Below are 72,089 nucleotides of genomic sequence, written 5' to 3' on the forward strand. Positions count from 1 at the left end.
TTAAGTCCGAAAAAGTATAAAACACTACAGAAGGGATGAATTTTCGATAACTTTAACGAGCCGAATAAAACAAGCGCTCGACCTTTTTGTGCAATAATCCCTCAGGTCCAAAAAGATTAAAATCTAGAGGAGGGATAGCTCTTCCGGTCCTTTTAACGAGCTGGAAGGCCAAAACTCGGCAAACTTTTCATATTTTACGAGTCAGATGAAAAGAGCTCAAAGAAGACTCGTCTTTTGAGGAACGAGTGATAAACAGGGATAGCAGCAGATTCCAGGTACAGGTTGGAATTTTCCAATCACGGCAGTGTCACAAGGATGGCTAGGTGAAATCACTCTTCGCAGCTGTTCCTCAAAATGGGTAAACAATCATATGGAGGTAAACGATCGGCCAAATGAACAGTGGAGGTGATGACTGCAGCAAAACACGACCAAGGTCTTTTTACGGTTGATCAGGGTACATTCTTAATGGTTATTTACCGGGAAGTTCATTTTTTAACGAGCTTAAACTTGCTCAAAAGCTTATGTTTATTTTTTAACGAGCATGAACTATGACGCTAAAACTGCTCGGATCTTGCTTTTCTATTTTTTAACGAGCATAAATTCCGCGGTAAAACTGCTCGATTGTATGGTCAAAATTTGATTTTTTACCATTACTAGCTTTTCTCTTTTCAAATATAGTACTGCTTTTCAATTGCTGCAACAAACTTTGTTAGAAATGAATAATATTTGCATGAAAATGAGATTATAACCCTAATATTTCACTTTAAACTGTGTAAAAAGCCATTAAAAGGTGTTTTTACCTCTCATTTACCATTTCATTTGCATTTGGTTTGTTGGAGCTCTGGAGGTGCCTCTTCCCCCTTGATTTTCACCAGCTGATTCCGGGAGATTCTGCAGACAATTTTCGGTGCCGTCTGGACCAGGTAGGAGCTAAACCCTAGCTCTTTCTTTTCATGGTTTCCTTTTCCTGTTTTTTGCCTGTTTTCCGGTCTTTCTGAGCCCCTGGGGTTTTGCCAGGGCGCCCTAGGATCAGCGCAGGTTTCCCTTTCGAAACCTGCGCTGAAGGTCAAGCTGCCTTAAGGCAGCCTGACCCTCAACGCAAGTGGGAGACTTCCTGCCTGCGCTGGGCTCAAAAAGACTGAGTTTTAAGGTTATTTTTGATGATTTTTTCGCCAGTTTTTCATCAAATCAGGAATTCACTCTTTCTCTTGTTTGCTTTGCAGGGAACTTTGAACAAAATTTCCCTTACATGGCGAGAACGAGAACATGAAGAGGAGGACATGATTGCCCTCCATGACCCGGTCACGGTGAACGCGCTGCGGAACTGTGGCCTGCTGAAGTTCTTCCGTATCTCTAGCATGAGAGCACAGATTTCTTTACTGCAGTATATGCTTGATGCTTGGGATCCTGTTAACCAAGTGTTCCAGATTAGGGGGAAGACCATCCCCTTGACCATAGAGGACATGTACTTCTTGACTGGACTGTCAAGACGAGGTGCCCCCATTTCCTTATCAGGTACGGCCCGGGGGACTGATTCCACCAGAGATTATGTCCGCCAGTATTGCAGGGAAGGTTCTCAGCCGAGCAGAGACGGTAAGATTGTTATCCGTGAGATTACTGATCGGGCTGTCAGGTCCATTCTGTTCACTATTGGTAGGATGGCCGGCAGCGCAGCTCTACATGTTGCCAACAGGTCTTATATGCAGCACGCCTTGGAGTGTCTCCAACCGAAAGTATTCAATTGGTGTGATGCAGTACTTGTTCAGATGAAAAGTCAATTGACCAAGGTAAAGGACGGGAAGCTGAAGAACTTTGGATTTGGTTCTATTCTGACTGCCTTCGCCTTGGAGAAAATCCCACTGATGCAGCCTCAGTACATCATACTTGATTTGCCTTCTCCGACCGAGCCACGCATGCAGAGGTGGGTTGACCACATGTCTAGGCATGCAGGTCAACCTCAGATTACTTTTACTGAGGTCTTCTTTAGGTGGTTCGAGCCCCAGGAGATGGCGTTTTCTGAGTATCCATATGTGGGTATGGATTTCCGAGGTGATCCGGATTTGGTGCTACCGGACGGCGAGCAGTGGGGTGCCATCGGTAAACTCTTTGACCATATTACTGTTTATTGTTCTTACTCATAATGCTGCTGTGCTTTATTCTATCAAGACTTTTAATTGTACTCTTGTGTGCATGCAGATATTGGTCCTGTTCGTCCAGCAGTTCGTCCGAGATCGCCAGTTGCTGCCCCGGCAGGGGAGCCTGCTAGGAGAGTTGTTATTCGCGATCTTGACGACACCGAAACCCTTACAGCTGTGCAGGAGCAGGTTGAGAGCCTTACTCGTGGCCTTCCGGATGTACAGATTGACGAGTTACCTTTACAGATGCAGCGACATACCATTGGTGTGCCTAGACGATGGAATCGTCTCTTGCGCATGATTGCACAGGCCGTGACGTACTATCATGAGCACCACTAGGCTAGGGTGCCCCCTAGCATCTTTTTGAGTTTTTAGGTCATATGACCAATTTTGTCTTGGTTACAGAACATTATGTATGAACTTATATAAACAGTTTATATATTTTGATTTTCGGGTTTTATTCTGTTTGAGTTATATGATCCATATGTACAATCATTAATGATGTGTCCTTTTTATAAATTTTGCAAATGTCTATCTAACACATAGTTTGCTAATGAGTCGGTTAATGTGTTTAAGTTTCTTGAAATATGTTGATATTGAATTGAATCAAATCGTCTTTCCAAGATCTTAACCCTTAGGAACATGCGATAAATAGCTGGATTGCGAACAGAATATATACCATTGAGTTGTAATATTACGAGCTGTGAGTCTAGCCTGACAATTAGTCGGCGTATGCCACGTGTGATGGCATCAGAGAGTAGTTCTATCAACGCGCTGTATTCAGCGATGTTATTCGTTGATTGCCCAATACATACACCTCTGAAACTTACTAACTCGCTGCTTGGATCAAAAATGGCCCAGGCTGCGGAGGACAGGTTCCGCGAACTACGACTCGCTCCGTTGGCATATCCAACACATGTCTCCAGAAGGTTCGACATGCAACGGAAAAAGGTGGATCACTCGACCAGAACAAACACTTTGGCGAAAACAAAATACAACAAAAGCATGCAGGTTACTATTTAAGCATAGTAACGCTTGAGGTACAACCCGTTGCGGGGCTGCGCCAGCGGAATTCCGTCGTAATCCATTAACTCGTTGGCTCCTTTTGCTAACACCCTCTTAACAATATAGGGGCCCATCCATAAGGACTTGAATTTTCCTGCTCCCAATTTATCGGATTCTTGGTCATAAAGCAAGACCAAATCACCTTCTGAGAAGACACGGGGTTTGACATTTTTGTCGAACTGAGCCTTGACTCGTTTCTTATGGGCCTCGTTAGCCAAAGCGGCATCACGACGGGTTTCATCCAACTGGATTAATTCCAAGAAACGAGCCTCTTCTTCTGAAGTTCCGGGGAGAAGATCGATTGCGAGTTTAAGCGACGAAATTTCGCACTGGATTGGCAAGACTGCTTCCAGGCCATACACCAGTTGAAAAGGTGTGAACCCGGTTGCGTTCTTTACCGACGTTCGGTAAGCCCACAAGGCTGAGTACAGGATTAGGTGCCACCTTCTTTTATGAACCCCAATCATCCTTTGCAACATACGCTTCAGGATCTTGTTGATTGCCTCAACTTGTCCGTTGGCTTGCGGATAATATGGGGTAGAGCTGTCGTGAGATAGCCCTAGCTTGGCAGCTAATTCGACCATCATGTGATTGCGAAAATGCGACCCATGATCTGTAACTATAGCCTGTGGTACGCCGAACCTGGCGACTACATGATTGAAAAAGAAAAGGGCAGCTGTTTCACCAGTGTTATCCAATGTAGGCATCGCCTCGGCCCATTTGGTAAAATAGTCGACAGCGACTATAATATACCCATGCCCCCCGGTCGAGGTGGGGTTACATTGCATGAAATCGATGCCCCACTTGGTGAAGGGCCCAATAGCAACTATCGGCTGTAAAGGTGTGGGTGGTCATCTGGTTTTGCTATCAAAAATTTGACAAGCGTGGCAACTTCTGACTGCGGTTATGCAATCTTTGAACATGGTTGGCCAGAAGTATCCTGCTCGTAAGATTCTTTGTGTTGTTGCATATCCAGACTGATGCCCCCCACACGCGCCTGAATGAAAATCATTCAGGGCTTTTTCGGCCTCCTCATGGGTAAGGCACCTCCTCAGAACTGTATCGACACCACGACGGTAAAGTGTATCACCGACGATCATGTAGTCTTTTGCTTGGTATCGTATACGTTTTTGTTCGGAGCGAGAGGTGTTAGGCCTGAACTTTTGGGTTTGGAGATAAACTATGATATCTCCATACCACTCATCGCTTACAGATATCAGAAACAAACTTTCGTCCACGATTGACTCTTCCGATGTTTCATCGTTGGACGATGATGGGAGATCGCACAATAATTCTGCGAAAACTAGAGCTTTCTTTGATTTGGATTTCACAAATTCCAGATCAAACTCTTGAAGGATCGCTATCCATTTTGAATATTTGCCCCCCAGCAACTGTCGTGACAGTATATAAGTCATGGGGTTGCAATCTGACAAGATGGTAGTTCTCCGAAAGAGGACATAATGTCGAAACCTTTGAATCGCTTGAACAGCTGCAAGCGCTAGTTTTTCCACATAAGAATATTTACTTTCTGTATCGTTTAAGTTTTTACTTAAATAATAGATAGGATGTTCAATTCCATCGACTTCTTGGACTAAGACCATCGCAATGGTTGTATCTGCTGCAGCAAGATACAGGTTAAAATCTCTTTGATAGTCCGGGGCGTACATTAATGATGCTTTTACTAGACAATCTTTCAGAGCATCAAAAGAAGCTTGCGCGACCTGGTCCCAGACAAAAGGTACATCCTTTTTCAAAAGACGAGTATAACCTTTATCAAGTTCTGCGTAATTTGGAATGAACCTCCTCAGAAAGTTTGCTTTCCCTTGGAGTTTCTGAATCTGAAGCAAATTCGAAGGTGGAGGCAAATTAATGATTGCCTGAACCTTACAGGGGTCGAGACGAATCCCATCCTTAGAGACTACAAAGCCAAGTAAACGACCAGAACCGACGCAAAACACACATTTGTGTGGATTGAGTCTTATCTTGTAGTGTCGGCAACGTAGAAATATCGCTCTTAAATGCTGCGGATGATCAGTCCGCTTTCGCGAATGAGCCGGAAGATCGTCGAGATAAGGTTGAACAATGTTCTTGATGTCATGGAAGGCATAATTCATTGCCCTCTGAAACGTCGCCCCTGCGTTCTTTAAATCAAAGGGTAATTTTCGATAAGCGAATGTGCCCCACGGACAGATAAATGCAGTCTTTGACTGGTCCTGTGGGCGGATATTTATTTGATTATACCCGAAAATCCATCCATAAATGAAAAGATTTCACATCCGGCGCATTCATCAATTATCTGGTCAATGAAGGGTGTAGGGTAGTTGTCCTTCAGAGAAGCTTGGTTTACATCCCTATAATCGACACACACTCTAATCGTCCCTTGTTTTTTCATAACAGGGACAATATTCGATACCCAATCGGTTAGAGGAACCGGGTAGATGAATCCAGCATGGAGAAGTTTTTCAACTTCTGCTTTAATGGCAGCGGCTTTCTTCGGGTGCACTTGCCGAAGTCGCTGTCTTACTGGTTTGACATCAGGATACATTTTAATTTCATGTTCAACGATACTCGAGTCAATACCTGGCATTTCATCATATGACCAAGCAAAGACATCTCTAAATTCGCGAAAAAGAGCGTTATATATTTCCAGTTCTGAAGGGGAACAACCTTTGCCGACATAAATATTCTCTACAACATCTGTTTTAGTCGAGATATTTATGGCTATAGTCTCTTCAATATTGGATAGGTTTCGCTCGGAATCCACCGTGTTTACAGTATTTGTTAGGAATTCAAAAACTGAAGGGTGATAAAGGTCACTTTGAGTATCTTCTTCATATTCCGGAAGAAGGGAACGATGGTGGTGATCATTCCATGGTGCCCCCTCAATCATCATTGATTGTAAGATTCCTTCGTCAGTCCCATGTACTTTCGACCAAGGATCTAATGGGGTTCCATATTCTCTAGACCTATCTACCCAAACGCTTGACGAGCGTTGATTAGGGTTCGCCTCCCATGCTTGAAACATTGATTGCTACAATATTTCTAAAGGGCTTGGGGGCAAAACCATTGAATGATCCATGTCGACCTTCGTGCAAGATATCATGTTGCAGGTTGCTACAAATGGTACATTTCCTATATAAATAGGAGGTGGTAGCGCGAAAGTTCCCATCAATGTGGGGTCTTTCAATAATCCTACTCCGATATCTTGAATTGAATGGTTGCTCTCATGGATCATGGGAATGCTTCCTGTAACTTGTGAACCATTAGGGAGGAAATTCTGTTGGTCGACGATCGTAATCCCTCCTTCAAACGGAATCTTCCTAAAATAAGTCGACACGACAGCTGCCATGGCATAAATCCATGGTCTACCTAGTAGGATGTTATAGTCAGGATTTCCATCAATGACTTCTACATCAATTTCTACTGTCTTTCCTCCTAGTTCAACTTTCAAGTTATTAAGGATACCGTAAGGGGTATAAGTCCTTCCGTCGAAAGCTTTTAATGTCGTCGAAGATCGCGACAAGGTTGGAGATCCTAAAGTTTTCCAACTCATTGACATAATACATGTCGAGGCTCCCTCATCGATTATCGTTCTGTGAACAGTTTTGTTGAGTGCTTTCACTTGAATAAGGAAAGCTAGCTGAGCTGGTAACTGAGGATCATATCCCTTGTGATCAAAGGATACAAGATTGGAATCCTTAGGATCAACCCCACCAATTGCCGATAACAATGCCTGCCTTTGGGTTGGACAATTTTGTAGCACTTCAAGAGTCGACATAGCGGATGGCGATTGCGCCAAATCTTCCACTATGTTATAATGCTGCGCCGCTCTGGCGCGAGGATTAAATGTCGACTTGTGTACTACACCCTTTGGCGGTTTTATTGTTAATTCAGGGATGGTAGGTGTTACAACTTCTGACGAAGTTGTTGTCGAACTACTTGGTTGATCTTTACCTTTTTCGTTCGACAGCTGAGGATTCCCATAATCTTTGTTCCTTGTCGAAATCAAAGCATCATCATGCTGTTTCGAAACCGACAACATAAGCACTTGAGACGGGGAAGCATTTCCACTATCAACCAGATTTTGACCTGGGTTGGGAAATGGATCAGTTAACACAGCTGAGGTTTGGGAACTTTTAAAGAACATTTTTAACTCAGCTTTGAATGGGCAATTCTTTGTGGTATGATCCTTATCATCACATATTAGACATGGATAATTTGGTTTCCCTTTCCCAGGAGGGTTTGAAGAATTCTTTCCAGGGGATGACTCACCCTGTTTCTTCTTCTTCCCTTTGTTTTGTTTCTTCTTGCTTCCTGGTTGATTGGTTTCTTTGCCTTTATCTTCCGATACGGCATTTACTTCCGAAGCAAGAATTTCCTCTTTTGCATTTTGATCCGAATTCTTACGGGCTTTCTTTGACGAAGCCTTTATCGATTTCGCGTTTGCTGTTCCAATCACACCGTCACCGGCATGAGAGTCACTATTTGATTTAGGAGGGGGAGGAATTGAAAACTCCAGTCTAGGGGCGTCAGGTATTTTGTCATAGAGCGTGCCGGACTGAGTATAAACTAAGTCCAAATATTGTGCACGAGCAATCACTTGCTCCTCTGTTACGACTCCCCCCTTGGCCACATCTTCCGTAATAGCCGGAAGTAACGACTTTATAAACCATTCAGCTAATAGCTGATCGGGAACATATGTTTTCACCATCCTACGATGACGACGCCACTCATGTATATGATCAGATATATGGGTAGCAGTTGTCTGTTTGAAGTTGGTTAATATTTCTGTTCCCGTTTCATACCTTATCGGTAATTGAAAATGGGTTAAGAAAGTCGTGGCCAGGGAACTAAAATTGTCGAAAGAGGCTCTTGGCAATTCAATATACCATTTAGCCGCTGGACCTGTCAATGTACTCTGAAAAAGGCGAAGCCTTATCGAATCGTCGTTAAGGGTGTTCGACGAACACCACAGATGAAAAGTCATCACGTGATTCGACAGGTCTTCACCTGGATTTCCATTGAATTTAGGAATGTCAGATGGAAGTTTATGAGGAATCGCTGGCCACCAAGGGGCATAAGCAATCGGATCGTTGGTTAACCGGTGTAAATCGGGTAACTCTAAAGTTGCCACGAATGGTAATTGTTGATTCAGGTTAGGCGAAGCGTAACCAGGGTACGATGGAATCGCTTGAGCAGTGGGCCTTTGCATACCAGCATAATGTAATTGATGTTGGTGGACTTGACCACTGTAAAGTGATTGGTTTTGACCGTTTTGGATATACGGTTGTCCACTATTCGCAAAGATCTGCTGCTCAGAACCTTGGTACACTTGCTGGAACTGCGGTTGTTGGTATTGCACAAGCCATGGTTGTGACGCCATGTTCTGTTGCGCCATGCTAACTATTGGACCAAGGTGTGGGGTAATTGTACCCGTTTGTACTTGTGTCGTCCCTCCAGTGGGCGATTGTGGTTGTGACCCATGGTCAAGCGGCTGTTGCATTACAACCTGAGAAATCTGAGGTTGACATGTAACAGGTACCGCTTGAACTTGCGACACGGTTACAATAGCCGGTGTGGTTGGGATGTTCGTCACAGGTACACACTACTGCATAGAATATACAATCCTCGGTTGTTGAGGTAGCATTGGTACCCAACTACTTGATGCAATTCCAGTATAACCTGAATACTGTTGAGAACTGCCATATGGATATCCTCCCGGAGGAGGTAATGAAAGGGCATACTGCCCCCCATATGGTAGTAATCTGGAACTTAGAGGGATTGTTAGTCCTTGAGGACTGGATGGCCCAAATTGACTCCCATGAGGATCAATTTGTTGAGTTTCAACATAAGAATTACTGGATATTACTCTGGATGAACAAACTGGAACAGACCATACCGTCGAAATAGTCCCTTGGTGGACTCCTTCTAGTTGTTGAGAACTAGTTGGGACAGCTGGTATACCGGCAAACATCGTCGGAGTGACGGTAGGGACTTCTGCTGTCGCTGTGTCGTTTGACACAGTCCTAGATGATGACGATTGTTCAGACATCTTAAGTCTATCCAATAGATTGCCTAGCGATTCTACAGGGACTTCCACTTGTGGTGGATTAACTTCTGATGAAGGAAATAGAGTGATCCCGACTCCAAAATGGGTTGGAGTACTTGCTTGCGGATCCTCTGCAGTTTCCTCTATCGCAATCAAACCCGGTGGAAGAGGAAGACCGTCAGGTCCGTAAAATATTTCTGGTGCCGAAGAAGTGGTTGTTTCGACAACGACAGTTGTTTGAGGAACAAAACTCTCTGGACCGGTTATAGATGGAACTGGTTCAGTTATGCAAGTATGTGCCCCCAGACTAGGATCAGTATTACTGTCCTTCTATTGCTGTTGAACTTCTTCTATAGAGGCAGGGTTTCCAGAAATGTTAGGAGTAATCGGAAGCTCAGATGCAGTTGGAACACTTGTTCTAACTTTCAAAGGAGATTTTGAACCGGTTAAACGAGTTCGCTTTGCCCGTACTGTTTTCGATTCCGGAGACAAAGACGGTTGACTCGTAAGCCTCCGCGAACAACGGGGTTTCAATTGACTTTCTTCCACGATTGCGGATTACTCGATCAACCAAAATATTAAAAGGGGAAATTTGTGTTTCCGATTTGAATGAATTTTATTAGACGCTTTTAGACACAACTTGCTTTTTCATTTTTTAAGAGTCGAGAAAAAGCTAAAGATGACTCTAGTCTCCTTCGATGTATTAACGAGCCCGAAGTGACAAATGCTCGGTTGGACTTTTTCAGTTATAGAGTTTGAAAAAGGCCAAAAGAAACTGCTCTGGAGATCTAGGCAGAGGGTGTGCCAAACCTTTCGCAAAACCACAGAATACGTTTTACGGTACGAGTGGTCGATCTTCGTGAATGTTGTGTTCACTACATTGCGATCAGTAGGGCGGCCGACACAGTTTCCTATTGGATAAAGGCTTTATTCCTATAGGGGTCTCCCAATATATACGCGACGGTATGTGGGAGCACAAGTCCGTATTAGTGCCACCGACTCTCAGGAGGAATCACCCACCTTCGTCGAGATCGACAGTCACTACGTTTAACGACGCCGGAACACGTCTCTAGCTTAGACCTCTAGATGTTTGCGTTATGTTTCAAAGCATTGTTAGGTTCATTCAATATATTTTAAGTTGATCTTTTTAAAGTTTGCCTTTCAAGGTTCACCACGAGATGTTTTGATACAAATTCCTAAATGCAGTCTAAGATGAGAAGCAAGCTTTTTCAATCTTTTCGACTTATGAAAATCTTAACTACTGAGGGAAAAGAAAGACAAAAATCTTTCCACACAGATCAAAGAGCACTCACTAATGCACTTTTTCCCTAAATCAACATACAAACTTATATGCAAAATGCAAAAATGCAGGTATTTCTTTTCTCTTTCTTAATGTTGGCGTAATGCAAAAAGAAAGCTGTTGTATAATTTTGAATTCAATTTCAAGTGAAAGCAAACAAGCTTGTCCAAAATCAAAAGACACCTTAAGATTTACTTGTTTCGACACTAGAAATATATAAAATCAAACCAAATGACGAAAGCAAAAGCTCAATCAGCTATGAACAGCAAACAAACTAACTCTTAAGATCAAAACGACACTTTATCACAGGTCTAGATCTAAGAGGCCACAGCAAGACTAGTTCACTTTCGTTATGGGAAACTGTAAATGCACAAGAAATACACAAAGAACAAACACAGTTTCTTTATACAACCGAGGTGGAATAGTGACAAGGAAAGTTGGTTTCAGATAGGCCCACTGACTGGTAACAAACAACAAAAACAAGAGTGAAATCAAGGCAAGAAACAGCAGGAAACCTCAACAGCACAAGGCAGGACTGGTCCAGCGCAGTTGGGACACTGCCTGTTTGACCTTCAGCGCAGGTAGCCCCTTCGAGAACTGTGCTGAAATGCAAACAGCCTTTGTACAGCCTGCTCTGAAGAACGAAACTTTCGTTTCTGGTGGTTTCCGGGTCACAGATTGCTCAAAAATTCACAGTTTTTGCTCAAATCAGAAGCTATCAGTCAAGGACATACTAAGGGATGACAAGGAGGATGAAAAGCTATCACTAAGAGCTTATTAGAGTCCTTGTGGATCAGCTCTTCAAATCATAAACTTGCCCAGAAACTGAGCTAGAGTAGCTGCCCTCTACTTTGCATTTGAAAGATTCAAACACAGTTCGATTCGGTACTCCCTTTGTTTATGAAATGAATAGCAAAAACACAAACAACCAACAAGATACGATCCCCAGCGGAGTCGCCAATTTGTTGTAGGGAAAAGTATCCAATACGGAATGACCCTATCCCACTCTAAGGGTGATAGTACCTCAGCAACAACTGAATACAAAGCTATTCAAGATTACTTCTTTATGAGATGTAAGAGAGAGGAGAAAGGGATCCACTAACCGTTGTCTTCCGCTAATGGTTGATCCAATCTTCCCTCTTTGCTGCTTGCTCCCAGCTCCTTGCTCTTTCACTGGCCCAGCTACACAAAGATCCTGCAAAAGCACAAGAAAGGGAAACTACAAGAAGCATACATCCATAATTGATTCAAGGATTAGAATAAATCAAATATACAAGCATCAATACACCATTAAGACACATGCATATAGAAGAACCTCAAATGCTTTATTAATGGAAGAAGTAAAGTTCTGAGAGTGTTACAACCATAAGAGGCCCAATCCAGCAACACCTCCCAGCAGAAAGAAATCTCCTCTTCACCTCCTTCAAAGCAATCACCCAATAGTTCTATGCACAAACCAACAACACTTCCTTACATTCACAAAATTCCAGCCTCCCTAGACCTCATGAGAGAGCTCTATATATAGGAGTTTTGGAGAAAGGATGAGTCGGCTTGAGCTTGGCATGAAGCTGACTAGTGTCCTCTCCCACTTCAGTTATACTTCAGTTCTTGAGTCCACTTGGAGTTTCTTGCTTCCACTTGGAGATCTAGATCCTCTTACTCATCACAAGGCGAATTCCCTGATCCAAGTGTCATTTTGGAAGCTTCCTGGGCATTTGACACCTTGCAGAATGATTGTGCCACTTGGCCAATCTCGCCCAGCGCAGGTAGCCTTCATTGCTTTTGACATTCAGCGCAGGTACAGAGTGGAGCAGTTGACATTCAGCGCAGATGCTCAGTGGAGCAGCTGACATGATCCAAAAATAGCTTGTTTTTGAGTGTTTTCAGGTGGAGAACTGATTTTCAGTGCTGTGGTTTGCTGACCTTGTTCCTCTAGGGGTAGGAACAACATGTTTAGGGACTTTGGATCCCTTAGATTATTGACATTTCATGCTTCATGCTGTAAGGCACAAAAATGTCTATAACACTTATACGTAGTTGCGTATATACGCGGTTTGCACTAACTGAAGTAGCGTATATGATCTGGATTTGAAAAAGGAAATAATTGAATTGATAATACTGATTCACCCCCCCCCCCAGTATTATTTCCAACAATTGGTATCAGAGCAAGTCCTTCTGAAGAAGCTTGATCGCTTGAAGGAAGATCCATCATCATGAGCAACTACGAGAGAGAAGCATTGATCAGGCCACCAATTTTTGATGGGACCAACTTCATCTATTGGAAGGTAAGAGTCATAGCCTATCTTAAATCTCTTGGTACAGAAGTCTGGGATACCATAGATACAGGGTAAACTTTTCCATCCACAACTCCTACAGATTTGGCTGGTAAGAAGCAATATGAAACAAATGCAAAGGCTATCAATACTCTATTAGGATGTCTATCTCAATCAGAATTTGTCAAGGTTATGCAGTATAAATCCACAAAAGAAATATGGGACAAGATTGTTTTGAGCTATGAAGGAGATGAACAGGTAAAACGAGCAAAACTTCAAACCCTCAGAATTCAGTGTGAAAATCTCAGAATGCACAATGATGAAAGTGTGGCTAACTATTTCCTTCGTGTAGATGAGATTGTTAATTGTATGAAAAACTTGGGTGAAGAAATAAAAGAGGTTGTTGTGGTTGAAAAGGTTCTAAGATCTTTGTCCTCTAAGTTTGAATCTAAAGTTTCTGCAATAGAAGAAAAAGAGAATCTACGGAACCTTACCATGTCACAGCTGCACAGAATTCTGACTGCTTACGAAATGAGGAAAGGAGGACCATCAGACATGAGAGAAGCTGCTTTCAAGGCTTCATGCAAAGGAGATTACTATGAGTCAGGACATATGTCAGAAGAAGAGGAAGAATCAATTTTGTCAAGAACCTTCAACGGGATGCCGTAAGATTCAGAGGTAAGTTACCTTTCAAATGCTTTGCTTGTGGAAGAGTCGATCACTATGCTGCCAAATGTCCTCATAAAGATAAGCTTGAAAAGGGTAAGGAACCTATTAGATGGAACAAGAAATAGAATGTAAATAAGAAAAGCTATTACACTCACGAAGACAATGATGGATTTTCAAATAGTGATGAAGATGAACAAGGTAATAAATATAGACTTTTAATGGCTTTTGAAGATGAAGATTTCATGGATGCTATAGATGAAGAAGGTCTTTATGAAGAGATTTCTAAACTCAAAATTTGTTTAGAAGAGAAAAATATGATTGATACTCTGCAATTCCAACTGGCTGAAAGGGAAAAACATCATGAAAAGTTAGAATGTGAAATTGTGGGACTTAGAAAAGAGATTGAGAAATATAAAGCTCTTAAACTTAGATTTGTTAAAGGATCTGAATCATTAGATGAGATTATCAAAGTGCAGCGTTCTCCACTAATCAAGACAGGTCTAGGATATAATGAAGAAACAACTCAAGCGCAAGAACCATCTACCTCCAAAAGTTATCTTGATGCAGCAAGGAAAAGTGAACAAAGGCCAAATGGAAATCACCAGGTAAATCAGGGACAATTCACCTCAAGAATGAACAAAGACTATTAGATAAATCAAGGGCAATCTACTTTTAGAATGAACAAAAGATACAACCAGCCACAGGTAAAACCTTCTCAAACTGCCTCAAGAATGGATGTCAATAGGAACTACAATCATTTGGCCGGTAGATTTGAAAATCACAGGAGTTTCTTCAATGGCCAATGTTTTTCTTGTCATAACTTTGGTCACAAAGCAGCTCAATGTGTTGCCTATAAGACAAGCATGACTAGAGAAGCTCATAAACAGAGGAGTATGACTGGGATCATGAAAAGGACCTACAATAACTTCTCTGCTCTTGAAAATGAAATAGAATGTTCTATTTGTAACAATTTCGGACATGAAGATCATGAATGTAGGAGCAGGTTTTGGCAGACAACTCAGAAGGAGCAAGCCTCAAGTGCCAAATCATGGAGAATAAAATAACCACAACCAGAAAGATGTGGTATAGCCTTATATGTGGAAGGGCAGGAAAACCAATGGTACATCGACAATGGATGTTCGAAACATATGACAGGTGATAAAGAAAAACTTCAGTCATATAGTGCCTTAGAGAAGGAGAAGGTCTCTTTTGGAAATGACACCCCTGCTCTCATAAAAGGTAAAGGTTCTGCTCAGTTGAAAGAAAGGGTCAAAGCTAGAAATGTCATGTATGTTGATGGCTTAAAGCATAATCTATTAAGTGTCACTCAGATGTGTGATCAAGGAACTGAGGTAATATTTCGATCAAATGGATGTAGTGTTCGTGATCTTGATACAGGAAAACAGTGATCAAAGGCGTAAGAACTCCAAATAATTTATATATATTCAAAGAAGGACAACATCAATGCTATCTAAGCAAGAATGATGAACATTGGCTATGGCACAGAAGATTGGGGCATCTGAGTTTCTCACAGATAAGGAAAGCATGCAAATACCACACAGTTCGTGGTCTTCCAGACATCATAATTCCAGACAATACAATATGCAAATCGTGTCAGTTTGGTAAGCAAACCAGAACTAACTTCCCTGAGAAGGAAGGATCAGCTAGCAGGCCACTTGAACTTGTCCATACTGATGTATGTGGTCCATCTAGGAAAAGTTCACCCCAAGGAGAAGAATACTTTATATTATTCATTGATGATTTTTCCAAGATGTGTTGGATAGGACTTATGAAGCACAAAGACGAAGCCTTTGAAAAATTCAAATCATTCAAAGCCTTGGTGGAGAACGAATCAGATCACAGAATCAAATGCCTCAGGTCTGATCGAGGAGGAGAATTTACCTCGAATGAATTTTTCTATTTTTGTGAAGAACATGGAATAAGAAGGGAATTCTCTACAGCTAGGACTCCTCAGCAAAATGGAGTAGTGGAAAGGATGAACATAACGGTTCAACAAATGGCTCATGCTATGCTTGATGATTCTGGAACTCCTGCAACCTTCTGGGGTGAAGCCGCATTTGCTGCACTTGTTATTCTCAACAAGACAAATGTCCGGGTAAACAACACTCAAACTCCTCATGATCTCTGGTATGGTGAGACTCCTACAGTAAAACATTTCAAAATTTTTGGAAGCAAATGCTATATTAAAATTAATTATGAAAATCTTGGCAAGTTTGAACCTAGAGCAGATGAAGGCATTCTCCTTGGTTATTCTCCCCACAGCAAAGCATATAAGTGTTACAACAAAAGACTTGGAATAATTGTTGACAACATTGATGTAGTGATTGATGAAGAAGGAAACATTCCTAGGCAAGTGAATTCTGAAGATTTCGAAGATGATGAGGACTATCCTTCAACATCAAATCAGACTTATGATGAAGAAGAAGCTCAAGAGGCACCAGAAGAACAGATAAGGATAGAAGATAAGACTCCATCCAGGTACGTTCAGAAGAATCTCAAATTTTGGGGCAGAAAGAGGCAGGTATACAAACAAGAAGAACAATTGCATAAGCCTCAAGCTATTTGGCATTGCTCTCCTCCACTGAACCACAAAATGTAAAAGAGACATGCAAAGATGAATGCTGGGTCAAGGCAATGGATGAAGAACTTGAGCAGATTGAAAAGAATAACACTTGGGAGTTGGTTCCTAGACCAAAAGATAAGAATGTCATAGGCACAAAATGGATATTCAAAAACAAGTTGAATGAAAATGGGGAAGTTATTAGAAACAAGGCCAGACTTGTTTGTAAAGGGTATGCTCAACAAGAAGGAATAGACTTTGAAGAAACTTTTGCTCCCGTTGCTAGACTTGAGGCCATCCGAATGTTCCTTGCTCTCTCAAGCTTTCAGAAATTCAAAGTATTTCAAATGGACGTGAAATCAACTTTTCTGAATGGAGACTTAGAAGAAGAAGTGTATATTGAACAACCAAATGGATTCATCCTTGGAAATGATCCAAAACTTGTATGTAGACTTAAGAAGGCTCTCTATGGTCTTAAACAAGCTCTAAGGGCTTGGTATTATCGTCTGGACAAATATCTTCATCAACAAGGTTTCTCAAAAGGATCAGCAGATAGCAATATTTATATAAAAATTGAAAATAACAAATTGCTAATACTCGTTGTGTATGTTGATGATATCATCTTTGGCAGCAATGAAGAAGCTATGAGTCAAAACTTTGCCTTGGTGATGCAAAAAGAATTTGAAATGTCCTTGCTTGGAGAACTAACATATTTTCTTGGATTACAAATCCAACAAAATGAAGGCGGTATCTTTTTATCTCAAACCAAGTACCTCAAGCAGATTTTGAAGAAGTATGGCATGGAAGATTCGAAACCAGTATGTACCCCTATGGTTACAAGATTCAGCCTCAGTGCAAATGATGAATCAACAGCAGTGCATCAACCAACTTATAGATCCATGATTAGAAGTCTGCTCTATTTAACAGGTACCCGACCAGACATCATGCATGCGGTGGGAATGGTTGGAAGATTTCAGACAAATCCTAAGGAAACCCATCTTCAGGCAGTAAAGAAAATTTTCAAGTATCTTCAAGGAACTCAAAACTATGGCCTGTGGTATCCAAGAGATACAGATCTCACTCTTCATGCTTATACAGATGCAGATTGGGCTGGAAGCATGGATGACAAAAAAAGCACAAGTGGTGGTGCATTCTTTATGGGTTCCATATTAGTATCTTGGTTCAGCAAGAAACAGAGTTCGATTGCTCTATCTATAGCTGAAGCAGAATATGTAGCTGCCACATCTTGTTGCACACAACTCCTTTGGATGATGCAAACTTTGCAGGATTGTCAAATCACTTGTACTCCACCTATCTCCATCTTATGTGATAATACAAGTGCTATCAGTATCTCAAAGAATCCTGTCATGCATTCAAAGACTAAGCACATACCGATCAAGTATCATTTTCTCCGGGAACAAGTGTTGGAACAAAAGGTCAAATTGGAGTATGTTCCCTCTAAGGAACAAGTTGCTGATATTCTCACCAAACCACTACCCAGGGAAACTTTTGAATACCTCAAATAGAAGCTGGGAGTAGTTGATGCATCATCTTGTTGTTGAAACTTGTATGTTTCAGAGAAAAATGGGTGTACGCGAGTTTCCTGAGGAGGATCCACGTACATATGCTGGTTTATGCAGAGATAGTCGCGTATATGGCAGTTTGAAAGGAATCAGTGGGGACAAACTCTAGTTGAAGAAAGTCTAATATGGGTCTGACAGAGACCATCTGGCACAGGTTCAGGGGGAGCAGATAAACTTCTGATAATGCATTGTTGGAATTACATTAGAAGCTCTTGGTTCAGGTTCATAGCTGTTGACCTCAGGTGGAACAAATGCAGAGGGAGAACAGAAGGAAAACATAGTTGCTGATCTGAATAGTGATTGACAGATGCTGCTGATATCAATTATTAGTGACTTTCATAAGTCTTGCTCTAGATATTTCGTCTCTATGTCATGTATCTCTTTTACGGTGTCAAGGTCATGTAACGGCCTATTTTGGTTTCCCCACTATGCCTGGGATGAATGATGTAATGTACTTGGTTGTCATATGTAAATTTTTGATGTATCCCCACTTGGTTGGGTGATGGATGTATGTATAGAGTCTTTTGGTGATAGGAAGGTTTTTTTATGATGTATAAGTCACGGTTCTTCTTGAAGAACATCTTTTTGCAGATCTTGCCTATAGTCAAGGGGAGCATGGTCAGCACAGCAGAGCAGAGATTTCAGCATGTACTGAGGGTGAGCACAACCCTTTGCCCTTGATGACAAAGGGGGAGAATGACTTTGAGGATCTTGGGGTTGCCATCAAGTCCAAAGGGGGAGATTGTTGGCATTATGGCACAGGTTTGGAACTTTGGCACAGGTGTTGTCCTTGATGGCAACTCACTCTGGTGACAGATCTCAGTTTAGGCTTTTAGAATGAAGGAAAAGATATATACGCAGGTTCACCTAGACAAAGACTCATATACACGCGTGTTATACGTTACAAAAGTGCGTATGCATATACATGCACTTTCACGCAAGGAAAAGCGCGTACATGTTGGAGAACTTACTTTTGGTCCATGGTATTTAGTCCTTGGTAATTGAACCTATGGTTTTGGGCCATGGTATCTCGTCAGAAGTGTTGATCCCAAGTATTGGGTCCATGGTATTGTTTTACTATGGTTTTGGACCGTGGTATTGTGAAAGGCCTAAGACTATAAAAGAGGAAGGAGATCATTTGGCAAAGGATTATCTGAATTATTGAATATCTGATAAAGTGCTAGATCTGGAATACTGGTGACTGGGTTATGGTGCAGATCTGGATCTGAATGAAGGAGGAACCTGAGCGCAAAGAGAAGGATAAGTTCTATTGATGGGTCATAATCTTAAGGCTTGAATAATAGTATCTTTGTATGATTTTGATCCATTATATGTGGCGCATGCTTGATCTATAAATCTGGTAATATGAGTTAATTAATGTCTAAATATTTGAAAGAGTGAATTATCCTTTATAGATCTGTACGCAGGTTCAGTGAAGCGAAGGCGCGTATACACGCTGGTTCTGTGAGTAAAAACAGCGTATACGCAGGTTGGTCCAAACACAGAAGCGTATGCACGTAGGTTTCTGGTTATTGAAGTAGCGTACATCTCTTGAGTTGTGTTCTAGCTGCTTCTGTTTATTGCTGCAGTGTTCTGGGTTCAGAATTTGGTGTGTGGTTACTGTTACTGTGTTTTGGGTACAACTATCAGAGAAGTGTCTACTTGATTCAGTTCTAATTGGTGAAAAGGAGATTGTTTGATGCAGAAATTCTTGATGATTGATTGATGTTCATGGATCCAGTCTGAAAATTTATGAAACGTGGTCCCTGGAAGAAAGAGAAGGTTGTAGCCTTCTGTAGGCCAGCACCTACGTACTAGTATCTTGGCTAGTGCAAGAGCTAAGGGGGTTGTAGCTCCCTTCCAGGAAAAGCTAGAGAACAAGAGAGGGTTGTAGCTCTCTGCAGGTTGCAACCTGTGTACTGGTAAAGGACTACACCAGTACAGAATCATTGTAAAAAGAAGTTTCTAATTAAAAAGAAGATAGAGATGAATTGCAGCAGGTGGTTTTCACCCACATTGGGTTTCCACCTTATATCTTGTGTTCTTGTGTGTGATTGTCTTCTACTCTGTTTCACTGTTTCTAGTTACTGTTTATTTGATTCTGATATACAGATTAATGATCAACATCTGTAAGATAAAGTAAATTATAAGTTTGCATGGTATACGCGGGTTTCCTTATACGGAGTTGCGTATATACGCAGTTTTCACTAACTGAAGTAGCGTATATGATCTGGATTTGAAAAAGGAAATAATTGAATTGATAATATTGATTCAACCCCCCCCCCCCCCCCCCCTTAGTATTATTTCCAACATTTTTTATGTTCCTTTCACTTGGAAAAATGTGGGGAAATGTAGATCCTACCTCCTTAACACTGCTTGATGAAGCCAAAATCTATTTTTCCCTTTTAAAACTGCTCACTGCCAATCCTGTAGGTGTTGTTTTGTATCCTGTAGGATCTCAGGGAATCCTGTAGGTTTCCAAGACATCGACTTGTTTTTTCCATATCTCCCAAATGGTAGAATCGATTGACCTAAAACTTTTTGAGCATGTTTCCATCATCATTATGCACCTCCCCATAAAAAAATTTGGTCAATGGATGCATGGATCTCGAGAAAAAATAAAAATGGCTAAAGGTGATGGAGGCCAATTTCTTGGAAACCTTCCAATAGAATTTGCTTAAATTGCTTGGTCATGTTACAATCATACATATGCATCTCCCCATGAAACAATTTTTTAAATGGATGCACGGATATCGAGAAAATGAAAAAATGGTTGTAGGTGATGGAGGTTGATTTCTCAAAAACTGTGCACTAGAATTCGTTGAAATTGCTTGAGCATGTCACTATCATCCATATGCATCTCCCCCTGAAATAGATTAGAAAATTGATGCATGATTTTCAAGTTATGGCAAAAACAAATTTATGCTCTATGTATTTTTGTATCCTGTAGTAAAACAGAGCATCCTGCAGTTTTGTAGGACAACAAACAAACTGAATGGTAGAAGCTTGAGAATGATGGGTGGATGGTGAAAATAGATGAGGGTGATGGACTAGCATGGCCTTGGCCTTGTTGGAGCATTTAAGCAAAGGAGGAGAAAGTCAAAATTTGACTTCTTTTGACTGGGCTTGACCAATTTTTCTTTTGGTACCAACTTGTTTTTGTTGCTTGCAGATGTTGGAGAGTACATGCATTCATCAGATAGATACATGAAGCAAGGATTTTTTTTTTTAGGCCTACTAGCTGCCTCAAGGAGGTTTTCAACTAGTAGGTCTGCCTAGGCGCCTCAAATGAGGTTTTCACCTAGGATCTTTTATTTTTTCTCTTTTTTCTTTTTTCCAACCCATTGATCGCCTCATGGAGGTTTTCAATCAATAAGCCAATCTGAAGCGCCTCCAAGGAGGTTTTCACCTAAGATTTTAATTTTTTCTCTTATTTTTCACATATATATATATATATATTCTCTACCCTACCCTACTTGAGAAACAAAATCACTTTCAAGTATAAGAGTACTTCCAATGGAGCCATGTGCACATCAAGATGACAGACAAAATGATGTGGAGGCTTGAAATGCATGCTTTGACATGTACCTGGATTTCAGAGACAAAATGATTTGACTTTTAAAGGATCAAGCATAGTTGAAGAAGAGAGTGATACTCCATCTTGTTGATTTTCTGGAACCAAACCTCAATATAACTTTGATGTCCTTGCTTTTCTTGCTTATCTGGATCATTCTTCATGTCTTCTTCCATCATGACCTTCAAATATTCCTCTTTTTATTGATTGTTCTCTTGAATACATGGAGGATTTGATGGTAACCATGACGGAGCTATCTCGATCTCTGATTTTGATGTCTGCTTTTCAGCAAGTGCAACCCATGATTTTGTGGTCTTCTCATTTGAATCTTCTTCTTGTGCATGTGGTCCTTCAATGATATCAAGATAATCTCTTTTTTGCAATACTTTTTCTGAGCTATGGTGAATACCATTGATCTCAAGAGGATATGTTTTGAAGTGGTGTACCTCAACATTGTAAGTGGGCTGAGCTACTTCAATGTGTGGGTTTGGAAATGGTGGTACAGGTAGTTGAGTGGGAGTGTATATTTGAGATGGACGTGGTTAGGGTTGTGGTTGTGGTGGAGGTGAATGGTAAGGATAACATGGAGTTTGGTATGGAGGATATTGAAGAAAATATTGAGGATATTATGGATGGCTCCCATAAGTTCCTTGCCAACTTTGTTGCCAGGATTGGTTTTTGGGTTGAGATGACCAATGTTGCCAAAGAAGGGTATGTTCCAATTACTTTGAGGTGGATGTGCATAAGATTGAAATTGTGTATTAGGCTCTTGTACCATATCAGGTTGAATAGGCTGCCCTGGTCCTCTTGGAGCTACATAACATAGCTGCATTGGCAATTGACTTGCTCCATTATCCTCTTGGTAAACTTCCTTCAACCTTGGTAATGATGGACAATGTTTAACATCATGTGATTCTGCAACACAAATATTAACATTTTCTTTTCCTTCATCTTGCATTCTTAACATTTCTATTTGTTTTGTTAGATTGCTAAGAATTTCTATTTTAAAATCATCAAATAAATTTCCAAGTTTATCTTGACTTACCAATCTTGATGTTGATTTACCTACTCTTGCTTTTCTTCTTGATATGTGCTTACATGTTTCACAAATTTCCTCAAATGATAATTGATATACATCACCTCTACTCATAAGATTAAGGAGATCAATCCATTCATCCGTAATTGCTCTAAGTAAGAGGGTTTTTAGTGTGTCAGATCCTAAATGATATAGTTTTTCCCTCTTAATATTATATATGAACCTCTCTATTAGATCCTCAAGGATCTCGTCTTCTCTTTTATTCATTCTAAAGATTTTTTCTTTAAGATCACGATCTTTATATTTTTCTAGAAATATCTTTTTCATATCATTCCATGATCTTATTGAATTAGTCCCTAAACTCATGAACCATTTAAGAGCTCTATCCTTCAATGTTGCCAGAAACAATCTCAGTTTTTGAGTTTTTAATACATAACCATAATATCTACAAAAAATTTCAAATTCAAAGAGAAAGGTTTCCGGATCCTCTGACCTTAGACAATGAAATTTTGGAAGAAAAGACGGAGGGATGTTCTTCATGTGCACACTACCATCAGTATCTTGAATGGGAAATCTGAGAAGATCTTCCTCATTGTCATCATCTCCATCTATTTATTCTACATTCTTTTCTGTCTTCTTCTTCTATTTGCAAAAGTGAATGATGATGTGGCTCTTACTGCACCACGTGATCAAATGGGGGGTGGGTTGGTGTTGAAGATTTTTTTTGTTTTTGTTTTTATGATTGAATGAAAACTATAATGCAATGCAATTTTCTATTTTTGAAATGAAATATGCCTAATGCAATTACTTTTTTGTTTTTGCAAAAATTAAAAAGAAATGAATCAACTAGGGAAGAAAACAATGCATACTTTGACACCTCCCCGACAACAGCGCCAAAAAGTGATGAGCCTCGGTATTGCAACAAGAATGCTGTAACTCCCAAGGCTACCAACTTTAATTATCAACCCGAGGTTCGCACAAATTTAAGAGGTATCGGCATTATATGTGTGACATACAATGTGTCCTTCCTTTGCTATCATGATGTAATGGAGTGCATGTACTGAAGCCAAATCCTAAACTAATTGCAGAAAATGAAATGTTTGAAATGGAACCTTAACCTATTGAAAGAAAGAAAGTACAAGGAAAGAGACTGAAATCAAATGCTAAAACACACCATTTTCTAACTAAATTCTAAGAGGATTTGCTTCAAAATAATTCTAAGTTAACATGTATGCATATTCAAACCATCAAACCTTCTACTGTTGTGCATGAGAATGAATAAAATAAATCTGTTTTTCTTTTTGTCTTTTTTTCATGTGAGAGTGTGAAAGCTAATCTCTTTTGGTAATGTGGAAGGTGGCTTGGAGATGATGGTGAATGGTTGGCAGGCTTGGGAGACCCTTAGGTGACCTTGTGTGGCTTCCTAGAGGTTTTCCCTCAATTCGGCCTCAAAACAGGACACTACAGGAAAACCTACAGGATGTACTAAAAACTACAAGATCCCCTGAAAACCTACAGGATACATCCGAGAGCAAAACGATGGGTGCTGGAGGTGATGGAAGGCTTAGGGAAGGTGTTTGGTGGATGGAATGGAGTGATAGAATTCCTAGGCTCACTGATAATTGAAAACCAAAGTTGGGAGATGGATGGATTTGTTGAAAAAGCTTGGAGAAGTTTCTTTGTGAAATGATGAAATTGGTGAGGGTTTAATGACCAAACAAATCAAATCAAAATTGGACAAGACCATTTTTTTTATTAACTAGGATGTCTTAGGTCCCTATTCCAAGTGGAATCACTCAAAAAGACCTTTTTTAACCCATGCAAAAAAATAAAAAACATTACTAGTTGAAAACCTAGAAATTCGAGAACTCGTGAGCTAGTAAATCTAAAAAATGCCTAACCAAATCAAATGAAAATGCAATGGGGAAATTTTTTTTATGAACTAGAATGTTTTTTTGATCTAATGCAAGTGGAACCAACTTGATTGAAGCTTTTTAGCATGCTCTAAAAAATAGCAGAAATGTATTGTTCTTTGCTAAAAAGGAGGTCTAACAATCTAGATTTGGGAATAAGAAGACTAATCCAAGCAACTCAATGATTAATATGAACATCCAAAGCTTTTTCAAAGGATGAAATAATTCTTGTGATCCTGCAAAAGAACTTATATCAACCATTTAACTCAATCCTACAACAAGAAATCATTTATACTAAATGCAGAAATAGAAAGAAATAAAAACTAGAGATGGATGTGAATAAGCAGTGAAAGGAAAGAAATAATATGATACAAAAGGGCTCTAAGGCTCTTGGGATGTCCAAGCCCAAGGAAACTCAGATACCTATGGATAATAACAAGATTTAGAAGCTAAACATGACACCAATATTCATTATTTTCACCAATAGGATTACATCCCTGCAAGAAAATACAATGGAGCTGCAAAAATACAAGCTCTCTCCCCAATAACACTAATGAAAATATCCCTAGAGGAAAATTCGACTTGGTACTTATAAAAAATTATTAGGAATCATTCCCCATGAATGGAGGAAGTTTTCCCCACCAAAATCCCTTGATTAGTGGATCTGGTCCCCAATACTAGGAATTTACATTAAATGGTAGGGAACGCGTTCCTAGATTTTCTCAATCATTCCCTAGAGGAAAATTTGACTTAGTACTTATACAAAATGATTAGGAATCATTCCCCATGAATGGAGGAAGCTTTCCCCACCAAAATCCCTTGATTAGTGGATCTGGTCCCTTGATTAGTGGAACACATTCCTAGATTTTCTCAATCATTGGAGTTCCACAATTTGTGCCATAATTCCATAATATCTTGTTGATTTATTATTTATTATTGATCCTCCTGTAGTAGGGAACAAGTCCCTAAATTATCTCCTCCTCCAAATCTTCATAATTGATCCGAATTGGATCCTTAAACACTCTTAAAGTTCCCTGAACTCTGTAAACTCATACCGAAGTTTCAAAGTATTATGGATGTCGAGCTTATCAGAAACTACATCTAAACAATGGAAATTGTGGTCAGCACGGAGCAACGAGGACCCTCGGTCAAAGCACTCAGACCGTTGGCCCATGGTAACCGTACACTGGCACAAATTGACAAACGAGAGGTCAAATCCAAAAACAGAGGTAGTTTCTGATACGCAATTAGCGCTAAATCGCGTATCGCAGGGCACCCCCCTCAGTGAAGGAAAGCCCCCAAGCGCTCGGTCATGAGTAAAAGCATAAAACTGTACAGAAATTGTCGATTCCGTTAGAAGGTGAGTCCCACGCTAAAATCTATAGGATATCGAAAGGGATTCAAGTGGTAAGTGGGTTCAACCGAGTCCTGCCCGATGCCATACACTGGGTTACACACATCCAGTGGATGAGAGAGAAAACCACTCACATCATGTGGGTAAAGGGCATACTACTTACCTGCCCGATATAGAAGGAGATCGTAGGATCTGGAGGCTCCAGATCAAAGGTGGAGAAATGATCCGATGTATGACCGGATTCGATGGGGAAATAGGTTGAGTCATATAAGATTTGAGGTCTGGCATGACCGATGAGTTGGCAGAGGAATCATTTTTGTGGGCAATCTTGGGGCAACGGTAATAACAACCGTTCAAAGAGAACTAACACTTAGTTCATGAGAAAACAAGTGGCCACCTCTCTGTGAAGCGTTACACAGTGATGATGACGCAGCACAGGGGAATTCAAGCGAACAGAGGTAGGAGATCTAGACAACTGGAAAGCGGAATCGAACAGTCAGGGAGCAAATTGGCTTTAAGCCACGAATAGAGAAAAAGCAAAAAAAAAGGCAGAGAAAGATAAGTAGAAAGCTAAGGAGGTAAGAAAGAAGTGAATTGTAGAGAATAGAGAAGTCGAGCTAACCTGCAGAGCAAAGGCAGTATCGAGCAGACAGAGACAGAGAGAGTCCGAGAGTCTGTGAACTCCAAAGAAGGCTTGATAGGTTCAAGCAACTCCTCTGTGTATACCTGTCAGGTATTGAGTACCAAATTGGACTCATACTAGTGAGACCAGTTGAGGTCGAGATTCAGTAAGGGGAGTCTGTGTACTATAGAGACTTGGGGAATCCAAGTACAATCCTATTGATCATCATCTGTTAAGTGAGACTCAAATTGAGCTCCTTATTGTAAAAACTCTGCTTTAAGACACAATAGAAAGGCCACCACTGAAGGCTGGACCAAGAGATGTAGCCCAGGAGGATTGTGTGAACTCCTTATTAAATCTGTTGTGTTTATGTGTTTGCTTACTATTTTCTCTTACTGTTTCAGTGTCTGTGTATTTCGCAATCTTATTGATCCGTTGCATAAAATAACATAGGCACACCCCAACACTTGAGTCTGTAATACCTGCATTATTTCTCTAAGGTCATCTACAGGTGATTTCAGATCAAGTGGTATCAGAGCTCTAGGTTGTGAAGGTTAGACAAGCTTGTGCTGGATTTTTTTGTTGAATGCTAACTAGATCAAAGCTTAAATTAGGAGAAGGAGAGTTGGTTGAAGCTAACCCAAAAATTGGAAGATTCTATCCTCAGAAGAAAATGTTAGACGAAAGTCCCTTGGGACCAAACCCCCAATTTATAGATAGTTTCCTGGCCATAAGGTCCATGGTAGAGGAAATGTATAGGGACTTTAGGAAACATAAATATGAAGATTCATCAAGCTCCAAACAAGATAAAGGAGAAGAAGTGTGTCTCCTCCATGACCACTCAAAAGGCAAAGGGAAAGAAGAAAACTTTCTCACACCTCCTAATAGCCCTAAACATAAAAAGAAGACATCTTTGATTAAATTAGATGTTAAATTTGATTTACCAATATATGATGGAGATTTGAATGCAGAGAAGCTGGATAATTGGATCAGACAGATTGATTTTTATTGCAGAGTGCAGAGTATCGACTCAGACAAGAGTAAGATTCAGCTGGCCAGCCTACGCCTCGAAGGCACTGCCTTGGTATGGTGGGAAGGAAGGACACAAGCTGACATGAAGAAACATGATAAGATTCTTTCCATCTGGAGTGAATTTGTTTCTGCAGTCAAAAAGCAGTTCTATCGACTAGTTTACATGCAACATGCGATGATGAGCTGGCAAACTCTTCACCAATTGAAAGGGCAAAGTGTACAAGGTTACACCCAAGAATTTAGGAAAAGAGCTTTGATTCTAGGAATTTCATTAGACTCACCTAAGACTCCGTTGAAGTACATAGGTGGTCTACACAGCTACATGAGGCACAGTATCCTCATGTTTAATCCCACCAGTATATATGAGGTATCTGTTCAAACTACGCATCTAGAAGCTAGAGGAAAGAATGGGAACCCAGAAGTTGGGGGATCATCCAAGCCCATTGCAAGCAAGAATAAGGATAAAAGAAAATGGAAATGGAAAGAGAGGAAGGCCAACACTGCATAAAAAAGCAAGTCTTCATGCACTCACTGTAAGAAGGATGGGCATGATGAGAAGCATTGTTGGATCCTGCATCCGGATCTGAGACCTAAGAGGTTCGAGGGCAAAAAGAAGAAGACTGCTACAACTATTTAGAAATATTTTGGGTCAGACTTAGGAGATGAAACAACAATCACAGCCACAAGTATAATTGGTAAAAACTCTGAAACATCTACTAGTAATTCTACACAATCTACTAATAATGAAGAAAATGAGAGAAAAAGACATGAGCTTTTCCATATTCAAGTTATTTCCAAGCATAAAAAGATTGATACTTTGTTTGATAGTGGCTCACAAGTAGATTTAATTTCTGAAGCAATTGTAAAGAAGTTGGGATTACTGACTACGCCTCACAAGAAACCATACCCATTAGGTTGGTTAAGTGATAAAACACAACTACAAGTGACTAGACAATGTAAACTTAAGTTTTCTTTTGGGTCAGCGTTTGTAGATGAGGTTGAGTTAGATATAGTTCCTTTGGATATATGTGGAATTGTTTTAGGACGTCCCTACTTGTATGATACAAAAGCTATTTTCTATAGAGCTGAGAACAAGTATCTCCTCGTTAAAGATGGAATCGAATATATTGTAAGAGCTCATAAGCTCAAGAATAATTATACTCTCATAAACTCAGGGCAGATGAAACGAATTGTAAATTCATGCAAACAATTTTTACTGATGGTTGTAAAGGAAAAGAAACCTGACAAAACCAATGTATTTGAGGGCTGTGATGCTAAACAGCAAGTTGATTTAGAAAAAGTTGTTTCAGAATATGATATCTTGTTTCAAGAACCTAAAGGTTTGCCACCCAAAAAGGAAATATTGCATGATATTTATTTGCAGCAAGATGCTCCATTGCCTAACATCAGAATGTACAGGTTGTCTTCTTTAGAGAATGTAGAAATCAAGAAGTAGGTGTAGGAGTTGCTCGAGAAGGGGTTCATCAGACCTAGCACATCAGCATGTGGATCTCCAATCGTTTTGGTGAAAAAGAAAGATGGCTCGTGGAGAATGTGCATTGATTACCGAGCACTGAATAAGATAACAATAAAAAATCATTATCCCCTTCCTCACATAGATGATCTATTAGATCAGCTAAAGGAAGCTTTTTATTTTTCCAAGTTAGACTTGCATAGTGGATATCATCAGGTCAAAGTTGCAGAACAAGATGCATGGAAGACTACTTTCAAAACAAAGCAGGGATTGTATGAGTGGCTGGTCTTGCCTTTTGGCTTAACTAATGCTCCTGCTACTTTCATGAGAATAATGAATGATGTACTCAGACCTTTTCTTGATGATTTTGTTATTGTATATCTGGATGACATTCTTATATTTAGCAAAATGTGGAAAGAACATTTAAAGCATGTTAAGTAGAAACTAGATGTTCTGAAAAGAGAAAAACTTTATGTTAAACTCTCAAAACGTGAATTTGGCAAAACATCTTTGAATTATTTGGGACATATAGTAGGGGGTGGTGAATTGATGATAGATCCCTCTAAGGTTGCAATCATTGTAAACTAGCCTAAACCCAATCTGCTACAGAAGTTAGAAGCTTCTTAGGAGCAACATAATATTGGAGAAAGTTCATTTCTAACTTTTCCTTAATTGTAGCTCCCTTACATGCTTTAACAGGATTGAACAAGGTCTTTTAGTGGGGAGGAAAGCAGCAAAAAGCCTTCGACACCTTGAAAGAAAAGATTAGTACAACACCAGTACTAGCATTGCCCGATATTCAAAGACCATTTGAGATCCAAACGGATGCCAGTGACTATGCCATGGGAGCAGTGTTGATACAGCATGGTAAACCCATATGTTATCATTCCGAGACATTTAATTCTACAGTAGTTAACTATCCCACATATGATAAGGAATTGTATGCATTAGTACAAAGTGTGAAAAAGTGGAAACATTACTTAATGGGCAAAGAAACAGTTATACATATTGATCATCAACCACTCCAATATCTACACTCCCAAACTAAGTTGCAACAATCAAGACACTATAGATGGATGGGTTTTCTACAACAATTTCATTTAGTCACCAGATATAAAAAGGGCATACACAATAAAGTTGCAGATATGTTATCTAGACCAATTATAAACGCATCTACTATACTTAAGCATAACTCAATATTGCATGAGAGCTACATTGAAGAATATGCTCAAGATCTAGATTTTAAAGATGTATATGCAACTTTAAGTCAACGCAAACGAGTAAAAGAATTGGATTATCACATTAAGGACCAACTCTTGTACCATTGTGGGAAGCTATGCATTCCACAAATTGAAAGAGTAAAGATAATTCGAGAAGCACACACTTCCCTAATATCAGGTCACTTTGAGGTAAGTAAAACAGTTGCACCGCTGCAAAGATTTTGTTATAGGCCAAAAATGAATGAGAAAGTTTCTAGATATGTAAGAGGGTGTACCATGTGTGCTAAAAGCAAGCCCAGCAATAGAAAACTAGGCTTGTACACTCCACTACCAGTTCCTTCTCATCCTTGGGAAAGTGTTTCCATGGACTTTGTTGGAGGACTACCTAAATCTAGGAAAGTTCATGACTATTTATATGTTGTTGTGGATAGGTTCAGCAAAATGTGTATTTTGATACCTTGTAATAAACAGATTACAGTTGAACAAACTGCAAAGTTGTGCTTTCAGCATGTATGGGTTTATTTTGGATTACCCACTTCCATTGTATGTGATCGAGACATCCGATTTGTTGGGAAGTTCTGGTCAAGTCTATGGGAACTGATGGACACCAAACTGAAAAAAAAGCACAACCTTTCATCCACAAACAGCTGGCCAAACAGAAGTGGTCAACAGGACAGTGATCCAGTTACTCAGAGGCTATTGCAGTAAGCATCCCAAACTTTGGGATGAACATTTGTGTTATGTGCAGCATGCTTACAACTGAGCAAAACATTCTTCTACACAGAGATCTCCTTTTGAGACCTGTTTTGGTTTCATACCAAGGTCTCCCTTGGATTTTGTCTTTGGTAAAGACATAGCAATTGATGGACACAATGATGTGGACAAGCAACAAAGTTCATTGAAAAAATCCAAAAAATTCACCAAGTAGTATAGGAACAGCTGGAAAAGAGCCAAGCCAAATACAAGGCAAGGCATGACAAGCATCGGATGGAGCATAGTTTCCAAGTTGGTGATCAAGTCTAGCTATATATCAGCAAAGACAGAATGCAAGGTGAAGGTAAAAAGCTAAAGCCAATAAGGTATGTACCTTTCAAGATACTTGAGAAAATTGGTGAGAATGCTTTTCGCCTTGATTTACTAGCTTACATGCACATATACTCAGTCGTTAATGCAAACATCTTGAGACTATTTGAACCTTCATTAATTGAAGATCCTGAAGAGAAGAGTCAATTGCCTTCTATTAATGATCTGTTACCTGAATATCTCAATGAATTGCAAGAAGACACAATTCTGGATAGAAAGGTAAGGATGACGCACAGGGGAGATGTTGAGTACCTTAGGATTGGACTCAAGGGTTCAAAGCCAAGAAATGCAAAATGGATGGAGATTGGAAAAGTGAGACAACTATACGTCACTTAGTCGATGCTTGAAAAACAACTTTTGGTGGTCTAAAAGCCTTTTCAATGGGAAGGCCGTGATCCGAATTGGATCCTTAAACACTCTTAAAGTTCCCTGAACTCTGTAAACTCATATCGAAGTTTCAAAGTATTATGGATGTCGAGCTTATCAGAAATTACCTCTGAACAATGGCAATTTGTGGTCAGCACGGAGCAACAAGGACCCTCGGTCAAAGCGCGCAGACCGTTGGCCCGTGGTAACTGCGCACTAACACAAATTGACAAACAGGAGGTCAAATCCAAAAATAGATGCAGTTTCTGATACACGATTAGCGCCATGGCATCCCCCTCAGTGAAGGAAATCCCCCAAGTGCTCGGTCACAAGGAAAAGCATAAAACCGTATGGAAATCACCGATTCCTTTAGAAGGCGGGTCCCACGCTAAAACCGGCAGGATATCAGAAGGGCTTCAAGCAGTAAGTGGGTTCGACCGAGTCCCGCCCGATGCCATACACTGGGTGACATGCATCCAGCGGATGAGAGAGAAAAATGCTCACATCATGTGGGTAAAGGGCATGCTACTTACCCGCCCGATATGGATGAAGACCGTAGGATTTGGAGGCTCCAGATCAATGGTGGAGAAATGATCCGATGGATGACCGGATTCGATGGGGAAATAGGTTGAGTCATATAAGATTTAATGTTTGGCATGACTGATGAGTTGGCAGAGGAATCAGTTTCACGGGAAATCTTGGGGCAACGGAAATAATGACCGTTCAAAGAGAATTGACACTCAGTTCATGAGAAAACAAGTGGCCACCTCTTTGTGAAGCATTACACAGTGATGATGATGAAGAGCAGGGGAATTCAAGCAGACAAAGGTAGGATATCTAGAGAGCCAGGAAGCGGAAATGAATAGTTAGGAAGCAGATTGGCTTTAAGCCACGAACAAACAAAGAGCAAAAAAAAAACGAGAGAAAGAGAAGCAGAAAGCCGAGAAGAAAGAAAGAAGTGAATTACAGAGAATAGAGAAGCCGAGCTGACTTGCAGAGCAAAGGCAGCATCGAGCAAATAGATATAGAGAGAGTCTGAGAGTCTGTGAACTCCAAAGAAGGCTTGAGAGGTTCAAGCAACTCCTTTGTGTATACCTGTTAGGTATTGAGTACCAAATTGGACTCATACCATTGAGACTAGTTGAGGTCGAGATTCAGTAAGGGGAGTCTATCTACTCTAGAGACTTGGGGAATCCAAGTACAATCCTACTGATCATCATTTGTTAAGTGAGACTCAAATTGAGCTCCTTATTGTAAAATCTCTTCTTTAAGACACAATAGAAAGGCCACCACTGAAGGCTAGACCAGGAGACGTAGCCCAGGAGGATTAGGTGAACTCCTTATTAAGTTTGTTGTGTTTATGTGTTTGCTTACTGTGTTCTCTTACTATTTCAATGTCTGTGTATTTCACAATCTTATCGATCCATTGCATAAAATAACATAGGCACACCCCAGCACTTGAGTCTGTAATACCTTCATTATTTCTCCAAGGTCATCTACGAGTGATTTCAAATCAATAATCTACCCAATATTCTCATAATATTCCACAAAAATAAATAATATTAGGCACAAATATCCAATTATTCATAAACCTTCCTAATGAATATATTAAAGTTAAAAATAAATTATCTAATGCAAAAAGAGAGGTTTAATGTGTTGAAGGATGGTCGTAGGCCTTAATTGATGTTTAATTTAGAAGCATGGGCCTTAATTTATGTCTAATTTATAGGCCCATCAGTAGCACAGGTATAATGGTTTCCAGGAGATCAGAGTCGAAGACACCATTCAGAGCACTTGGGGATGCAGTCGATCAAGTGTCTATGAGCTTGCCTACGTATGAAGACACCAAGTTGTTCATAGACAAGGACATAAAGATGTGATGGCAGCAACATCAAAATGAAAAGCATCATGAACAACAGCTGAAGGCAGCATACCGGATGCAACGAATGCAAGAGGAAGGTTGTTGACAACACGGAGGCAGAACAAAGTTGCAAGCTCAAGCAGATCCACTGATGATGAAAGCAACTTTGGAGACTCAGGCTATGAGGTGATGGTGCGGTCGCTCGAAGACAGAGAATGGAACAAATAAGGGGTTTCATGTGTTGAAGCAGCAACTCAAGGAAGAACATGAGCTACACAGACAAGCAAATGAGTTGCAGCAAGAACATGAACAGTAGGGGGCGCAACATGCACTCACAGATGAAACTGCACCTGTACAATTTATATATCCATCCCAGCAGCTGGCACGAAGCAAACATGGTGAGCAGTTTTGTTGATCACATGTAAGGGATTCAATAGCATGCATGTCATTGTGTGCACGCATGCAATCCAACACATTCAGCACACTCACCAAGGTGAAGACAAGAAGCAAGTCTGACTGGAGCTGAGCATGTAGTTGACAATTGATGCGCATGACCACCAGCACACACTGGAAGATCAACATGGACATTATGTATCAATGTGTTGCTGGTTTGGTTGCAGCAAGAAGACCATGTGCATGCTAGCAGACGAGTTGGATGAAGGAGCCACATCAATGCACCAGGATGCAACGAAGGCAAGAGTTCACTTCAACAAGATGTCACCATGGGGTGCATGCACACCATCATGGACGATCAAGCTTGGCATTATCTCACCACCTTCACCATCACAAGCATGTCAAAGAGTTGGTCTCACCACAACGAACTAAGTGTCAGTGATTTCTTGCATGGATTGCTCAAGTCATTTTGTCTCACATGAACACATGTGCATTGTAATGTAACTTTGTGTCAAGTGGAAGTTCAAGTTTCAATAGTTGGATGTAACAATCATAGCACAAATGAAGAGTCATGAGGGTATATGAACGGTCATAAAGGGGAATGTCAAGGATCACCCCACACATGCATCTATGGAATATTCTGTATAAGTATGTATTATTTTTTCCGAAATGTGTTGTTGGTTTAGCCATCACTTTGGATTGCTCGCTAACTTGATTTCCAACTTCTTATGCATCTTCGCTCATCTGTTCCCTTCCAAGCCACGTACTATTACAAGTTTCCAAGGGGCATATTCACCTCACCCTCAGTGCCTTAGAACCTCTCATGCTCCTTCCTTGACTTGCTGCAACTGTCACACCCTTGCTACCAACAGAGACATCCTACTTGCCTCTGTGCGAAATCACGGTCAAGGAATTACCGTACGACTCACTATTGGGACTCCTACACCAAATGGTCTGAGGTCTAATTGGGACTTCTTACTGGGGAGATCCCCTTACATGTTGGCGGGTCCAACAACATCAACAAGAGGCTAGTCCTAACTGTCATCCAAGGCATACGAAAATGAAAACTACTAAATTAGGAACATCGGGAAGTACTTCTGGCCCTCCTTAGGATATTGATCAGCCATAATCATTTGTCCCTTTCATTTCCAAACCCAAGACTGCATCTATCGTTGTTAGTGACATTGACACAATTGAAACAGAATTCTCTGGGACTTTGTTAACAGAGGTCATTGAATTTGATCTCCCCAAGTCAGAAAATTTGTTTCCTAAGGTTATTGAACATGAGGAGCCTTAGCCATCTTCACCTGATTCTTTGGGATCTTCCTCCTACCTTCCTTTGTCTCAGAAATAACCAATATATCTTAGACTTGACGGTGAGCCTCTTCCACATGGATTTCTAAGCATTGAAGAGATCCCTCAATAAGAACCTCGTCCTTATACTCCCATTCATTAGGAAGGACTTTATTTTTATCAAACCAATCCTCTTATGTCTCTTCAACCTCCAACATAATCTCATTTACCTGATTCTTTGGGCCTACCCATAGATCTCTCATGACAATCTTCACTGGGATTGTTAACCATCACTGGAACTGAGTCAAACTCCCAACCTGTGTCCACCACTATTGTTGAGACATCAAGTGTCACTTTCTCATCTATGTTTGTAACATCACCAAAATCTTATTCATATGGTGGCTCGTCCATCCTTCCTGGCTATTAGTCATTATATGGTACCTTTTCTAGTGTGGCTTTGAGTCCTTGGACCTATCCCATGTCATCCAATTCAAGAATAATGTCTGGTACTTCTCTTATGAATGCCACATAGTCTGCTCATCTTCCTGCATCGACACCTATAATAGAGCAGGAGGCTGGCCCTTATATCAGTGGGTAAAGCTATCTTTAACTGCCCAGCCCTCCTTATGTTGGGTACCCTCCATCTGTATCATAGTTTCTTCCATCATCCCCTCCTCCCATGGCAGGGGGGGAACCTTTTTTTGGTATACCTCATTATGGTAATCCGCCTAGTTATAGTACTCCTTATCCTGGAATAGCTTCCAGTGTTTGGAAACCTACTTTACCTGTTCAACCTAGTTCTTTTTGGGATTGATTGTTGAATCCTCAAACTGTACCATCTTCATCACAAATTCCTACCTATCCATCAACACCTCAACAAGCTCAAATACATGATAGCCAACCTTTATAGCCCATTACAACGATGTTTGGTTCTCCCCAGATCCTGATTCATCAACCTGTACAAGGTCCCTCACCTTCTTAATCGCTTGCACAAGGTACTCCTCAAGTTTCGGTAGGTTAAATTATTCAAAAATTTGGCATAGCCTCAATCGAACCCATACGAGGGGACAATGCAAACCCCTATCGAGCAAAAATATGGATCACTTCAAGTGCCTTTTCAAGGCCAGAAAATCAAAACCCAACTATTCCAGTAGATTTATCGCCATCCTAGGGTTGGGCAACAAACTCACTTGTATGTTGGCTATCAAAACCCTCCATATTCTAGTAACCAGGTTTCTTATTATCAAAACCCTCCTTACCCAGGAATGCAAGTGCCTGTTTCCTAGGCTATCCCTTCATATCCCATACATTCGTCTCCGGACTTTAATCGGTAGTTACCTTTTGTGGCTACTCTTGAATTACTGGATTTAACTCTGTTTACCAATGAACCCATAGCTCATTCGACATGGTGGTCGATTATTCCCAATAAGTTTCCTTATGATATCCAAAAATTAAATGGGAATCTTGGAGAAGACCCGTCGACACATGTTATGACGTATCATCTATGGTGTTCATCCAATTCACTTAATGATTATTCCATTGAAATCCATCTTTTCCAACAAACTCTTATGGATTCCATAGCTAAATGGTATATTGAGTTAGCTAGAGCATCGTTTCATGACTTCAACACTTTAGCCACTACATTCCTCACACATTTCCAGTTTCCCATCAAATAGGAAATTGGAATGGAACTACCAACTAACTTTAAACAATTAGACTCTACTCACATTTCAGAGCACATTCATGAGTGGAGGGGTCATCGTCGATTGGTAAAGACTTATGTTCTCGATCAATTGTTAGTGGAATGGTTTTTCAAATCTTTGTTAACTCCCGTAACATAAGATGTGGCAAAAGGTGGAGTCGCATCTGAAGAACAAGTTATTGCTCGTGCTCAATATTTAGATCTGGTTTATACCCAATCGGACATGCTCTATGATAAGATACCAAATGCTTAGAGACCCTTGAATATCGTTCCTCCTCCACCTGGTAAATAATCTCATGTTTTCGATGGCATTATAGGTTCTACTAGTTCACAGTCGGCGAGTAAACCATCTGGTATTGCTCTTACCGCTCCTACAAAAAACCCTTAATCCCATCCTCCTGTGGCTTCTACTTCCTATATAAATGTAGTCTGATCTGATAAAGGAAAGTCTCAACAGTAGCCCGGAAGCAAGAAGAAAGGTAAAGCTAAGAAAAAAAAGGATTCCTCACCACAGAATAAATAAACAAATTCATCTTCTGATGAGAAACAAAAGCCTCGATACCTACACTTGATTTGTAACGAGGATCACTTTACACGTGATTGTCTGCACCTCACTGAAGTGAATCAATTTCTTAAATCATCTAATTCTCCCGCCGTTTTGACCTACCCATTTCCAAATTAGGAGACTCATATGATTACCCGAGATGCTTCTTCCTCTAACACAGTTTTGATACTTTCCTCCTCAAAGATGAAATCTGATGTCATGTTGGCCACTCGGAATAAGGACTATGGTAATGTGAAACCACTAAATGGTTAGGTTACTATTCAACCTTCCAGTTAGGCACCACCTTCATCTGCTCCTATTCCACCTTTGGTTCCTACAAAATTGACTATCAAGCCTCCGAAGAGTGTTATTCATAAATATTCTTTCAACCCTTGTTCAAGAGCCACTCAAAATTACAACGTAGTTGAAGACTTGGCTCAGTCTCCATCATCTATGTCGACTCTTGAGGTGTTGCAAAATTGCCCCACCCTAAAGAAGGCCTTGTTGCCAACTATCATATGTGTGGATCCATCGAATTCCAACCTAGTGGTTTTCTCTCATGAAAAATATACCCCTCGTCCTCCGACTCAGTTAGCTTTTATGATTCTGGTCTGTTAGACTCCGCCTTGTCAGCCCGCTACAGTCAAATTCTCCAAAGTTCATTCCTTGTTATGCGCAGTCACTGATGTTACTGTGGTCCAGAAAAGAGTCATTTTAATTCTTGAGCTCAGGGTTTAGTCTTCAGAAGTATTTCAATAACATGTGCAAGCCAGAGGAAGGTTCAGTGAGTTATTATTTAAGGAGTTTCAATGATCAAAAGGATGATTCTTCTCCAAAACCCTGTTTTGGAGAAGAAATTGTCAAATTACTTGTTTGCAATAAGTATATTTTTAAAATCTGCCCTCATGAAAAATGTCAAATGCAGGCCCTGGTCACCTTGCCAGGACTCATCAGCTCCTATCCCTGCAAAAGCACAAACAGAAAGAACATCCTCAGCAATCAGAGAAGGAAATTGTAAAATAGAGTTTCAATGTCAAAGCGCCAAAAGGCTGCCAAAATCTCAGATACTACATAGGTTATCCAAGGATACTGGGTCCTCTCGAGTTATTAAATTCCAGTCTACTTTGTGCAACTTCTTCATGAAGGTTATCCTGTTGTAGTAGCTTTCACATTAAAATGTCCCTACACCTTGATAAAATTCCAGAGTCAGCTGCAGCTATTGTATTGGAGATCTGGGTTGTGGGCAATGACAGTGGCAAACAGCTTACCCGTAACAGGAATTTTTTTTTTTTGACTGAAGTTCTTGTAGTACTATATTTAGTGGCATCTCACACTACTGACTACAGAAATCCTTGGTTTTTGTTTTTGAACACAATTGTTGTGCTTGTGCTAGTTATCGCAAAGTTTCCAAACATGCACAAAGTTCAAATTCTAGGGATCAATGCAAACTACCCTATTTGAAAAGTAATTCTATTAGAACCATCCTTTTAATTTGTACTCGCTATCTGCCTTCTTTTCATGAACTGTTGAATGGAGATTTTTGTATTTGGGGCAACGTCAGAGAATCACTAAAGCAGCTCAGTTGTCATGCATTTAAGGAAGTTGGTGTAAAGGAAATTGAGCAGCTTGCTGCTCTTTGTCCAAAGGTTGTAGTGTTGAGTGGCAGAGCAGGCGATGGTGAAGAATTGACATTCTCCATCGATTTTCTTGATCCCTCAGGTTTGCAAATGCATAAACAACTTCATATTTTGCATAATGCTATTCCAAAGGTTGGTAATCAAATGTCTGACAGAGCTATTAAAAAACACCAGAATGCATTTGAAGTACATTTACTTGAAGTTGCAGGCATGGGGAGGGCATAATAAGCAATATCGTTGCTCGAAGACAACTCATTTGCATAGATTCCCAAAGCGCTCATTTGAAGGTCGAAATTGAAGAGTAGGAGGGCCAAAATCGTGATTTTCAAAGCTGTGGACTGGACTGGAGGTGCGCGCTACCCATACAGGAGGCACGCTACCCATATAAGGGGCGCTACGTATATAACGCCCACAGCCCGTGTTAAAAATCAAGTGCGCTACGCGTATGTCGTGCGCTACGCATTGGGTAAACACGCTAAGCACATAGTCTCAGAGCCCGAAAAATTTCTCTCATTCACCCAGAGCCGTGCCAGTTACAGTATCAAATTCAAGAGGTTACTTGCTCGATGAGGAAGGATTTGATTATGTGAAGTTAAACCTTTCGAAGGAAATTAAAGTTCAACAACGAAGCTTAAGGGATTATTTGAAAACTCATACGAGAGAAAAGTACTTTGACGAGGTAAAGTCATGGAGTGAGCAATGTGATGTTGCCATTCCCATGTGTTTCACAAAATAAATTGAACCATGCATATACTCGTGAATCAGTAGAACTGTATTATCAGCCAAATGCAGGAGCTGATGGCAATACTTATGGAGTTTCTCGTCAACAGAAGATGCCAGCACAATCAGAAAGTGATAAAACAACTCGGTGTCCTGAAATGGTTTCACAATCTACTGAATCCAATCAGAGATCTTTACCACCGGTTTATCCTGTTGCAGAAAGACCTTCTGATGATGGCTTTAATTGGCGCAAGTATGGGCAGAAGCAAGGTGATGTTAAAAGTGTTTCACTTTGTAAGTATCCTACTCAAGATGTGTAATGCCAAATGGAAGAGGATAAATATCAAAGTTGCATATTTTAAGTGAGAATGTTGAAATCTCGGTGTCACTCTACACCACAGCCATGTGGTAGTGTAGCAATGTTGACCGATGTGTCTGCCACTGTTATGCTACATAACACTTTGAAGTGAATCCAGACCGATGTATACAACATTAAAATTTTGGATAAAATGTGATGCCAAGTATAAATGTGAGAAATGCAAACACGGCAGCTCTATTCAATCGGAGTCAAATATCATATTTTTGGGTGGTATAATGGTAATGGAAGCGAATAGATAGTCAAACCCAAATTAAATGCGGAATACCAACCTTAGCATAAAAATAGGGACAAATCGCTTATATTTGTCTTCAGTTATGATTTGGAAGGTTCACACTACAGCTTCTGCCTTTGTATTGGTCACAGAAAGTCTCAAATGAAAATCGATGAGTAGCTCTTTTACTATTTTCATGGCTTCAGTTGAAACAGCGCCCTTATTTTTGGGTCGATCTGTTTTCTTCTAGCTGAGTTTTATTTAATGTATTGAAAATCATTTGTAAGAAGAGGGGGGAGTTATGAGAGGTGCGTGGAGGAGAACAAAGAGATTTATTGTACAGTTGTTTGACAAAGATTAATTGAAGAGTACAGCTCTGATTTATAAGATTCCTGTGACTTGAAATTTGGCATATGTTTTTTCTCTGTTTCATATGTATCTTGTAATGTTTTTCATTTCATTCATAAATTGTTTTCAATTTGAATGTTTCTGAGTGAGAAGGGTAAAATTCAGCTTACTGCTTTGCCCTGGAGAAGCATTCATGTTTTGTGTTTCTTTGCTCTGTCTGAAAGGTATTCATACATTAATGCCCCTTTCAACTTTCTTAACAGTCCTTCCATTTCATATAATTTCAGTTTGGATGCTTAAGCTCTTGCCTACCTTGCCTTATGGAGTAATTTGTGCCTTTGATTAAATCTCTGCTCTTGCTGTCTTTGCCCCATGCAGCCCAGAAACCCAATCATTTATTAAAAACCTCATTTCATATCAATTTACTAGCCTAAAATCAATTCCAGTTTGAAGTCATCTCACATCCTATTGCTCATTTTCTCGAGATCGACTGGAGAGAGCCCTCTCCTGTCCTCGTAGGGCTAGCTACAAGGCTGAGCTTGGTTTGATGTTGCCTCGAGTTTTTCCTTCCTCAGCCTGAGGCAGATTCGAGCGCTAACATAGTGGATGAAGGGCTGCCAGCAATTACATCTGTGTCCTGGTGGAAGCATTCTCAAGTGGCATCATTCTCAGGTTTACTTGAATGGTTGATTCGGCATTTCAGTATTACCTGATCTATTGTTTTTACAGCAAAGTAGGGTAGATTTTGTAAATAAATAAGTAGCCAAAAGACAGCATTTCCTTCTGAGTCTCATTACAGTTTTAGTGTGAAGTTTGCTGAGCCAGTTTTTCACTCTTTTCAGTCAGTTTCAATTAAGAAATGAGTCAAAATTTTGTGTGGTTGATCGAAATAATGACTCCATTGCGCAATGGATGGAGGCACTGTCTGCTCTCCCAAAGATCTGCAGATTCTTGGCACCTCCAAGAAGCGGCAGCTGCCATCCCCATTGGAGCCAACGTTAGACTCGGTCCTGTCAGTCCCTTGTCAGAATCAAATTCTCCAAGGTTCATTTCTCGTCATTCGCAGTCATTGATGTTATTGTGGTCCAGAAAAGAGTCATTTCAGAGTCAAGGTTTTATAGTTGGTCTTCAAACATATCAAATGATGCCTACAGGCTAGAAGAAGGTTCAGTGAGTTTATATTTCAAGATGGTTATCAATGCGAGATTGATTCTTCTTCAAAACCCTGTTTTGAAGAAGAAATCATTAAATGTGTTTTCAAATATTTAATTATTGAAGTTTTTCAGTCTTGAGAATTCAGAAGTAGCCTTGGTTATCCTTCGCTAAGCCACGCCACCATCCCTGCAAAAAACAACAAGGTATCATCAGTGAAGACTCAGAAAAAGCAAGGAAAAGCCAAAGAACAACATTATATTAAGTGATCGAATGACAAAGTGCCAAACATTATAAAAGTGGGTCATGGAGTAAATTTAAAATCAATCTGATTTTATGAGATATTTTTTCTTCACATATAAACCATGGTAAACAATTCATTTGCACAAATTCTCAAGGCAGAAATCGAGCTGGTGAAGTTGAAGGCCGGAATCATGTTTTGTAAAGTTGTGAACCGGAATTGGAGGTGCGTGCTACGCGCAGAGGAAGCGCGCTACTCATATAGTGTGCGCTACGCATATAACCTCACCAGCCAGTGTTAAATACCACGGACGCTACGTACTTGCAACACGCTACTCGTTGGGTAGGGGTGCTACCCATACAGTCTCAGACCCAGAATTTTTGCCATTGCGTCCGGATTTATAGCAAAACGCCACGATCATCTTGCAACACATCTGACAGAAGAAACAAAAGGTGGAAATGCATTTACTGGACAGTTGAGTTGCAGTTTCATTCAACAGATGTGATCTTTGTTGACCATGGGGTTGATGAACATGCGGGCCTGCGGAGTATATTGGAAAAGCATCTAACAATTGGTCCTGGAAATCCTGTGTCACGTCATAAATTAAGGCATTTTTGTAAAGAATCTACCGAAAATATGAAGCTTTTCATCAGGATAGAATATACAAAGGGTGCCAAAACATTATATTATGAGTTGAATATTACAGAACCGCTGCGTTCTCAACTTGCAGAGAAGGGGAAATTGAGGAAGGAGATTTTGTTTCTAATTGGGATTTTGATGAAGATTACATCTGCAAATAGATGTGAATCAATGGATGCAATGAAGCCCAAGGTATAGATCTAATGGTTTCCTGGTCTACGGGTAGTGATTGAACGAATGCCTTCCCAGTCAAAAGTTCTGCCGCCATATCTACAGCAAATGAATGCACCATTCTCCTTCAGATGTTTAGCTTGCGCGTGTCACTGCAACAAATAAGCACAGTTGTCATCATGAGCTGAAATTGGCAGAATTTTAGTTTAAAGGTTGTTTTTATTAAAATGACAAATGTAACGTGGCAGTCAGAGATCGAAAGGCTAAAAATAAATCAAGACTATCTACCACAGCAGAAGAATAGGATTCAATTTCCTATTTATGACTTCAGATTTCCTAATTCGAATGGCCAACGCATTTCCAGAAATTTGGGGGGCAGTTGTAATTTCCAGAATGTGCAAAGTGGCATTCAAGTATTCGATTACCTATGTTGGTCTTCAGTTATGAGATCTACGCTATAGGTGTGCTTCTTTGTTGGTCATCAATGGGTTTAGGGGGAGCGTTGTTTTGTTTTCAAAAAAGCAGATTGGCTTTTAGTTTTGTTTGTTTAATGATGATAAATCAGTTCCTTATTTGGGTCGATTTGTTATCCCACCTCTAGGCTTATATATTGTATTAAAAATCATTTGTAAAGGGCGGTTCGGAGAGCTATGGAGGAGAAATACAGAGTTTTATTGTACAGTCGGCTGACAGAGAAATAATTAAATGGCGCAGCTCTGATTTGTAAGATTCTTGTGGTGTGAAAGTTTAGCATATGTTTTTCTTCTATTTCATATGTCTTTGTAATGTTTCATAGTTTCATTCATTATCATTTCCAGCTGAATGCTTTACAGTGTGGGAGGTAGAACCCAATTTATTTGCTCTGCCTCGAATGAGCGTTTCAGTATTTGTGTAATTGTCTTCTGTCTGTAAAGGACTCATTGATTAATGCCCTTTTCAGCTCTTTAAATAATCTTTTCATCCCATATTATTTCAAAGTTAATTGCTAAACTTCACTCCTACCTCACCTTATGGAATAATCTGTGCCTTTGATTAAATCTCTGCTCTTGCTGTCTTTGCCCCATGCAGCCCAAAAAACCCAATCATTTATTAAAAACCTCATTTCATATCTATTTACTAGCCTAAAATCAGTTCCCATTTTAAGTCATCTCAGCCCCTTTGAAAATCTTTTGCCGAGATAGACCCGGAGAGAGCCCTCTCCTGTCCTCGTAGGGCTAGCTACGAGGCTGAGATTGGTTTGATGTTTCCTTGAACCTCGCCTTCTTCAGCCTGAGGCAGATTCGAGCGCTAACATAGTGGCGACCATACTGGGGACAAATTTGGTTATTACTGTCATTTGCTATAGACTGAGTCTGAAGTCATGCCAGGTAGCCTTCGAACTGCTCTTGCTCTGCAAGTGCATAGTAGATAAAAGTTGCTTCAGTCGATCTCCAGTTTAGCTTGTGAATGTGCCCCTTGATTTGTGAATTTCTCCAGTACATGTATCAAGTTGCAGATCTGATGCTGATGGTGGACAGCAGTCAGACACATATGAAGGTTGAAACATTCACCTGGTGACTCCAACTCGATCCAGACATTCCAGTGCTCGCTGATCCATTTATGCAATGGTAGGGTATGTGGCAAACCCTGCACTTTGTGAAGCTGTAAAAGAAGTTAGAGATTGGTTAGTGGATATTGAAATTAATGAAGAATTTTTCAGTGCCTTGCTTCAATGTTTGAAATCTCCGAAGTTTCCCCTTGAAGTTAAAACTAGTGTCTGTGAGTTAGTTGTTGAAAGAATTGAGAAGGAGATTCAGTGTTTAAATGATCAGATCCAGTCATATGATTTCCGAGATCCCAGAATGTTCTTGGAAACTCTTCCTCCATTGAAACAAGAAATAATAGAGTTGCCTACAAATGTTTGCATTGACAGTATGCAGCTGGAGGTATGTATTGCAGAGTTGGGGCAGCAAATAGAGTCTGGCTTTTGCGATCCTATTGCAACATACATGGAAATGTTTTTCAGTTTGATTGATAGATCAGGCTATCTTTTACGTGACCAGGCTCATTACGTGCATGAAGGGCTGCCAGCAATTACATCTGTGTCCTGGTGGAAGCATTCTCAAGCGGCATCATTCTCAGGTTTACTTGAATGGTTGATCTGGCATTTCAGTATTACCTGATCTATTGTTTTTACAGCAAAGTAGGGTAGATTTTGTAAATAAATAAGCAGCCAAAAGGCAGCATTTCGTTCTGAGTTTCATTACAGTTTTAGTGTGAAGTTTGTTGAGTCAGTTTTTCAGTCTTTTCAGTCAGTTTCAATTAATAAATGAGTCAAAATCTTGTGTGGTTGATTGAAATAATGACTCCATCGCCCAATGGACAGAGGCACTGTCTGCTCTCCCAAAGCTCTGTGGTTCTTGGCACCTCCAAAAAGCGGCAGTTGCCATCCCCATTGGAGCCAGTGTTAGACTCCGTCTTGTCAGCCCGCTGCAGTCAAATTCTCCAAAGTTCATTCCTTGTTATGCACAGTGACTGATGTTACTGTGGTCCAGAAAAGAGTCATTTTAATTCTTGAGCTCAGGGTTTGGTCTTCAGAAGTATTTCAATAACATGTGCAAGCCAGAGGAAGGTTCAGTGAGTTATTATTTAAGGAGTTTCAATGATCAAAAGGATGATTCTTCTCCAAAACCCTATTTTGGAGAAGAAATTGTCAAATTACTTGTTTGCAATAAGTATATTTTTAAAATCTGCCCTCATGAAAAATGTCAAATGCAGGCCCTGGTCACCTTGCCAGGACCCATCAGCTCCTATCCCTGCAAAAGCACAAACAGAAAGAACATCATCAGCAATCAGAGAAGGAAATTGTAAAATAGAGTTTCAATGTCAAAGCGCCAAAAGGCTGCCAAAATCTCAGATACTACACAGGTTATCCAAGGATACTGGGCTCTCTCGAGTTATTAAATTCCAGTCTAGTTTGTGCAACTTCTTCATGAAGGTTATCCTGTTGTAGTAGCTTTCACATTAAAATATCCTTACACCTTGATAAAATTCTAGAGTCAGCTGCAGCTGTTGTATTGGAGATCTGGGTTGTGGGCAATGACAGTGGCAAACAGCTTACCCGTAACAGGAAATTTTTTTTTTTTGACTGAAGTTCTCATAGTACTGTATTTAATGGCATCTCACACTACTGACTACAAAAATCCTTGGTTTTTGTTTTTGAACACAATTGCTATGCTTGTGCTGGTTATCGCAAAGTTTCCAAACATGCACAAAGTTCAAATTCTAGGGATCAATGCAGACTACCCTATTTGAAAAGTAATTCTATTAGAACCATCCTTTTAATTTGTACTCGCTATCTGCCTTCTGTTCATGAACTGTTGAATGGAGATTTTTGTATTTGGGGGAACGTCAGAGAATCACTAAAGCAGCTCAGCTGTCATGCATTTAAGGAAGTTGGTGTAAAGGAAATTGAGCAGCTTGCTGCTCTTTGTCCAAAGGTTGTAGTGTTGAGTGGCAGAGCAGGCGATGGTGAAGAATTGACATTCTCCATCAATTTTCTTGATCCCTCAGGTTTGTAAATGCATAAACAACTTCATATTCTGCATAATGCTATTCCAAAGGTTGGTAATCGAATGTCTGACAGAGCTATTACAAAATGCCTGAATGCATTTGAAGTACATTTACTTGAAGTTGCAGGCCTGGGGAGGACATAATAAGCAATATCGTTGCTCGGAGACAACTCATTTGCATAGATTCCCAAAGCGCTCATTTGAAGGTCGAAATTAAAGAGTAGGAGGGCCGAAATCATGATTTTCAAGCTGTGGACTGGACTGGAGGTGCGTGCTACCCATACAGGAGGCGTGCTACCCATATAAGGGGCACTATGTATATAACGCCCACAGCCCGTGTTAAAAATCAAGTGCAATACGCGTATGCCATTCGCTACGCATTGGGTAAACACGCTACGCACATAGTCTTAGAGCCCGAAAAATTTCTCTCATTCACCCAGAGCCGTGCCAGTTACAGTATCAAATTTAAGAGGTTACTTGCTCGATGAGGAAGGATTTGATTATGTGAAGTTAAACCTTTCGAAGGAAATTAAAGTTCAACAACGAAGCTTAAGGGAGTATTTGAAAACTCATACGAGAGCAAAGTACTTCGACGAGGTAAAGCCGTGGAGTGAGCGATGTGATGTTTCCATTCCCATGTGTTTCACAAAACAAATTGAACCATGCATATACTCGTGAATCAGTAGAGCTGTATTATCAGCCAAATGCAGGAGCTGATGGCAATACTTATGGAGTTTCTTGTCAACAGAAGATTCCAGCACAACCAGAAAGTAATAAAACAACTCGGTGTCCTGAAATGGTTTCACAATCTACTGAATCCAATCAGAGATCTTTACCACCGGTTTATCCTGTTGCAGAAAGACCTTCTGATGATGGATTTAATTGGCGCAAGTATGGGCAGAAGCAAGGTGATGTTAAAAGTGTTTCACTTTGTAAGTATCCTACTCAAGATGTGTAACGCCAAATGGAAGAGGATAAATATCAAAGTTGCATATTTTAAGTGAGAATGTTGAAATCTCGTTGTCACTCTACACCACAGCCATGTGGTAGTGTAGCAATGTTGACTGATGTGTCTGCCACTGTTATTCTACATAACACTTTGAAGTGAATCCAGACCGATGTATACAACATTAAAATTTTGGATAAAATGTGATGCCAAGTATAAATGTGAGAAATGCAAACACGACAGCTCTATTCAATCGGAGTCAAATATCATATTTTTGGGTGGTATAATGGTAATGGAAGCGAATAGACAGTCAAACCCAAATTAAACGTGGAATACCAACCTTAGCAAAAAAATAGGGACAAATCACTTATATTTGTCTTCAGTTATGATTTGGAAGGTTCACACTACAGCTTCCGCCTTTGTATTGGTCACAGAAAGTCTCAAATGAAAACTGATGAGTAGCTCTTTTACTATTTTCATGGCTTCAGTTGAAACAACGCCCTTATTTTTGGGTCGATCTGTTTTCTTCTAGCTGAGTTTTATTTAATGTATTGAAAATCATTTGTAAGAAGAGGGGGGGAGTTCTGAGAGGTGCGTGGAGGAGAACAAAGAGATTTATTGTACAGTTGTTTGACAAAGATTAATTGAAGAGTACAGCTCTGATTTATAAGATTCCTGTGGCTTGAAATTTGGCATATGTTTTTCTCTGTTTCATATGTATCTTGTAATGTTTTTCATTTCATTCATAAATCGTTTTCAATTTGAATGTTTCTGAGTGAGAAGGGTAAAATTCAGCTTACTGCTTTGCCCTGGAGAAGCATTCATGTTTTGTGTTTCTTCCTCTGTCTGAAAGGGATTCATACATTAATGCCCCTTTCAGCTTTCTTAACAGTCCTTCCATTTCATATAATTTCAGTTTGGATGCTTAAGCTCTTGCCTACCTTGCCTTATGGAGTAATCTGTGCCTTTGATTAAATCTCTGCTCTTGCTGTCTTTGCCCCATGCAGCCCAGAAACCCAATCATTTATTAAAAACCTCATTTCATATCAATTTACTAGCCTAAAATCAGTTCCAGTTTGAAGTCATCTCGCATCCTATTGCTCATTTTCTCGAGATCGACTGGAGAGAGCCCTCTCCTATCCTCGTAGGGCTAGCTACGAGGTTGAGCTTGGTTTGATGTTGCGTCAAGTTTTGCCTTCCTCAGCTTGAGGCAGATTCGAGCGCTAACATAGTGGATGAAGGGCTGCCAGCAATTACATCTGTGTCCTGGTGGAAGCATTCCCAAGCGGCATCATTCTCAGGTTTAATTGAATGGTTGATCTGGCGTTTCAATATTACCTGATCTATTATTTTTATAGCAAAGTAGGGTAGATTTTGTAAATAAATAAACAGCCAAAAGACAGCATTTCCTTCTGAGTCTCATTACAGTTTTAGTGTGAAGTTTGCTGAGCCAGTTTTTCACTCTTTTCAGTCAGTTTCAATTAAGAAATGAGTCAAAATTTTGTGTGGTTGATCGAAATAATGACTCCATTGCCCAATGGATTGAGGCACTGTCTGCTCTCCCAAAGATCTGCAGATTCTTGGCACCTCCAAGAAGCGGCAGCTGCCATCCCCATTGGAGCCAATGTTAGACTCGGTCCTGTCAGTCCCTTGTCAAAATCAAATTCTCCAAGGTTCATTTCTCGTCATTTGCAGTCATTGATGTTACTGTGGTCCATAAAAGAGTCATTTCAGAGTCAAGGTTTTATAGTTGGTCTTCAAACATGTCAATTGATGCCTACAGGCTAGAAGAAGGTTCAGTGAGTTTATATTTCAAGATGGTTATCAATGCGAGATTGATTCTTCTTCAAAACCCTGTTTTGAAGAAGAAATCGTTAAATGTGTTTTCAAATATCTAATTATTGAAGTTTTTCAGTCTTGAGAATTCAGAAGCAGCCTTGGTTATCCTTCGCTAAGCCACGCCACCATCCCTGCAAAAAACAACAAGGTATCATCAGTGCAAGGCTCAGAAAAAGCGAGGAAATGCCAAAGAACAACATTATATTAAGTGATCGAATGACAAAGTGCCAAACATTATAAAAGTGGGTCATGGAGTAAATTTAAAATCAATATGATTTTATGAGATATTTTTCTTCACATATAAACCATGGTAAACAATTCATTTGCACAAATTCTCAAGGCAGAAATCGAGCTGGTGAAGTTGAAGGCCAGAATCGTGTTTTGCAAAGTTGTGAACCGGAACTGGAGGTGCGCGCTACGCGCAGAGGAGGCGCACTACTCATATAGTGCGCACTACACATATAACGTCACCAGCCAGTGTTAAATACCACGGATGCTACGCACTTGCAGCACGCTACTCGTTGGGTAGGGGCGCTACCCATACAGTCTCAGACCCAGAATTTTTGCCATTGCGTCCAGATTTATACCAAAACACCACGATCAGCTTGCAACACATCTGACAGAAGAAACAAAAGGTGGAAATTCATTTACTGGACAGTTGAGTTGCAGTTTCATTCAATAGATGTGATCTTTGTTGACCATGGGGTTGATGAACATGCGAGCCTGCGGAGTATATTGGAAAAGCATCTGACAATTGGTCCTGGAAATCCTGTGTCACATCATAAATTAAGGCATTTTTGTAAAGAATCTACCGAAAATCTGAAGCTTTTCATCAGGATAGAATATACAAAGGGTGCCAAAAAATTATATTATGAGTTGAATATTACAGAACCGCTGCATTCTCAACTTGCAGAGAAGGGGAAATTGAGCAAGGAGAGTTTGTTTCTAATTGGGATTTTGATGAAGATTACATCTGCAGATAGACGTGAATCTATGGATGGAGTGAAGCCCAAGGTATATATCTAATGGTTTCCTGGTCTACGGGTAGTGATTGAACGAATGCCTTCCCAGTCAAAAGTTCTGCCGCCATATCTACAGCAAATGAATGCACCATTCTCCTTCAGATGTTTAGCTTGCGCGTGTCACTGCAACAAATAAACACAGTTGTCATCATGAGCTAAAATTGGCAGAATTTTAGTTTAAAGGTTGTTTTTATTAAAATGACAAATGTAACGTGGCAGTCAGAGATCGAAAGGCTAAAAATAAATCAAGACTATCTACCACAGCAGAAGAATAGGATTCAATTTCCTATTTATGACTTCAGATTTCCTAATTCAAAGGACCAACGCATTTCCAGAAATTTGGGGGGCAGTTGTAATTTCCAGAATGTGAAAAGTGGCATTCAAGTATTTGATTACCTATGTTGGTCTTCAGTTATGAGATCTACGCTATAGGTGTGCTTCTTTGGTGGTCATCAACAGGTTTAGGGGGAGCATTGTTTTGTTTTCAGAAAAGCAGATTGGCTTTTAGTTTTGTTTGTTTAATGATGATAAATCAGTTTCTTATTTGGGTCGATTTGTTATTCCACCTCTATGCTTATATATTGTATTAAAAATCATTTGTAAAGGGCGGTTTGGAGAGCTGTGGAGGAGAAATACAGAGTTTTATTGTACAGTCGACTGACAGAGAAATAATTAAATGGCGCAGCTCTGATTTGTAAGATTCTTGTGGTGTGAAAGTTTAGCATATGTTTTTCTTCTGTTTCATATGTCTTTGTAATGTTTCATAGTTTCATTCATTATCATTTCCATCTGAATGCTTTACAGTGTGGGAGGTAGAACCCAATTTATTTGCTCTGCCTCGAATGAGCGTTTCAGTATTTGTGTAATTGTCTTCTGTCTGTAAAGGACTCATTGATTAATGCCCTTTTTCAGCTCTTTAAATAATCTTTTCATCCCATATTATTTCAAAGTTAATTGCTAAACTTCACTCCTACCTCGCCTTATGGAATAATCTGTGCCTTTGATTAAATCTCTGCTCTTGCTATCTTTGCCCCATGCAACCTAGAAAACCCAATCATTTATTAAAAACCTCTTTTCATATCTATTTACTAGCCTAAAATCAGTTCCCATTTTAAGTCATCTCAGCCCCTTTGAAAATATTTTTCCGAGATAGACCCGGAGAGAGCCCTCTCCTGTCCTCGTAGGGCTAGCTACGAGGCTGAGCTTGGTTTGATGTTGCCTTGAACCTCGCCTTCTTCAGCCTGAGGCAGATTCGAGCGCTAACACGGTCATTGTCCATGGTAAGAGAATTCATTGTTCTATTGTGGACGAGGGAGCCTCGACCTACATCATGTATTTTTCTTATTGGAAGGCAATTGGTTCACCCCAACTGAGTCAATTGACCACCACATTAAAAGCCATTGATGGAAGGACATACAAACCTTGTGGGATTATTGTTGGGTAGCAGAAGCCCTGCGCAACGGTCATGGGGAACAAAGCCCGAAGTTTTGGATAAAGATAGGGTAAAGACTACGCGGGATGCGCAGAGCGCAATTTGTAATAAGTTAAAGTCAAAGGGTTGTCTACACAAAATTAATGTAAATAAATGTAAGTTGAGTCGGCCTGCCCATGGATCACAGTCCATGGAAAGGTATAAATAGAGCGAGGCTCTATGGGTAGAGGTAGCTAAGTTTTGTTGTATGATCTTGGATCTGAATTGTAATGGGTTTTTGAGGAGAATAGTCTGAAAGCGTCTGTAAGTCTGAGTCGAGGGTTTGGGTAGTGGATAGAGGCTCTACAGCTGTGTGCACAGAGGCCTGGAAGAGTCCACAGCTGTGTGCGCGGACCCCTGCAGCTGAGTGCGCAGGGCAGATCTAGATGTATTGGTGATAAAGTGGAAATAAAGATAAGTTTCTTCTGTAAATTCTGTGTTACAATCTGAGTTATCACAAATTTGACTTTATGTATGGTTAATATAACTGTTTGATCTATGCGCATATGCTTATGTTATAGATGTATGTGAATCTGAGTTTATTCTGAGTGCACGAACATGTTAAATTTGTTAAATGTTTGCTGCTAATTAGATCTGATACTTCACCCAATAGATTAGATTTGTAGACTGCGTGCTAATAGAAAGTAAGAGGTATTCTAGATTTGCACTAATACAAAGTAGCATGAAGCTGCAGAACGGTGTGCAAAAACCCAGACCACATCTAGACATCCCAAGGGTGTGGAAACCTGGTTCTAGCACCCTCCCTTGCTACCTCGGGTGAGACCTCATTCCGTGCTTCGCGGGCTGTTGCCGAAAGGGCCAGTAGCTGTGGGATTTGTTTGGCTAAATAACTCTTCCGAACCTGGGCCAAGCCCATATAAGCCAGCAAATGGTTTTGTTGCCAAGACCGAGATCTGCCTAAGGGGTGTCTGACGTTGGGGTGCTGGAACCCTACAAAGAAAGAGATTGAAGAGTGGTGGGATGTGAAACTCCACAAGTTCGCAATTCAGGAAAACAGAAATCTGCGGATATCGGAGGAAGATTGGTTGGACCACTATATATACACAGATATTCATGAAGTCTTCTCTGTAACATTTCCAGTGGAGCTGTACGAGTGGATCGCAAGGCTAGCTGACAGTGTGGGAAGGCGCAGATTGGGCCAGTCTATTGTGTGGACTCCGGAATTGGTGCGCATGCTAGAAGCCACTGAAGATAAATTTGCGTGCATAGTAGATCATTGGCTAGATCGAGTAATAGGAGGATTTATCACTGAGTTTACGATAGATACAACTATGAGCTATAGCAAGGCAGAAAGGCAGTTTCTTCAAGGACCTCAGGGTATGTATATCATATCATTGAATACTTGGATTAAGATGATGTGTGAAAAACAGATTATGCGCGTTTATTGATGTCTGGAGTAACGCGAAGCGGAAGAGGTTACCGCAGAACGGGAGGGGTAGAAAATAGTCCTTTGGCCTCTATTTCACGGGAAAGTGAGGAGGAGCTCACGAGGTTCTCACCAGGAAGTGCGGTCCAGTTGATCAAGGAGCGCTTCCCATTGATACCACCTCCGTCCACACCACCACCCACTTCACCTACATCAAATCCGTCCACATCGACCCCGACCCCACCTCCGACCTCACCACCACCAAAGGTCAGGATGGTGAGTGCAATCAACCTACCAATATTCAAGGGTGTAGGAAATGAGGAACCAGGGTGATTCTAGTTTGTGATAAGGTATGTATGGGGCGCCCAAGGCATAACAAATGAAAACATCAAAAAGGCCACCCTAGTTAGTGCGCTGCAGGACCGCACACTAACATGGTACATAAAATACTCGACCGATCATCCGAATGAGGGGATAGCAGCAATTCAGGATGCGCTAAACAAAGAGTTTGGCCACCCAAAATCAGAAACCGAGTCAGTAATCGGGTTCAAGGAGATTACAATGTTTCCTAGTGAAACTCTGTGGGATCTGGACCAGAGGTTAAAAAGTACTATTCGCGAAGCTAATATGACCTTGAAAGATGCACAACATTGCACGTGGTTCATGGCATCATTGACACCACATCTGAGGATGGCTCTGTCACAACAAAAGATCTCAATCCAAGCAGAGGAACTGGAGACAACAATGAGGTTGCATGAAACCCCAATACTGGATCCGGGGTTGGGAGTTCAGCAAATCCACGTGCAACGTCAAAACCTAAGTTTAGAAATGCAAATCTTGAAGCAAGAAAGGGTGCCCCAATCGGAGGCACGTGCGGAGGTAGGTTGCATTAAATGCAATAGTCAAGGGCATGATAAGGACCACTGCCTTGTCTTTGTGAACTATCTGGCAGGGGGAGTCCTGATGTCACTAAAAGTGGAGGTACAAGCAAGACCAAGTGCCGCACCCACACTCTGGTGCGTGATTTGTCAAGTAAGTGGAAAACATACAACAAATAACTGCCACCTACTACAAAAGTATACCCAAACCCTGCAACAGCTGTATTGCAACTTTTGTCGATCAGTAGGACACAATGAGCGAACATGTCGAAGTTATGACTTAATGATGGAAAGAACCCTAGCTTACCGAATGCAGACTGAAGCACAAGGAGGATTCCAAGGATGTGGCCGAAGAAGAGGGATGGGGCCCAGACGAGGCTGTGGACAGCTGATCTGTTATAACTGTGGAGGGTCGGGACACTACGTTCGTGACTGCACTAACCTGGCTAGGATCCCGTGCCCCTATTGTGAGTAGTTTGATCATGAAATAGTAGATTGTCCAACGTTAATTTCCCAAATGTGTGAGAAGGGGGTGTTACAAGCTACTCCAACCCAAAATGTCTAGATGATGCGATCAGAACCCCGCGAAGAGGACCCCAGTATAAATATGGTACTGAGGAGCGGTGCAACCATAGAAGGTAATCTGTGACAAGACCATGCAGAAGGTGAAAAGAGGCGTGACACACCTACCAAGGAACCTGACTCTGAGCCAGAATCGGGGATGAAGACGCCGAAGGAAGCTCAGAGGAGCTTTGCAAAAGCCTCCACTCCAGGTAGGAGGGATCAAACGGAGCCAGGATTGGACCCCTCCATGATTACTACCTTTCTCGAAACCTGCATGAAGCTACAATGCGATAGTAAAGCCGTTAAAGGACTACAGGAGTTGATCACTAGGTGCGCCAGATTGGGCGAGCCGCATGTAGTCTGGAAAATAGGAAGACATGCTCTGCGCATCGAACGAGAAATGAGACTGACAGTGAAAATCGGTGAATATGAAATGGATCAGGTCATCCTGGACTTAGGCTCAGATGTGAACGTATTGCCTAAACAAACATGGGAGCGCATGGGCAAGCCCGCACTGCAATGGTCCCCGATTCAGCTACGAATGGCCAACCAACAAAAGATCTTACCAATGGGCCAACTGCAAGGAGTGACCGTGGACATCGAAGGTGTAAGTACATAGACCGATTTCGAAGTCATAGAGATTGTTGATGACAGTAATCCTTACCCTGCATTGCTTGGAATTGATTGGGCAATGGACATGAAAGGGATCATTAATTTAAAGAGGCGGAAAATGACGTTCGAAAAAAGTCACTGCGGGTAGTAGTTTCGTTGGACCCAACAGAAGGAGAGCGCTACACCGAACCCGTGCGTGACGAGGAAAGTGACGACGAACTGGATTGCATCTATCAGATAACAACGCAAGACCAAGATCAGGTGCATTCCACAGATGATGGAAGAATCTCGTGGGAGCGTGATAACACCTGCACAATGGATTCCAATGAGGAGATGGAGCGATGGCAAAACCGTTTGCAGGAAGTTACGACACTTAATTGTAATATGATGATTCGGTCATTGCGATGCGTAACCACAGAGGAAAGACAACGGCCAGCAGAGAGCGGCGCACTGAATGAGGGGCAGCTCGTCAAGCTTGGCACTTTATGCATAGCACAGGAATAGCCTGGTGCGTCAGAAGATGCGCCGCATGCACCCGAAGGGGGGGCACAGAAGCTGAGATGTAGGAGGTGGTTCCAGGTACGAATTGGAGGATGTGCACAGCAGCCAAGTGGGTATAGAGCGGTCGTTCATCAACAACGAAGGGTACAGGTGCACATCAGGCGACCATCAATCCAACCGGATCTGCATGGAACGAAGGCTCACATGGCCAGGTAGGGAAGTCTCTCTACGACCAGACAAACCAACACAGCTACAGCTCACCCTACTGGTGAAAACATCCACGAAAGGATTCAGTAGCTCTGGGCAGCCGTTTTGCATGGCAAAATGCAACTCGATAAGCTAGAAGAAACAGGGGCCAGACTTCGAGCTCAAAGTGCGAAGCTAGATGAAGCAATTGATAAGTTGCAATTAGAAGTCACCGACTACGCGAAGGAACTAACGGACATGGCTAGCTCTCCTACACTACTACAAGCAGTGACCCCCTTAGCATGGTTGCGATCGCACTAGGGAAGACAAGGATTTACAAACCGTAATCCGTTAGAAGAATCGAGGAAACGCAAAAGGTGCCCACAGCCCGGGCTAGTCGGGAGCCGGAAGACCCACACGAAGGGTTCACCCACTTGACTATCCTTAGGAGGCCTAGTCCCCGTGCCCCATGAAGTTGGATGAGGGCGCGAGACTATTAAACAGGTTGCTGCGAAGCTGTGCGACATGGCCACAACATCCATACAAAAACGCACCTGCGTCCCTGGGGATTCGCTGCCATGAAGGAAAGATGGAAAGCGACCGTTGCAGGTACTGTTCATGATATGATGGCCCATTTAAGGCATATTGGAGCAGGTGGTGGGCAATTAAGGCAGAAGAGTAACCGCCAAAATCGCATTTATGAGCTGCAGCAACAGCGAAAAACTGATTTTAAATTTGAAATTATATATAATCATAGTAAGGGTCACACCACCATGCTTTACCGTTCCACAAGAAAGACGCCCTGGGTCCAAGACAAGCGCAAGATGAGTGAAAAGCAACTAGAAGAAAGTTTGTGGTTTCAGGCATTGCCTAAACATTACCGGGAAGAAATCCTCAAGGCGAAAAACCCTACCACGGATAGTCCGCCGAAAGTCACGCCACAAGTAGCTGAGCTCCCTAAATCACCCCGGATGCCTAAGACTAGGAAGGAGGTCGCCATGACACTTGCACTTTAGCAAGTTCACAATGGAGGAAAAGGGTAAAACGGTCACAATTGAAAGTGACGAGGAAGAAGAAGGTTCTCCCACATATGTCGAAGAAGTAAACCCTGAAGAGGATCCCATCCAGCTAGTAATATGACCCAAGAATGTGTCTCCCAGCAAAGGGAAGGCGAAGGTACTTGCAAATCTGGATGAAGTTGACACTATACTCATTACCCCATCTCTTCCAAAAGCAATCCCAGTAGAAAGCTCAGTGGTTGGCCGTATTGCGACAATGAAATTCGAAGATTCGGACCTGGCAGATACATCCAAATTTCCCCACTTGGCGACTGACGCGCTGATCGAGCAGAGTGTAGAAGGGATAGTGACAACACTACAGCCAAAGGAGTGGTTGCGAAAGGTGGAAAAATCTGAGTTGCTCTGTCTCTTGTCTATTCCTCACTTTCTCCGACCCCCTATCACAATGTTGGTCATAAGGCAGTTGCTCTATTTGGTTCATGAGGAAATACTATGGGTTGGAAAACCCGTTCACAGCTGAACTTGTTCATCAGGTTTTGCACCTTCCTTGTGAAGGAAGAGACCCCCGAGAAATTGTTGATAGAAGTGGTGATGTCGCGATGATAGATAACCTGAAAAAGAAGTATAAGTTTGAGAAGGGGTAGCGAGGGTACATCATTGATAGCATCTCAGATAAAGCAGTCCACGTCACCACCCAATTTGTAGTAGGGAAAGTGATGCGGAAATGTCGTGGAACTCAGGTTCCGGCAGTAGTCATTGCACTCACTGAGGAATGCGCAGCTAGAGAACGGTTCAATTAGTCATAGTTCCTTTGTGAATAATTTCTGACCAACTCCCGAGAGGTTCGAGAGGAGGGAAAGACCTTTCATTATGTGTGGCTACTCCTGTCTATTTTGTTGGTCACTACTGACTTACCTGAAGATAGCGAGTTTCCTGTTCTGGACCCAGATCGGCTGGAAGCCGCCAGATATGCTTCCCTCTGGGCAACAAGGGACGGTGGATGAATTCGAAACATCAAAATCTTTTGGATATTGATGGACACAAATGTGCGCCAATGGATTAACGAGCTACCCCGCTTGTCCAACGAGATGTATGAAAGCATGAAGCATATTGCCAAGTTTAAAGCGGACATGCATTGTATCTACATCATGGCACGCAAGGACCCGACCCATGCATGGACCGCACTCCGCTTTATTGCCATTGATGACATTGTTGGTGTGGTTGTGGATACCTGGCCACTAGCATGGCATGGAACAGAGGCAGTAGAGTGCGAGGCCACTATCCGCAAGAAAAAGGAGGAAACTAAGCGTGTCGCACAACAAAACGAAATGAACAGCTCGCTGCGGAAGTTCAGGCAGCCCGAGAGGTAGCATGGACGGTAGCAGGAAAGACACCACTAGGAGGGGCTTCGTCGACAACAGACAAAAGCAGTCAGAAGGCACCCATTAAGACGGCCGCAAAAGAACCACCATAACCTGGGTTGGGTGTGCCTTTGAAACAACAAGCGCAACCAGAATGTTCGAACCCATGAAAGAAGGTGAAGGCGTCCAAAATGGACAGCGGATTGACCACCTTACCAGAGGGCGACCTAAATGACATTAAAAACACCGCTCGGGATGCAGTCGATGAGGCCATGTCAGAGCAGCAGATTGTGTTGGGGGAACTTCGTACGCAACTACAGGAACTTGGAACAAAGATCGTGCCCATGGACACCAGCGCTACTCAGAGGGTTCCTAGTATGATAGCCATTGACCCATTGTTGAAGGCCCAAATGGCTCACTCCATCACGATTCTAGTAGGAGCATTGATCACCGCAAATGCGAAGGACCGAGTTGTGCTAGCTTACAGGGCTGGGTCTCAACGTCGCTACCCTACTGCGAGAAAGTTTGCAGTAGCTCCAGGACAGCGCCACAATGGAACTTTGTGCCAGGGATAGTCGCGCCAACCAGGTACTCCAGGAACATAAAATTAATATCGAACAACTACGCCTCCAATGGGATGAAGTAGTCACACAGAAGAAACAGGTGGAGCAGCTGGTAGTGGAAACCTGCTCGAGTGCCCGCGAGTTGGAGATTGGGGTTGAATTTCCTATTGAGACACAAATCCACAAATTGGCTACTAGGTTTCGACAAACAAAGGAGGAGGCCGCGTGGATCCAGCTAGAGCTCAGCTTGCAGATCGCAGACTTAAAACTACAGGTTCCACCGTCGACGCCACCAGAGATCCTAGAGCAATGCAGAAACATTATTACTTTGGGTTTCATGATGCTCACACGTTCAATGGAGGAATTTACTGACCTATTAACTCAGTCGATCGTTATTCTCGCCTCCCTTCAGGAGGATCCAACACTTCACCGATTGGAAATTGAGGCCCAGGAGCTCTAGCAAGCCTACGATCAGATCAAGGGAACCGCACAAACCGTTGCTATTACGCAGCACTTGGCTAAGATACGGGAAGCTCAAGACCTGAAAATCCAAGTTGACACTACCAGATAGAAGGCAGCAGTGATTAATTGCCATCTCCAGTCGTGGCTAGATGAGGCATTTGTGGTTTCAACCACCATAGAGCGCAAGGTAGCCCACATGCAGGCAGGTCTGCCACTATGGAGGCAGCAGAGGCAGGGACCGAGGTGTCAGCAACATATGTGGAACAGATGCATTGAATGACGGAAGAGTTTGCTGCCAACACAAGCGACGCATAGAGGCTACTAACTGATCTCCGTGCAAAGTTGGCTGAACCAGCTGAGTGACTCGGGACGAGTCACGATGATTGTGTTGGGGGACTGTTGGGTAGCAGAAGCCCCGTGCAATGGTCATGGGGCACAAAGCCCGAAATTTTGGATAAAGATAGGGTAAAGACTCCACGGGATGTGCGGAGCATGATTTGTAATAAGTTAAAGTCGAAGGGTAGTCTGCCCAAAAATAATGTAAAGAAATGTAAGTTGAGTCAGCCTGCTCATGGATCATGGTCCATGGAAAGGTATAAATAGATCGATGCTCTATGGGTAGAGGTAGCTAAGTTTTGTTGTATGATCTTGGATCTGAATTGTAGTGGGTTTTTGAAGATAATAGTCTGAAAGTGTCTGTAAGTCTAAGTCGAGGGTTTGGGTAGTGGATAGAGGCTTTGCAGCTGTGTGCGCAGAGGCCTGGAAGAGTCCACAGCTGTGTGCACGGACCCTTGCAGCTGAGTGCACAGGGGCGGATTTGGATATATTGGTGATAAAGTGGAAATAAAGATAAGTTTCTTTTGTAAATTTTGTGTTACAATCTAAGTTATCGCGAATCTGACTTTATGTATGGTTAATATAACTATTTGATCTATGTGCATATGCTTATGTTATAGATGTATGTGAATCTAAGTTTATTCTAAGTGCACAAACGGGTTAAATCTGTTAAATGTTTGCTGCTAATTATATCTGATACTTCACCCAATAGATTAGATCTGTAGACTGCGCGCTAATAGAAAATAAGAGGTATTCTCGATCTATGCTAATACAGAGCAGCGCAAAGCTGCAGAAAAGTGCGCGAAACCTCCAAACCACATCTAGACATCCCAAGGGTGCAGAAACCTAGTTCTAGCACCCTCCCTTGCTACCTCAGGTGAGACCTCAGTCCACGCTCTGCGGGCTGTTGCCGAAAGGGCCAGTAGCTACGAGATTTGTTTGGCTAAATAACTCTTCCGAACCTGGGTTAGGCCCATATAAGCCAACAATTATGAATTCCCTCCAAGTGGAACTAGAGGCAATGTTGTCTTTGTTGAAGTAGAAGTTATCGATGGACCTATGGATTATAATATTCTACTAGGACATACATGAGTTTATGCTATGGCTGTCATCATTTCAACTTACTTTTGAATGATCGCCATTCCTCATAAAGTCAAGATCGTGGCCATAGATCAAATCACCTTTTTTGCCCCAGATTCCAATGTTACTGAAAGTGTCCCTCTTGTAGGGGAAGCACTACATTCCTATCAACATGTCGGAGTTGGTTTGTTGAAGGATTCATCACTTATGGGAACCTTTCGCTCCCTCCACCTCTCCTTCCTAGCTCCCCTTCAAATTCTTATATCAACATGATATCATCCTCTATGATCTTGGTTGATCCTTGGATTGTACCTGATGAAACTCACATCAAAAATTTTGGCGACTGAATGCCACTTAGCCCCATTGAGAAAGATTACGAAGCCATTTATTCGGCTTGCATGACCTATACTTTTTATTCAATCAATTGGGTAGATAGATCACTAGATTATGGCACACCCTCTGATCCTTTCTCACATACATTTTCTATTGATGAAATCATCGAGGAGATCATGATGTCAGACGATGCATCATGGTATGAACATCATCATCGTTCCTCCTTCCTAGATACCATTGAAAATAATCTCAGTGGTGTAGGTTTTAACCCTATACAGAAATTACCTGCATATGAATTCTAAAAATAGAAAATAAACAATGGTGAGAGCATAAAACATAAAATAGATGAACACAGAGCTTTTCTCCTGGATCCCGAAACCAGGACTACAAGATTGATTTTTCATTATATTCCTTTCAATGTTACAATACATAAATATACATGCCGAAGCATCCATAAACCCAATCCATTAACCCTGGATTAGAACGTAACCATAGTTCCCTTGACCGGATCTACAAAATACCATGGATAGTAAACTATCATGCCCAAAACCATGTGCGAAATCCGTGCACAAAACCGTAGGTAGGTCCACCCACCTAATATAGGGTCCAAAAATTCTCATGGAAAGAATATAACACAACCCAACATTCTCCCACTTGTTGTCTTCTTTCCACAAGGGGCCACTAGTGAGCTTAGTCATTGATCCAGCCTTGCAACGCCCATTGGTTCTCTACACCAAGAGAACATCTCAATGCTCACAGACTTTGTCAATGCATCTGCAATATTCTTCAAAGTGTCCACATTTACCAACAACATGTTTTTTTTCTCAACCATATCCCTCACAAAGTGATACTGAACATCAATGTGATTTTTCTTTGAATGATAAGCAGGGTTCTTTCCCAAGAAAATTTCACTTTTGATATCACAATATATCCTTATAGCTCGATGTACTAACCCCATACTTGAGAAAAATCTCTACAACCAAACTGATTCTTTTCTTACATGAGTGGTTGCCATGTATTCTGCCTCTGTAGTTGAAAGGGCCACTACAAACTGTCTCTTACTCATCCAACTAACTGCACCTCCAAATAGTTTAAATACATACCCACTTGTAGATATTCTCTAATCCAGATCTCTAGCCCAGTCTGCATCAACAAAGCCACGGATGTCCAAACTCTCTCCAATCCTGGTCTTCCTTGGTTGCACAATTTTATCGGGAAATCTAGTGTCCACTCGCAGCTGCTAGTCCCACTAAGACTGGTAGCTATCTTAGAAACAAACAAACTAAAACCACTTTCATTTTCCTTTATGAAAAGTAGATAAGAGTGGAACGAAGGACACCAACCTCAGTCTTGCGCTTGGTTCCTTACTTGGTTCCTCTCCTTTCTGACAGATCCTTGCCGCTTCTCCTTCGTCTACCCAGCTTCAAAGAGAACCTGTGGAATCAAAGCAGCATAATACTATCGAAGAACAGAGATCTACAATCATAAACAATATAGGACCAGATATATATTGACCACACAAATGCATATATCATTAAACATACAAGAATGTGGAGGAAAACTTGAATAGCTTTATTAATAATCAAGAATAGCAAAGAGGATTACAACCAATTGTTCTGACCCAACGTCATCCTCCAGCATGAAAGCCCTTATTTCACCTCATGAAAAGCTTAGATCACCCAACACTATGATATTCCAACAAGAAACCAACAGCACTTCCTTACAAGATACAAAATTCCAGCCTTCGGATCTCTGGGATGAGGGATCCATATATAGATGATTGGAGGGGGGTGAGTCAGCTTCTGGGATTCTGATTAGTGTCCTCTCTCTGATAGTTCTTGATTCCACTTGGAGATTGGTGATCTCTTACTCATCCCTGGGCGAATTCAAAGAGGCAAGTGTCACAGGAGAAGTTTATGGAAGATTCCATGATCATCCACCTCACATACTGCCTCTACCATTTGTCCACTCTCGCCCATCGCACCCCATAGAAGGGCTTTTCAGTATGCATCGCACCTCCCGTGTGCATTAGGTGGGATGCATTACACTTTGACCATGGAGCGAGTGAGATGGTCCAGTTTTGACCAGTTCTGAGCAGTTTTTCATGGAGAACTTCTGGGAGATGATGTAATCAGCTGACCTTGTTCTTTTAGGGTATGGAACAACACTTTTAGGGACTTAGGAGCCCTTGGTTTATGGACATGTCTGATTGGGGTTACAGTGCCCAAAAATTTCTATAACAGTTGCCCCCTAAAGCATGAGGTCATTAATATTTTGATGTCGGGTGAAATGCTTTATCATGAGGATCTAAAGTTTTTTCGAGGTGGAAGGTGACCTGTAATAAGATACAATACAATAAATTATCTTCATAATATTTTTCATGATCTAGCTGAGGCGGGAATTCCCATTCTCAACTTTATAAATTCATTTTCATGTACATCAGACAGACGACCGTTTGTGCAGGAGACTGATGATTCTAATAGAGTCATCATCCTTTGATTTGGATGATCATCTGTGCAGCATCAATGTACATTTGATGTCTTTATTTTCCTGAATATATCGCAGCCCGGATGGATGAAACTAGATCCGGGGTCCTCAAACTCGTTCAATCTTCACTCGGAGTACAAGTCGATCCATGTGAAAGATGTTCTGGAGTCGAACATGGAAAGACATTGCTTGATTACCAGCCAATAATGTAAGTTGTTAAAAGGCGTGAGAGGAATCACCGATAATGATGATGACCCTCAAGGTACTAGTACAATTCGTGCGGTGTGAATAAGGGACTTGGCGTCGAACACCACGCAAAATCTTTCGGTTGAAGGCCATTGATGTAAACCTGTCACCGGAAGTGAGAAACTTGCCATTGAGGCATGCAAGCTTCAAATTACTGAAGGGGTTGTTCCTAAGTCGACTTCTTGGATAATGAGCTGATGTCGACAAGAAGTGACTCACTGTAGGAGGGCCTTAATGAATCCCACATATACGACACGGAACATAGTAAATGATTTTGGAGGTGAAAACAGTCTGATGATACAGGGTTCAGGGTGGCGGTCATGAAAGAATGGAGCGTGAATGTATTGCAGCGGATGAGACACAGGTGAATTCTCTGAGCGAATTCTCTTGAACATATCAACGACACTGACATGATGGATTGGTAGCATTAACCCCAAATGTGGATGGTGTGATGGACCAATGGTGATATGACCAGTGAACAGAACAACCCAACCCGACTCAGATGCGGAGTGAAAGTGTCATGTTCAAGAGCGACTTGCTACCAATAAAGTTTCTTCAAGTTTTCTTCCCAATTTTTCCCCAGTCATTGCTGACTAGTACCTCTTTATTTTTTTCAAGATTGAGGAGGATAACATATGCTTGTTATATAATTTGCCCTTCGGGCAAATCCGTTGCTATATTTTAACGAGCCTAGTGACAGTCAAACTCGTTCTTGTCTGTATGGACAAGTTTGTCGCTATTCGGTTTTAACGAGTTTAACAACAAAGATAACTCGGTCCTTTTCAATTTTAGAGAGTCTGAAAAGGGACATAAAGGAAACTCCAATAATCCTTTTTCATCATGTAATCCCTTAAGTCCGAAAAAGTATAAAATAATATGAAAGGGATGAATTTTTAGTAATTTTAACGAGCTGAACAAGACAAGCGCTCGATCTTTTTGTGTAATAATCCATCGGTCCAAAAAGATTAAAATCTAGAAGAGGGATAACACTTCCGGTCACTTTAACGAGCTAGAGAGGCCAATCACTCGGCAATCTTTTCATATTTTACGAGTCAGGTGAAAAGAGCTTAAAGGAGACTCGTTTTTGAGGAACGAGTGATAATTTTAGGTAGCAACTAATTCCAAGTAAGGTTTGGAATTTTCCAATCACGACAGCGTCACAAGGATGGCTAACAGGATCACTCTTCATAGTTGTTCCTCAAAAGGGGTAAACAATCAAATGGAGGTGAATAATCGGCTAAAACAGAGTGGAGGTGATGATGAGAACATGACCAAGGCTCAAAAGCTGATGATAATGCATTCACAATGGTTATTTACCAGAAATTGGTTCATTTTTTAATGAGTTTAAACTCTGGGGGAACGTTTGCTCATTGCTTATGTTTAATTTTTAACGAGTTTTAACTCCACATAAAAACTGCTCGTACCAGTCGTATAATAAGGATGTCTAATCTAAGATGCCATTTTTTATGGAGCTTGCACCTTACAAAGCTTTGCCCCGGATCCTTTCTTTATGCAAGTTAGGAACGACCAATCCTACGAGTTTAAAGGGTTTTAGAATCTACAAACTAAGAAAATAAATGGTCGCTCTTCGCTTGCATGCCAAAATGTTTGCATGCCCCCAGGTATAGCGAAAAAATTCCCAGGTTACCATATGAAAGCTCTCCATCCGCGTTGCAGACAAAATGCTTCCTTGGAGATGTCTACCGAAATAGACAAAGGCGAGTGGTGCAATCACCTCCACTCACATAACTTTGACGAGGGAATCTTATTCCAATCTAATCCCATTTTCCTAAACGGACGGGTGTGTCATACTAGTCATATATCCTCCGCGGAAACCTACCCTATACCCAAGGTTTTCTTGCCGAAACAGACCAGGGTGCATGCCCCCTAGGTTTCAGTCATGTCCTCCCGAATCACTCGCGCTCATCAGGTGGACAGACTGGAGATTGATGAGACATTCCTTGCGTGAAAAGACCATTTAGGGATGGTATTTGACTAATTTTTATGTGTGAGCCAGGGGATGAAAGCTGGTCTACAAGCTTGACCACTCGTCCTTCATGTGGAAAACACATTACTCTAAAGAGTGAGGAGACAATGGCTCCCATGCAATAAATATAGTCACGCCCAAGGAGTAGATTATAGTCCAAAGGTCCTTGGACTACCATTACATTCATGTGAACGGTTTTCCTTCTCAATGTTATCGGCACATTGGGAAGGATCCCTAACGGTCGACTGGTTCCTTTGTCAAAGCCTATCAGATTTCTCATCTCACGCCGAAGCGATGGTGAACCAAGCGCTTTCCAAGCAGTCGAGGAAAGGATACTCACAGAAGCCCCTTCATCTATGATGGTGTCGACCATGATCATTCTATATACTTGTATAATGATTCGGAATGGTACATTGGCCGGTACCTGGGGTCTGCCTAGTAGATTCCAATCAAAAGAAACAACTAGGTTGCTTGGAGGTGAGACCGAATAGACGGCCGGATATGACTCTGACGAACTTCCTTCCTGCGGTAAAGGAACGGGTAGACTGCCCCCATGTTCATCGGAGTCTGTGTTTACGAAAATAATTTGGATGGTGTCGTTCTCATTCTCTTCGGTCATTATGTCATCTGAAGATGGACCTTCCGAAGACAAGACCGGGTTGACTACCGCCTCAACCTTTTGACTTTCGTCTGGTATGGGTTCAGCGGGTTTATCTTCAATGACAGATGCTTCGACCGACCACAATGGCGTGTCAGTCGGATTTTCAACCAGTGATGGACTTGGCAAGAGTTTCTTATATCCAGGAGGAAGCCGTAACGGTGAAACCGGACGGTCATCCAAAACTCTTTTAGCTTTGTCCAGGAAGGGACAATGGTGGAGGGCATGATTGCCTTCACACAGTCTACAAGGAAATTTACATTTTCCTTTTTGTCCAAGTGCTTTGCTTTCACTAGTTGATGGTGTACTTTCAACATGGTCCTCAGAGGTTAATGGCACCGGGTTGTGCAAACGAGGAGACCAGTCCCTTAAGATCCGAGGGATGCAGGGACAATCTCGGTGGTAGTGGTATCCTTTGCAAATGACACATGGCGATTTAGGCCTGGACGGTGCAATGTGTGGATTTTCGCTAGATGATGCATGGTTGCCCCCTTTCATCTTTGGCTCCTTCTTCGTCTTCTCTTTCTTCTTCTTCTCTTTCTTCTTCGTCTCCTTCTTCTTCTTAGTCACTTGGCTTTCGGCCTTATCGGCCTTATCAAGCGAAGAGGAAGGAGGAGATGGAGATCGGATGAAGTAGAAGGTTGGGGGGTAACTTTAGTGTCATCTAGTTGCTGACTTGATTGTTAAGGAATCACAGTGTTTTGAACAACAGAGGTCGAGAAGAGCCATACGGGCAAGCCGATTGTCTCCTAGAAGTGACAATGTGGCCATATGGGGTGCGCCAACATCTCCCCAAGAGGAGAAGGGACTAGGATTTCCTCCAAGGGGAAATCCTTGGTTGGTAGACTCCATTTTTCTCAACCTAAGACCAATGCGGGAAAGGTGGTGTTATTCCGATTAAAATAAATTTTAGACACTTTGACACAACTTGTTTTTTCAATTTTTAAGAGTCGAGAAAAAACAAAATATGACTCTAGTCACCTTCGATTTTTAATGAGCCTGAAGTGACAAGTGCTCAGATGGACCTTTTCCTTTAAGGAGTCTGAAAAGGAATGAAAGAGACTACTCTGTAAATCTAGACATAGGGATTACCAAACCAATCGCAAAACTGCAGAATACTTTTTACGGTATGGTAGTCAATCTTCTCAAATGTTGTGTTTAGTGCATTGCGATCGATAGGGCGGCAGACACGGCTTCCTATGGATAAAGGATATAGCCTATTGTCATCTCCCAAGATATACTCGACGGTACATGGGAGCACAAGTCCGTACTGGCACTTGTCGTCTCAAAGAGGAGGAATAACCCAACCAACAGTGAAAGCGACAGTTACCAGGCTGTACGACGCCGGAATACGTCTCTAGCCTAGACTTCTAGATGTTGTGCATTAGGTTCCAAAGCATTTTTAGGTTCATTAATTTATTTTACAGTTGATCTCTCTTAAGAAATTTTCCTTTCAGGTTCACCGCGTGATGTAGATGTACAATTCCTAAAATGCAATCTAAGATGATAAACAATCGTTTAATCTTCTTTTTGCAATGAAAATCCTATCTACTAAAGAAAGAGAGACGGTATTCTTTCAACATAGAGCAGAGAGCACACACTAGATGCACTGTCCTAAATCAAACCAAAAATCAGTCTAAATGCAAATGCACATGCATGTATTTTTTTTTAGCTTTCTTAATGTGTGGATGACAAGAAGAATGCTAAGTACAAATCTGAATTATCTTTTCAAAGCGACAGTAGTAACAAATTTCTCTTCAAAACGAAAGGAAGATAATGACGACCCTTTACTATTTTGAATTGAAAACTGCTTTCAACACTTGAAAAACTACTAATTCAAATCAAATACAAGAGTAACTGTATAATCAACCATCAAGAACAATATAATTCCTTTCTTTGACTGAAAACGACACTTGCGACACTTTCAAATCAAAAGACGACAGTTCGACTATGCTACTACTTTGTAAAAGAGAACTGAAAATGGCGGAAAATACATAAAAACATTCACAGTTCTTTGCACAATGGAGGCGGAATGATGGAAAGGAAGGGGGTTTCCACAGTGGTATACTGATCACAGACAACAAAACTCCATAATAGAGCTGAAAAGAGTGAAGAAAAACCAAAACCTGGAGGCAAAATTAACCTTTTCTGATCATCGCACCTGTAACACAGGGAAACAGGGATGCATCCCACCTACTACACAAGAGAGGTGCGATGCATAATGGTTTCCTTGAAGAGAGGGTACGATGGTACCAGGACGAGACTTTACTTGGCTCTTGGTCACATTTTTTAGCTCAGTTCAGGGATTTAAGCCGAGAAAATGATGTGCAGTAAATAGAAATCACAGGGGCTGATCTAATGAGGTTACTAGAGCCACCACTAGGGCAATTAGAAAGTTTGCAAATCGATTGTTCAGTTTATAAACAAAACCCAGAGATAGACTGAAGCAGCATTGATCTACTTTGCACTTGCATAGCAAATGCAGTTCTAAGGCTAGCTGGCTTGATTTCAGGCTCCATCTGTAAGTTTATAAAACAAACAACTATAAACAAACAAACAATCCATTTGATCCCCAGTGGAGTCGCCATTTTTTATCGGGAAATCTAGTGTCCACTCACAGCTGCTAGTCCCACTAAGACTGGTAGCTATCTTAGAAACAAACAAACTAAAACCACTTTCATTTTCCTTTATGAAAAGTAGATAAGAGTGGAATGAAGGACACCAACCTCAGTCTTGCGCTTGGTTCCTTACTTGATTCCTCTCCTTTCTGACAGATCCTTGCTGCTTCTCCTTCATCTACCCAGCTTCAAAGAGAACCTGTGGAATCAAAGCAACATAATACTATCGAAGAACAGAGATCTACAATCATAAACAATATAGGACCAGATATATATTGACCACACAAATGCATATATCATTAAACATACAAGAATGTGGAGGAAAACTTGAATAGCTTTATTAATAATCAAGAATAACAAAGAGGATTACAACCAATTGTTCTGACCCAACGTCATCCTCCAGCATGAAAGCCCTTCTTTCACCTCATGAAAAGCTTAGATCACCCAACACTATGATATTCCAACAAGAAATCAAAAACACTTCCTTACAAGATACAAAATTCCAACCTCTGGATCTCTGGGATGAGGGATCCATATATAGATGATTGGAGGGGGGTGAGTCAGCTTCTGGGATTCTGATTAGTGTCCTCTCTCTGATAGTTCTTGATTCCACTTGGAGATTGATGATCTCTTACTCATCCCTGGGCGAATTCAAAGAGGCAAGTGTCACAGGAGAAGTTTTTGGAAAATTCCATGATCATCCACCTCGCATATTTCCGCTGCCATTTGTCCACTCTCGCCCATCGCACCCCATAGAAGGGCTTTTCAGTATGCATCGCACCTCCCGTGTGCATTAGGTGGGATGCATCGCACTTTGACCATGGAGCGGGTGAGATGGTCCAATTTTGACCAGTTCTGAGCAGTTTTTCATGGAGAACTTCTGGGAGATGATGTAATCAGCTGACCTTGTTCTTTTAGGGTATGGAACAACACTTTTAGGGACTTAGGAGCCCTTGGTTTATGGACATGTCTGATTGGGGTTGCAGTGCCCAAAAATGTCTATAACACACAAACCATAATCCCTAGTGCCATGCAAATACCTGAAAACCTGCTTCACTGTTGTCCAATGCTCCTTCCTTGTTTTTGACATAAACCTTCTCAATACTCCCACTACATGTGCAATGTCTGGTCTAGTATAGACCATTGCATACATCAGGCTACCGATTGCACTTGCATATGGAACACGGGACATGTCCTCTTCCTCTTCTTGTGTCTTGTGACACTGTTCAATAGATAACTTTACACCTGTAGGAATAAGAACCTTCATCGGTTTACTATTCCGCATATTAAATCTATGCAGTATTGTCTCAACATACTTCCTCCGGTTTAACTAGATCTTCCTCTTTGCCCGATCTCATTTAATTTCCATGCCCAAAATATAGTTTGCAACACCAATATATTTCATGTTGAATCTAGAGGACAATTGGGTCTTCAAATCTTGGATAATTTCTTTGTCATTTCCAACCAGCAACATATCATCCACATACAAGACCAGATAAATAACACGGTCACCAATTAATTTAAAATACAGGCAGTGATCTGCTTTGCTTCTGGTGAAGCCAAGTCCCTGTATAAATGTATCAAATTTCTGATACCACATCCTTGGTGATTGTTTTAACCCATACAAAGACTTTTTTAACTTGAATACTAGTTCTTTCTTACCCTTCACTACAAAGCCTTCAGGTTGCTTCATGTAGATCTCTTCTTCCAGATCCCTGTGAAGAAATGTTTTTTCCACATCCATTTGTTCTACCTCAAAATCAAAAGTAGCAGCAACAGATAAAAGTAATCTAATAGAAGCTACCTTGGCAACAGGAGAAAAAATATCACCAAAATCAATTCCCGACACTTGGGAATAAACTTTTGCTACCAACCGAGATTTTTATTTCTCCACCTTGTCTTTTGCATTCATCTTCTTCTTAAACACCCATTTTTTTCCAATGGGTTTCCTTCCAACCGACAAGTCCACCAGATCTCAAGCCTCATTTTTGTGCAAAGATGCCATTTCATCAACCATGGCCTCTTTCCATAGTTTTTTATCCTCTGAATATATTGCTTCCTTCACAGTTCTGGGATCATCATGAGTAATAGATAAACAAAATTTTGAACAGAAAGCAAATGGACTATACCTTTCTAGATACCTTCTTTCTCGAACTGATCTTCTCACAGCCGGAGTTTGTGGTTCTTCATATTCTAATTCCTCTTCTACTATAGAGTCTGATTCTTCCTCCTTTAGCTCAAACTCTATCTTCTCAGGTTCCTTTGATAGGACTTCATGTTTAATAACATCTTTCACCTCTCTAAACACCACATCTCGAATGTACACAACCTTCCTTCTTTATGGGTTCCAAAGCTTATAACCTTTTAAAGCATCCTTATATCCAATAAAGATGCACTTTTCATATTTACTATCCAACTTTGTTATTTTCTCCTTTGGAACATGTACATATGCATCACATCTAAATACCCTCAGATGTGAAAGGGAAGGTTTCTTACCAGTCCATACCTCTTGTGGAGTCTTATCCTCCAATGCTGATGAAGGTGATCTATTGATCAAGTAACATGTAGTCTCCACCGCCTCTACCCAAAATTCCTGTCCTAACTCAACACCACTGAGCATGCTTCTTACCCTTTTCATCAATGTCTTGTTCATTCTTTCTGAAACTCCATTTTTTTCAGGTGTGTATGGCGTAGTCTTGTGCGGTGCTATACCATACTTCTTATAGAACTCTTCAAATTCCTTCTTGTAAAAATCTCCACCATTATCTGTCCTCGGCACCTTTGTCTTCTTCTCTGTCTAGTTTTCCACCAGAGCCTTAAATTATTTAAACCTGTCAAATACTTAAAATTTCTTCTTGAGGAAATATATCCATGCATTCCTTGAGAAGTCATCTATAAATGATACATAGTACACAAACTTACCCAGTGATGGAACTGACACAGGTCCAAACACATCACTGTGCACAAGCTTTAATATCTGTTTCGCCCTCTTACCACCAGAGGGGAAACTCACCTGATTTTGCTTCCCATATACACAATTTTCACAGAAATCAAAATCCAAAGAGAAATTAGACATACCTTCTACCATACCATTACGATGAAGTATTCGAAGGCCCTTCTCTCCAATATTCCAAGCCTTTGATGCCACAACATGGTATTTTCTCTAGAGACCACTAGATTTTCTGCTCCACTTTTAGGAACCACAGAATTGTTGCACCCATCAATAACAGTTCTACCTTGAATCTTATACAGAGTTCCAATCCAAACTCCCGACATTAATACCAGAGCTCCCTGAACCATCTTGCGGGTATCTTTCTCGAACACTGTTTTTACACATGCATCATCCAGCTTGCTTACAAAAA

Source organism: Pinus tabuliformis, chromosome 1_2 (genome assembly GCF_031772625.1).
Source record: "Pinus tabuliformis cultivar Carrire ecotype Pingquan chromosome 1_2, CPIR1, whole genome shotgun sequence".
Lineage (NCBI taxonomy): Eukaryota > Viridiplantae > Streptophyta > Pinopsida > Pinales > Pinaceae > Pinus > Pinus tabuliformis.